General features: G+C 42.4%; 4 protein-coding genes and 1 long non-coding RNA gene across 6 annotated transcripts; 4 read left to right on the top strand and 1 right to left on the bottom strand.

Annotated features, from left to right (window-relative positions):
* The first annotated feature begins 404 nt into the window (after positions 1–404).
* PEX26 (peroxisomal biogenesis factor 26) lies at positions 405–7,684 on the top strand. Of its 2 annotated transcripts, none has more exons than XM_067306863.1 (5): positions 405–697; positions 1,314–1,454; positions 1,976–2,289; positions 3,767–3,913; positions 4,737–7,684. In XM_067306863.1, exons 1-5 carry the CDS (start codon positions 489–491, stop codon positions 4,991–4,993), a joined length of 1,068 nt encoding a protein of 355 aa, XP_067162964.1. In that variant the 5' UTR covers positions 405–488; the 3' UTR covers positions 4,994–7,684. The 2 variants fall into 2 exon arrangements, with proteins under 2 accessions (XP_067162964.1, XP_013802590.2); XM_013947136.2 differs by having other exon boundaries at positions 4,706–4,905.
* Positions 7,685–8,557: 873 nt separating this feature from the next.
* LOC136990962 (tubulin alpha-8 chain-like) lies at positions 8,558–16,753 on the top strand. Its single transcript, XM_067306835.1, has 5 exons — positions 8,558–8,689; positions 13,285–13,498; positions 14,298–14,446; positions 14,833–15,513; positions 16,273–16,753. The coding sequence occupies exons 1-5, from the start codon at positions 8,687–8,689 to the stop codon at positions 16,564–16,566; spliced, it is 1,341 nt and encodes a 446-aa protein (XP_067162936.1). The 5' UTR covers positions 8,558–8,686; the 3' UTR covers positions 16,567–16,753.
* Positions 16,754–29,279: 12,526 nt separating this feature from the next.
* LOC106488573 (tubulin alpha-8 chain) lies at positions 29,280–33,315 on the top strand. Its single transcript, XM_013947439.2, has 4 exons — positions 29,280–29,749; positions 30,490–30,638; positions 31,188–31,868; positions 32,685–33,315. The coding sequence occupies exons 1-4, from the start codon at positions 29,482–29,484 to the stop codon at positions 32,970–32,972; spliced, it is 1,386 nt and encodes a 461-aa protein (XP_013802893.1). The 5' UTR covers positions 29,280–29,481; the 3' UTR covers positions 32,973–33,315.
* Positions 30,388–34,052, bottom strand: LOC106488575 (uncharacterized). Its single transcript, XR_001293230.2, has 4 exons — positions 33,719–34,052; positions 33,537–33,634; positions 33,328–33,427; positions 30,388–30,543 (listed from the first exon to the last, which is right to left on the bottom strand). It is a non-coding gene; the product is annotated as an uncharacterized lncRNA (long non-coding RNA).
* Positions 34,053–38,299: 4,247 nt separating this feature from the next.
* On the top strand, positions 38,300–55,418 carry USP18 (ubiquitin specific peptidase 18). The gene is made up of 11 exons (XM_013947440.2): positions 38,300–38,407; positions 41,309–41,504; positions 42,582–42,678; positions 43,925–44,070; positions 46,502–46,581; positions 47,408–47,554; positions 49,612–49,707; positions 51,078–51,248; positions 52,182–52,313; positions 52,772–52,821; positions 53,368–55,418. The coding sequence occupies exons 2-11, from the start codon at positions 41,336–41,338 to the stop codon at positions 53,414–53,416; spliced, it is 1,137 nt and encodes a 378-aa protein (XP_013802894.2). The 5' UTR covers positions 38,300–38,407; positions 41,309–41,335; the 3' UTR covers positions 53,417–55,418.
* Positions 55,419–60,948: the final 5,530 nt, after the last annotated feature.

Below are 60,948 nucleotides of genomic sequence, written 5' to 3'. Positions count from 1 at the left end.
TGAAAACGCAGCGTTTTCGCAACGTTTGATCGCGGCTTCTTCACGGGCTCCCGCGGGATGGGGGAGAGCCCGTTTGTAACCGAACAGCCCACGCAAAGGTTCCCCCCCCCCGCTCTCTGCCTGCCGCCTCTCCCGCAGCGGTTTGCGTTAAGCCACCCATGTCCCGCTAAGCCGCGGCTCCGGGGAAGAACGGGGCCGCCGGGGCGGGGGGGACGACTGGCGCTCCGAGGAGTCCCGCGCTGCCGGCTCCTGTCGCCTCGGGTAGCCGCAGACTACAGCTCCCGTGGCCCTGCGGGGGGGAGGGGGGGAGATGGCGGCCGGGGCGGTGCCTCCGCAGCCGTGAGGGGGCGGGAAGATGGCGGCGGGGGCGGGGAAGATGGCGGCGTCTTCGTAGCCGTGAGGGGGCGGTGGTGGCGGCTGGGGCGGCGGTGAGGGGCGCCCCTCGCTGCGGGGCCAAGCGGAGCGGTAGCCGTCCTGCCGCCGCCGCCATGAGGAGCGAGCCGGCGGCCGTGCTGAGCGGGGCGGTGGAGCCGCTGCGCAGCAGCGAGCCCCTCGCCGGGCCGCCGGTGTCGGCCCAGGCGGCCTCGCTGCTGGAGGAGGCGACGGACTTGCTGGTGCTGCACCGCGACTTCGCTGCCGCCGTGGAGCGGTGCGAGGCGGGCTGCGACAGCCTGGGCCCCGCTGCCGGGACCGGGAGGTACGTGGCGGTGCGGGGCCGGGGCCGGGACTCAGGGCTGGTTTAGAGGCTCGTGGAGTTTTAGGCCGGTTTGGGGGCTGCACAGCTGCCTGGCTTGTGTCTGTGCAGTTGTTTTCCATGTTGGTTTGTTTTTGCAGAGGGCTTTTGGGGGGGCTTAATAGGCTGTTTCCTGGGGTAGGCGCCCCCTTACTTTGGAACAGCAGCATATCATCTGTACTAGCAGTAATGGTATTGATGGGCTGTGGTTTGGTTTCTAATAACTAGATAATTAGTGGAAGGTGGAGCTTGTTGTTTAAAAAAACTAGCGATCATTTAAAACTTGGCTTGTTTGGGCTGCTGTTTGATAACAGCCTGTCCATATTTACATATTTCACAAGAAAGAATTTGTGTTTGTTTGTGGGGTGAGATGCACGCCTAGAAACCTTCCCTTCTTGGGCCTGGAGATATGTACTTAGTGCAGCAGTGCTGAATTTGCCTGGGTGTTTTGAGAAAGGAAAGGGAAAGTGCTGTCAGAGAATAACAAATCATCTAGGCAAGGACATAGCTCACTGGAAAAGGTGTGAGGGGAAACTTGGCTATAAGAAGTGCTCATTTAGGTATCTGTCTTCGTTTTCAGCTCTGCAGAAGTGAAGTGCTCCCTCTGCATTGTGGGAATTCAGGCCCTGGCGGAGATGAACCGGTGGCGGGAAGTTCTGTCCTGGGTCCTGCAGTATTATCACGTCCCTGAGCATCTGCCTCCAAAAATCCTGGAGCTGTGGTGAGTTTCTCACTGTGGTTGCCAGGTACACAGAGCTTGCAACAGTTAGGTTTGATAACAGGCTATACAAGAACAGTATATGATATTTTCACTTTGCATGCCATAAACCAGGATGGAAGTGGAACCAGGGACAAGCATGTTCTTGAAGAGAAAAATAATAATAATAAAAAAAGCTGAATTAGTTTCTGTTGTGGATGCTTTTGTTCTCTGAGTGCATACTCATGTGCTAGCCACCCTGAGCCTGCTGAGAGGCTGCCTTTGGGAGCATCTGGAGCTGTGTGTGCCTGAGCATGCCTGCAGGCCAGCAGACTGCTTTGGGGTGATAAGGAACAAAAGGGGTGATTCTGAGAGAGTAACATCAGTGGCTGCACCTACTGCCCTCTTGGAAATCTTTCTTCCTTTGCTTGGAGGGTGGGCATTGACACATGCCTTGATGGTAGCTACTTGTGAGTAATAACTGTCAGTCATTTCAATTTAAAAAGATGTAGTGTTTTCTAATATTTATCTTTCTTGTGTTCTAGTATCCTGTTATATAGCAGAGTGAGAGAGCCCCAGGTCATGCTGGAGGTTGGCAGTAGCTGGCTGAGAGACATAACCAATAAGAGCCTCTCTGAGTATGGTTCATTGCTGGAGCTCTATCTGTTGCGTGTTTTGCTTCCCCTTGGGCAGTTTGAGGGGGCAGAAGACCTTGTACGGGGCTGCGATGTTTCTGACAGTGTGCAACAGCTAGCACTTCTCAAGACCATTTGTGAAAGCCAATGTCAGTGGACTCAACAGGAAGAGATGCACTCAGCTGCTGAAGAGCAGCAGGACACCACAAGAGAGACAGTTTTGGGTAGGCTTTCCTTTCATTGTTTGTGCTTTTCCCTTTTTTTTTTTTTTTCTTCTTCTAAGTTTTAGAGATCTGTGTATCTTAAATACTATCAAAATGGTTCAATTTAGATTGTAATGTGAATCATATACATCTGTGTTCTGTTTCTGTTATCTATGGCCTGTCTGTTCCCTTCCTTGTAATCTGTGATAGTCCATCCCAGAACTTCGACGTGTGCCCTAGACCTTCTAGGTGAGGCAGCTTCCCCAAGCACTCAGGACTTTGCAGTGTGTACAGACAGCAAACTGTCACTGGCACACCAAGGAGGGAAACAAATTCAAAACGTAAAAGCTGCTCACAGACCATTTGTTTGTTGTAGCTCTCTCCTACTGTCTGAAGTAGAGGGGCTGTAGTTTGATGCCTCATAATTGTTGGGGTATTGCCTGTAAATCCTTAAAGAATTGTTCTGTGGGTGATTCTGCTTAGTTTTTACCCTGGTTGTTGATGGCTGTTGCACTGGGGGTAGTCCATCCTGTACGGACACAGCATGGAAACAATTTTCACATCTTGTTGCTGTGCAATGCCAGATTCAGAACAGTGGCTTAGGAAAGAAATAGCATATCTTGTTACCAGCTATGCCACCTCTGTGGGGTTTTTTTGTTTGTTTGTTTTCTCCTTAAGTCTGGCTGTGTAGTGGTGGTTTCCTTTTACCAGTGAGGAGATGATCTGACCACTTTATGGAACACTTCCTTAAATGAGTTACCAGCATCAATTTAAACAGCTGGGTATTGTAAGGCCCGTCACATCCGGCTCTAACAGATCTGTAGTACTACCTAACCAGCATTGTTAGGCCCCTTACTAACAAAGGGCAGCAAGTAGTAACTGTGTATTAATATTGTCAGGACATACCAGCCATGAGGTAGTCACGGAAAGATTGGAATATATCACAGAAGGTAATGAAAGACTTGCTGATCCATGTGCTGACAATTACAAAGGGGATTTAGTCTCCACCAATGTCAGAAGATGAGAATTATTTTCAAGCTTTAGTAGATTTATTCTGAAATGTTTTAGAAGTACAAACAGGCAACTAAAACTATCAAGTGCATCCTTTAAGGGTTTGTGTTGTTGGATCTGTGTACTTTTTCTTCTTTTCCATTAACAGTTAAGCCCATGTAGAGCAATCCATGCATGGCATTTAAAGTACTACTTATTCTCGAGAACTGTAAATCACTTGAAGTTATCTCCCAGCAGAGATGTTTGCACTGCTATGGTATAAGTTCATATCATCTTAAAGTAGATGCCGAAAAAAGATCTAATGAATTGTATCCTAAAATTGTATTATTTCTCTCTGTTCCCTACAAAAGAGACTCATGCGATCAAACTAAGATGTGCCACAGTTAGGTGAGATGGATGGCACCTCTTCTGACTATTCTAAGTGATTTTATTTATTTATTTATTTATTCTGTTTTGCCCTAACAGCCTTTTTGTTCTTGTGTTCTAGGTGCTCTGTCCCAAAAGCTCTTGACCATGTTGACATTGCTCCGTAGAGCACTGAGGTCCATGTCAAGCCACTTCTATTTAATTCCTTACAAAAAGATGCTCTTGGCTGCTTTTATGCTATATCTGGTGGTGGTGAGATTAGACCCAGGTACAGAATTTAGATTTCTTTTTTTTTTTTTAATCCGTTATGGCTACAGAGAAGAAATTAACAGTTGCTTTTGATAAATTTGGTCTTTGTAAATGTGTTGTCTTTGGGAGACATAAAAACTGGGTGGCTAGGAACTTATTTTTTAGGCTTGTTTCTAGTTTTTCCATCTGGAGTCTGTGTAGAAAGATGTAGCTCACCAAAAGCAGTTGTCTGTAAACAGTTATCCCATCTTCAGCTTTTTCCAACAAACAAGGAGCAGACTGTTAGAGATTGGCTGAGCTGTCCTAGACCCAGCCTCTGCCTCAGTCAGCTTGAGGTGCTACAAGGTGAATGCCTTCTGGAAGAGTGATTGCCTTCTGGGGCTGTCTTGTCAGGAACGCAGAGAGTTGCCCAGGGCAGCAACATATTCATGAGTTTGTTCTGCTTATGCTGGACTCTCACTAGTAATGGCTGCGCCTGTCTCTGAAGAATGGGCTGGTCCCGTGATGTCAACGGTTCCCGGGGAGCGGAAGGGATGTATGTCCCCCCTATCTGGATACACCCGTTTTACTGGGTGGTAGGTGCTCTACTGCTGTTCCACAAATAATCCATTGGAAAATACTGAAGAAGGCTTGCTAGGGATGGGAGCAGTGGCTGGGGTGAAGGCCTGAGTACTGAACTGAAAAGGAGGAAATAAAACAGCTAGGCTTCCGTTAACTCTGGCGGGGATCAGCCCTTTCTTAATATGTTTAGTGTATCTTAGCTTTCTCTGTTATAATGAAAGGCTCTTTTGCTTTTTGTTTTGTTCTGCAGCTTCTCCCATGTCACTGCCGTTTCTTTACAGACTGGTCCAGCTCTTCCGACAGGCTTGTGCAGCTGTGTGTTCTCCAATCCGCAGGCCTCCAGTTCAAGACTAAGTGGCTACCCCCACAGAACACGTTTTTTTTTTTTATGCTGCTGCAAAAATGTCAGCTTGTCTTGAGGACTTCATTAGGCTCTTCAAGGACTGAGATCAGTGTCCCAATTGAGATGGCCACCTGTGAACTCCTGTGTGATGACATCTTCCTTTCTTCAGACAGGGAAATATTGTATGAATTTTGAAACCATGCCAAGTATTCCCCACCCACACATGCTTTGCTTGGCTCTGCAGCATCATTCTGTCAAAGAGTTGGTTAAAGCTACTCCCCTAACCTACAACTGGAGTAAGAATCCTTTTAAAATAGTTTGTTTGGGATATACATTCTCAGTGAGAGTTGTGTAGCTAGTTGTGAGCTAGGCTTACTGAGATGTTTTGGAAGAAGGCTCCATCCTTGCAAATGCTGGGCAGTTCTCTGAACAAGGGAAGTAGCATTCTTTGGAGGTAGGACCGTAAAAGACAATAGAGTACCAGGTAGTTAGGGGAATATACTGTTTTGCCTGAAGACATTGGAAAAGCCCAGTTTCTGCAGCATGGGATTTAGGACACGCATGTGGAAATAAAACAGATAATGGAGCCTGTTGCCTTTTGAAAGTCATGGTTTCTCTTGACTGATGCCTCCTCATGTAGGCATTCTTGATTTTAGTCATATCTAAAGCCAGAAAATGAAGGTGGTGGGACACCAAGGCTGTTGTCCTGCACCTACTGTTCCTAAATGCAAATTACAGCACTTTGTGCTTGCCTGATGCATAAAAATTCTTAGGAGCATGGGGTGGTAAGGAAATAAACTTTTTTTTTTTAAACTATATTCCATATTATTGTCTAGACTCTGCCTAAAATCTAAAATATGACTTTACTAAACAACTGAAGTTGTTGCACTGTTTTACTCTGTGTTTTCCTATGTTTTGCTATGTTTGTTTAGATGTCAGAAAGCCTCCATATGTCTAGAATACCACCCCCACCATACCTAAAGTCTTGGTTTAGATGAAAGCCATTTATCAATGCTACTGTCATTCAGAGGAAAAGTTTATTAATAGGTAGAAAGATGTATTTCCCAAACCTTCCCCAAAGCTGTGGGAAGAAAACTGACTTTGCAGAATGCTTTGATTTGTCACCAGACTGGCCTCGTTTCAGGCCACTGATTCGGATTCCTAGGGGCAGAGGCCGCAGGTTTGGGTTTGGACATTTCATTTCTTCTCCAGCCATCCACCTATCATTAATTGGTAGTGGTTAAATCCCAAAGGAGAGAGCACTTACCTTTTAAAACATTGTTTCTACTGAAGCAAGTTGTATGTATAGTGGAGAAAACAAGTTGAAGGCAAGGAGCTTTTGTGGCAAATGTAGCCAGCTGTCCCAGCAACTGTGCCAAGAGGAGTCAGATTGGTAACAGCCAAAACTACAAAATGGGGAAATAAGCAGCCTTTTTGGTAGACTTCATCTAACACATGAAACCTGTGAGAAGTAGCCAATATAGATCCCAGCGCAGTTTCTTACAACAGTAGTCCTCTTCAGATTGTTCCTTTGACTCTAGTAATAACTACATACAGAGGTGGTGGTAACTTCTCTAAAAGGATAGCAGAGTTGGTGTCTTCAAGCTGTGTGCTGTATTGATTTGCTGTCTATCAGGCCACTTTGAAAACACTGCTAAAAATAAATCCATGTTTAGTTCTTCTTGAACTATCCCAATAGAGAGAAATACTGCAGTACTACTGTGAGATAAACTGGGACAGGTCATTTATGAAAGCAGAATGCAGCAATGACCTTGCTTAGTTGTCTTTTAGTAAAAACTAAGACTTTTTTTGGTCCCTCCTAGGACTTTACAGCAGGATAATTAGCACATAATGCTTCATCCTTTCTGTATTAAAAGTTATTTCTTATGTGCCCTGTGCATATAGGGAATATATTGCTCTGTGAATTTTGTAACACAACTGTCAGTGTTATTCCAACTCCTTGTGTCCAACACTTGATGGGAAATGGATCGTGTCAAACACACAGAGGCTCTGTCCAGATTTGAGCTCTTCCAAGAATGACTATGTTGTATCTGCTGGCACCCTGTCTTACAAGGCCTAGCTCTAAATACTTTGTAAAGCAGTTAATGAAATACCAAAGTTCACTCTAAAGGAAGGCCAAATCTTAACCAATACTTGACTGTTCAGGTAGCAACAATTTGTTTGCTCTAGTTTTCTATTCACATTTTTAGTTTGACAGCACAGTTGCATTTGTAGGGTTGGGACCAGTGGTATGTACAGACCATATGTTATGTTTAGAATTCTGTTAAATGTCATAACCATTAATTTCTGGGGACATTAACATTCAATTTGATTTTAATCATAGTTTGGCAACCTCCACTTTCTTTCAATACTACTGATTTTGCATTTGTGTTTTATTTAATCCATCATGAGAGGGAAAGAAGGCAGAAACAAGCTATCAGGTTTTTTTGTGATTAATACTAAAAATGCAATATTTAATTTTCACAATAAAATGACTACTGATTTACCTTTTCATAGAGGTGCTTATCTGTGCTGTGATTAAGTATATTAAAATTTTCACGTTTAATGTATTGATACTTTACAGTTTTCAAATCACTTCCAGAAATGTTTCATTACCTGTCCTAATCATACAAACATTTGAATTAAGTAGAGGAGTTATTCATTGTGAATAACTGCCTGACTAGATCTAATAAAGTGATCATGTTGGTACAGTATAGGCCTACATTTTCATATGTGTTAAGAGAGTGCTTAATTTCTTACTTTCCATGAAAGATGCAGTGGGGTTTTTTTGTTTTTTTGTTTGTTTGTTTTAAATAACATAAGTGCCTGGGTGTACTTCTGGATGGCCAAGATCAGTAGTATCAAGAATAAAATATTTGGTATTTATTTTTAGTTGCATTTTTCTCTGAATTCCCACTTCATCATGCGAAAAAGATGTAGCCATATGTTATTCTAAGGGAATCCTACCATTTAATATTTGCCAGGGAGAGAGTACGTGCGTGTGCCATGTATACGTGAACTTTCTGCTAGGTATCTCCAGATATAAGAGCAAATGATGGTTCTGGTTTTTGTTTTGCCACCTTCTTGCTTGATGGAAAAAACTTCTATTGCCCCATACTCTAGGCAGGTGAAGAGTTGAAGAACAGTTGTCTATAATCAGCTGAACAGACCTGACAAAGATAAGGCTTGGCTGGCAGAAAGATGAGGTTTGTTGCCTTAGCATCAGGAGGCAAGAAGCTAATCAGTGTACTTTGTCCACAGATGATCAAATTGTCAACCAAGTGGAATTCCTTATCATCCAACCTGACTCGTTTCAATTGGTGCAACTTAGGCAAGTTAAACAACTCTGTTCACTGTTTACCCTCAGTCATCCTTGTCACAAAGACACAATTTTAAAACAATGTCACCTTCTGAAACAGTGCTGATGGTCAAATTTTAACAGTGGCTAATAATCTTCTACACTTAAATGAATTATCAGTAGCATGTTCACCAGTTAGAGAGTTGTAGGAAACCAGTTGTTATTTGTGAAGACACCCCATATATGTTAAAAGTTCTGGTTACAAATGCTGGTTGTAACTTGTTTTTAACCAGGTTTAATATGACAAATTAACTGGGAAGACTTGCTTAAGAGCACACTTAGGGCTGGGGCTTGTGTGTGTTTGAAGGCAGGCTGGTGATGTAATGGGTGAGTAGTGGGATGGGAAGGTTGCCTGGGGGAGATTATGACCTCTCCTGCCTCCTCTGTGATGCTGCAGGGCCCTGGTCAAAAAGGGATGAATGCCCTGCCTCCTTCCACCAGGCTGCTTAGAGCAAAACAGCAGAAGAAACATCAGTAACTAAAGCTGCTGCTTCAAATCAAGACGGGAAGTGAGCACCACAGGAGACACCATGGTAAGAAAAAAAATCAGAGTATTTTATGAAATGATGAGCAATAAGTTTGGCCTTTTGTTTCCACCTATTCTGGTCAAGGTCTGAGTGAAGGTGGGAAGGTTGAAGTGACTTTTTTGTTTCAGTGTTGGGACTGTGACTAAGTGAATGGGACCACAGATTAATGTTAATGATCTGTGGTCTTCCTAGGCCATTGTGGCTCTCTAAATTCATCTCTTGTGTAACACAAACCAGGGAACTTTATTCTGTAATTCCTACTGTGTCCAAGATTTTGTAATTGACTGGCTGGGTGAATCTCACCAAAAGCCTTTCAAGCGTGGTTTAAAAAAATTTCTCTTCTTGTGAGGTTAGTAAATACTGGGAGAGCCGAAGTCACTGCTTGTTTCCTGTCCAATTTCCCATCACACATACAGATGCAAGCAGTGCTAGGACTTTGCTTGTATTTATGTCGATGGTCTTTGGAGCAGATAGACAAGTTAGCCCATAGCAATTTCATTAATAAACTGTAGTACTTTATTAAATTTCCCAGAGTCTTTAAATGGCTTCCAGATTTCTGCACATCTGTGGCTGTTGAAAGGAAGAGGATTTTTTTGTTTTATTCTTGCTTAACTTTATGACAAGACTATAAAGAATCCAAAGTTGAAAGTGTATCTCTGCTACACTGTGTTCCATCTCTGCAGAGGGGAGGAAGATGATATCAGCTGGAGGGATTGATCCTTCTCACTCAGAAGTTTAAATATAAAAGAATAATGGGCTGTACAGTCACATTTTCAACTGCTATTCAAACTTCATATTTATTTTTGTTGTTAAGGAACAATACCTCCAATAAATGCAGATTTATGAAATGGCACAATAATGAAATAATTGCATGTTGGAAAGTGACTATGCTGAAGTATTTTTGAATTCACATAATTTTGGTTTCCTTACCACTTCTCGTAAAGTCCTAATGTCAAATTAATATTAGGATGGTGCTCCCAGTTTGCAAACTGACTGACTTCCATCTGACCACAGAAAAGGCTGTTTTCCTAAATTGTGCGGTCACTTTTAAGAACCTTTTAAGTAGAAAGTCACCACTTAAAAAAAAAAAATCTAGTCAATTTTAAGTAAAAAATTTGGAATAGTGGTAGAAAAATTCCATGTGTAATTAATTTTTCAGAAGTGGTTGCTGACCTTTGAGATTAGGTACCTAAGAAGCCTGACTCTTTTCCTTTTCTTTTAAAGAAAGGGCTGAATACCTAGTTTTGGAACACCGAGCTCTGTAAGGTGTCCTAAATTAGGAACTCAAAACATAGAGACAACTAAATGATCAATTCCTTGGTCTAAGAAGATGTGAATACCCTTTCCCCCTTTAAGGTCCGTAGCTGCTTCAAAGGGGTCTGCAAAATGAGTTCTGACACTGGACTCCTGGTGATCATCAGTGGTTTGTGTCAGAAGCTCATGACCTCCCTGCTAGGTCATGAAATAGGAAGAAAGGATCACAAAGAGCAAGTGAGTTCAGAATGCATGACAGGGTGGCTGTAAGAAACAGCGATACAGTGTCATCCCCAGGGGAGTGCCAAGTGAAGCAGAAGAATTACAGCTGAAGATGAATTTGGTGCTTTTTTTCTTCTCCTGCTTGGCATCTGCTGCTCCTGCATCTTTATTTTTGTAGCACAGAATCAGGAAATGTAATGCAATTATGTGAAACTCCTGGTGGTTGCTGTTTCAAAAAATAATCCAAAGTTTATTTCTCTTGATTGATTTTAAGGGGGTCACTATCTCTTCATATTTTTTAGTTCCTGTGTTCAAGTCTCACTTACTGTACAAGTCTACTTTGCATAGTACTGCCAAATGTAATGTAAACATGAAATAGGTGTTTAAGTAACTTATGTACTCTGCAAAGGTCCAGCATAAAAGTCTCCACTCAAAAAGGAAAATTGGGTGCCTGTACAGAGGGAGCAACCCTTTTCTCAACTACAGACTGAAAAGCAAACCTCAAATGTCCTGATTCAAAATCTGCTAAAAACCCCCAGAAATCTCTCTTCAGTGATTATAGCGGTATAGCTCTTTCTCTATGGAAATATATCTGCTTACAATTCACATTGGCACATCAAGCTACAGACCTTCTAAAATCAATATAGAAAAAAAGAATCCTTCCCAATCCATTTCCTTTTCTTTATTTCCCCTTCATTCCTTTCCACTCTGAGCAGTTTTATTTTTCACATCCACTAATACAGCTCTGCTCTTGAGATCACTTTCTATCACATGCACGTTTTTCAACATTTACCTAGGTAAGGGTAGTACACATGTGGACTAATGGACCATCTATTTAAAATAAAACAGAAATTTCCAGCTTCAGTGTGGCTGAAGTTTAAAGCAGGTTGTAATTAATGTGCCTTCAAACTCTTAACACCAGGTTTTGTATCACCACAGCCTTGATACAGGTAGCAGGCTACCTGTGATCTGGGCATATTAAAAACAGTGAGATATGAATTTGAAGTGGGATTAAAATTTAAATATTCTCTGGGATTCTACTGATATTTCTTCTGTCAGATTTTCCCATACTGTACATGGCTAGGGGGCGGGGGTGGAGAATAACGGCAGCTAATGCTGGGCAGCTCCGTATCTGCGGAGATCACCAGAGAGAGCTGGACCAACCAGCAGAACTTGAATATTCAGGAGAAAGGAAGCTGATTAGGGAGAGACAGAAGTGGAGCTGCAATTTTTATGGGACAGACGATAATAAAATGAAAAAAAAGCTTCCATCCAGAAAACAGCTTCTGCCTTCACCTAACTAGATAAGGTTTTCTTCTTGACGAATAAAGAATATTCAAACATTGGCAAGATACTAAAAAAATCCTTAATCCTCTTTGAGCTTTACTGGGCACAAAAAAACCCCAGAAAATCCAAATACGGTATTGTTTTAATGTAAATGAAATAGGCTGTATTTGTTCCCACTTACCCATGTAGTTTTGGAAAACTCGGGACATGATTAAGAAGTTTTATGAAATCCAGTTCATCTTTTGCTTCACTGTCTTAAAGTATCAGGGAGAATTCAGTTTTGATGGAGCCCTGAGACATTCAGTTTGTCTTTGAATTAGGGAATGGGCACCCAAGTACTATATGCAGGCGCTCTGTATTGTGGAGGGGATGAGGGATTAAGAACCCTCTTTGACTGTTCAACAAATTCATAAACTGGAATTCTTAGGATTGTATGGTGTGCAGAACTGAGCATCTCCATTTCTGCCTGGTCTGGTAGACTACAGTGGGTTTATCAAGATTATATCTAGATGGGAAATTTCTAAAGGAAAAGAATTGGGGAGTATGTGTTCATTTTTGAGGCAACAAATGTTGCTTGCAGACTACAAATAGACTATTGATAAACAAATCAAGTCTAATATGTGTAGCTACATTTGTGTTAATAAATTCATTTTAAGGAAAGGATGATCTACATCATACGCAGAAAAAGAAGGATGGTGTTGGAACTTATTTCTTCTTTTTGGATGGAAGCTACATTTTATATACTTTAAATGCAGTACATGTTTAAACACTGTATTAATGGCTTTTTCATACTAGCTTGTGAGCATTAAGGTTAAGAGCAAAGAAATGTGGATATTTCCATAGATATTCCCTAAGACTGGATAGGAATCATCTGCCAAAAATGTCATATTCAAATATACTGTGTCCAGCAACAGTGTTTTGGAGAGAACCCTTTACATTCACAGTACTTGAGAGTCTGCATAACAACCTACAGAAGGAGAAACATTTATTTTTTTTTTAGAATGCGATATTGTATTTTATGTTTCAGATTTCTGGCACTAAACTATGTGCATGGCATAGTAATATACATTTTAGAAACTGGTTATTGACTGAACAGCAATGACTACAAAAGTGTATGTATGAGAAGGATTTCTCAGGAGATTAATTTAACATACGAAGAGTATCAAGTTCTCTTGAGTATCAAGTTAACTCTTCACATGTTAAATTGAATTAAAATACCTGGGGAATGGGCTGAAACAATCAATGGTTGAGATTAAATTAGGTACTAAAGGTACTTTAACTCTAGTTACTTTCATTTAATTTGTACAAATCTGTTTTCTACTTCTCCAATCCACATATTCAAAGGAAGATTGAGAGATCAGAAAATAATTCATTCCTTTTGTTTTATCTATAGATCAATAAGGCAGCATAGTTGTGTTTTGTCCCAGGTAAATGGACTTAGCCCATATTCCTTAGCTGGGATCTACTGTTACTCATTTTGTGTATCTATGCACAGTTTTTCTGTTTGTATGAGTTTACATGCACTGCAGAACATGTACTTACTGTACACATATGTAGGTATGGCTGCAAATTTCTAACTGTTGATTATCATTTCTTTCTACACACAGCAAAGTACATTCATCTTCCTACTTGTAAATAAGTGTAGAATATTTTCTATTAATTCCAGTGAAATGTTGTGAAATGTGTTGTAATTCCTGTGCAAAATTGTGTAAGTTTTTGTCTCATATTCAGATGAAAAAAAACAACAGTGGCTGATTTGGGTTTTCAGGTAAGATCAGCTTAAAGACTCTCAAGATATTCACTGGTTCTTCTCACCTTTCCCCTGATCTCCCCTTTAGCGTGAGTGCATCTCTGTTCACGTTGGTCAAGCTGGAGTTCAAATTGGCAATGCATGTTGGGAACTCTTCTGTCTGGAACATGGCATTCAGCCAGATGGCACCTTCAGGGACCAACCCAGCGATGACGACTCTTTTGCTACATTTTTCAGAGAGACAAGCACTAGAAAATATGTGCCACGGGCTATTATGGTGGACCTGGAACAAACTGTAGTAGGTCAGTATACAACTAATCTTGGAAAATGGAAATGAATTAACTCTTCTGGGTGCCAGTATTCAGATCACCGAGCAGCAAGGCAATGCACTTACCTTTAGGGATGATTTCAACATCCAGGTAAAACTTACATGCTTTAAGTTTATAATACCAGATATTAGTAAAAGCTCTGTTATTCTCAATGAGAAGATGAAAACTGACTACGCTTTGTTGTTGGCACTGTATCTAATAATTAGTAAAATCAAAAGTTTACTATTGTTAAACCTCTCACTAGTTATAATTGACCTTTCTCCATGAGAATTTTTACCTTCTGGTATTTTTTGTGGTGATGTTTTCCTTTTATAACTGATGGAAAATGCTTTCCTTCCATTCAGATCTGAGACAGGAACATGAAGAATCAGGTAACAGGGGTGTTCTGAAAGATTTCTGGGGGAGAAACCACCATTTTACTCTTGCAAATCTCTTCCAGTCATTCTCCTGAAGGTTCTGATGGATTTCATCTGATCAGTATAAAGAGGTGATGTTTTCCCACAGCATGGCATAACCATCATTTGAAAAATGAATTCATCTGTATAACAGGGCAACTTAAGAGAAGCATCTCAGAGCAGCAGCTGCTTCTTTTTTTCAGAACTGAAAACATCTCAGATATTCCTTAGCTTTGTACTTAGCTTCTCAGCCCTCAGATCTTCCATGCCATTTGTCTGCCAACACAGACTGCTGTGCTTTAGCAATTGGATTTGCTAACATTATCAGCCTTGGTGAATTATCCCTTCTGAGCTTATACTTCTTTTCTTTTATTCAGATGAAGTGCGGACTGGCACCTACCGGCAGCTTTTCCATCCAGAACAGCTGATCACTGGAAAGGAAGATGCAGCAAATAACTATGCCCGTGGCCACTACTCCATTGGAAAAGACAAAATTGACATGGCATTAGATCGTATACGCAAACTGGTATGTACTATTACATTGGAAGCAAGACTTTGGGTGGGTGGTAGGGGAAATAAAACATCATGTACGTTTTTTGGTAGTGACTCTTGTTTTGCTTTTACTATTGTTATTGGCTTAGAACAGGGAAACACAGATCCTGGGAGTCTTAAGACTGGAAGACTTAAACAGAAAATCTTAAATATTGCTGTGGTATTATTATTGTAAGAGAAATCTAGTATCATTCGAGGGAATAGCCTGAGATTTATAGGAAAAACACAGACTGTGAGAATGTTCTGGGAAAACTGCTGATCTCTGTGCTGTGTGCTGAGTGTGGGTGTTGCTGTCACTATCTCAAGGTGGAATTCAAAGATATATTCACTTATTCTTTCACTTTTGATGTTGGTTTTCAGACTGATGCCTGCTCAGGGCTACAGGGATTCCTCATTTTCCACAGCTTTGGCGGGGGCACTGGCTCTGGCTTTACCTCATTACTGATGGAACGTCTCTCCCTGGACTATGGAAAAAAGTCCAAGTTAGAGTTTGCCATCTACCCTGCTCCCCAGGTCTCCACCGCTGTCGTGGAGCCCTACAATTCCATCCTGACCACGCACACCACCCTGGAGCACTCGGACTGCGCCTTCATGGTCGATAATGAGGCCATCTATGATATCTGTCGCCGAAACTTGGACATTGAGCGCCCAACTTACACTAACCTCAACCGCCTCATCAGCCAGATTGTCTCCTCCATCACCGCCTCGCTGCGCTTCGATGGTGCCCTCAACGTGGACCTGACCGAGTTCCAGACAAACCTGGTGCCCTACCCGCGCATCCACTTCCCCTTAGTGACCTACGCCCCCATCATCTCTTCTGAGAGAGCATATCACGAGCAGCTCTCGGTGGCAGAAATCACCAGCTCCTGCTTCGAGCCCAACAACCAGATGGTGAAGTGTGACCCGCGACATGGCAAGTACATGGCTTGCTGCATGCTGTATCGTGGTGACGTAGTTCCCAAAGACGTCAACGTAGCAATAGCTGCCATCAAGACCAAGAGAACTATCCAGTTTGTGGACTGGTGTCCAACAGGCTTCAAGGTGAGTGTGCTTCTCTGTAATGTTTAAAGGGCAAGTTCAGTCTAGCTGAAAACTTACGCTTAAAGTTGTAGGTCTTGCACGCTTTCCACTTGTGAGAAAAACGAACGTTAGGAATATTTGTGCGTGTAAAATGTACCCTCGGACATCCCATTGACACAGACTCCTAAATAGTTAAATAAATAGGTACATATATTGTATAGAAGTACTGTACTATATGTACTGTATATTTAGTAACTGGATAATGTCAACTCTCTAATAATTTAAATTATATACATACATACATATATATATATATATACATACAGATATATACAGAAAGATCAAGGTAAGGATTATATTCTAAAGACACTGTTGAGACTGTCCTTCATCAGATTAAAAAAAAAATTAAAAAATTAACAATAATACATTGTTGGCAAGTGAAACATTACTACATCTCTGTGAAGACTATTTTCTTCACTGTACCGAATTTTGCCAAGTGTACTACTGTATTTTTTTTAAGCTTCTCTTCATTTAGAGTCCAGTTCTGGTTGCACACTCTTTTTTTTCTCAGTAAAGGATAGGAATTGACTTGTGCCCAAAAGAACAGCTTGAATGCCATTAGCCTTACGAGGGATTTTGCTGACGTGATTTGAGTTTTTTGCCATCTCTCTTCCTTCCCAACCACCAATGGTTTTACAATTTTCTCACTCTTTATTGTGTCCTTTAATCCTTTTTCTCATAATTCTTTTTATTCCACCACCTTTCTATTGTTATTTGCAGGTTGGGATTAACTACCAGCCTCCCACAGTTACCCCAGGAGGAGACCTGGCCCAAGTTCAGCGAGCAGTCTGCATGCTGAGCAACACCACAGCCATTGCAGAGGCCTGGGCAAGGCTCGACCACAAGTTTGACCTGATGTATGCCAAGAGAGCCTTTGTGCACTGGTATGTGGGGGAAGGTATGGAGGAAGGAGAATTTGCAGAGGCCCGGGAAGATTTATCTGCCCTGGAGAAGGACTATGAGGAAGTGGGAACTGACTCATTTGAAGATGAAAATGGTGGGGGAGAATCTTAAAATTCACTTTGCCCTCTTCTGTGCATAAGATTGCCTCTATGTGTCTTTATTTCATGTGGCTGCATTCTTGCTTGTTTCACATATACCAAGTCTGTAGAGTATGTTAGTAGAGTGCAACCATTATGAGTTTCAAAAATACCATCTCCACTATGAGATCACAAGACAATCAGCACACGATATATGACCAGGTAATCATTAGCCTCTATTCCTCAGAGGGCAACAGGCTGCATTTCTTTGCCAATATATCCTGTAAACAAGTTATTTTGGAGCTAAGGGTCCATCTGTCTTACATACTGTCACTTATTCAATACAAATATACAGTCATATAGCTGCAATTTCATGATTTGAGAAACTCTGTTGCTTCAAAATGTCGCATACAATTGTGCTACAAACACTAAATGAAGAGACATTACATGCAGTGCTTAGTCTTTATTTCATACTAATTCAAAACATAACATTAGTAAAGCTTTAAGATTCAGTGAGAGCTCTCAGTTTTAAGTATATCTGCTCCTTCAAACATTTCTGGAAGATATCCTATTGAAGCTTTCTTAAGAAAATTTTATTCCTTTGATTCTTTCAATTCCCTCATATACTTGTCTCATTCCATTTTGCCTGATCTTACCAAATCTGTGTCTCCTTCCTTATGTTTTCCCATGGGTTTCACCATTTCTTATATTCTTCCCCAACCCCCACCCATTATTCCTTTATTCCTCCTCACTAGGCTCTGCTCAGAAATATCCTGCCTGTCTAATCTCTACGCTATCACCCTCCTTGAAACCCTCTCTCTTTTCTGAGTCTTCACTTCTCTGTGAGATGCAGTGTGGCAAGTAATAAAGCTGAGGTCTGCAGACATGAGAGCAGTGACCTCTGTCAGGCGGCTATGAATGCCAAGGAAATGTGTAGCCTGCAACTGCAGCTGGAAAAAGGTGTAAGGAAGCGCTAGAGCCTTGGACAAAGGAGAAAAGTAAGTTCTTGGCACTGTTGGAACCAAGAACTTACAGCTAGTCTTAGCACCATTGCTTCTACAGATTTTGCCAGGTGCCATGAGCAGGGGCACAATTCAGGTACTCTTAACTTCAGTGGGAGTTTAGAACATGCTATGCTTGAGCAGCAATTGTGTAACAATCAAAACAGGACTGGTCTGGAAGTGCAAGTATGTGGACAGCCCTATTGTCACTGCTAAATGGATAACTTTTCTGACGGAACTAAAGGCCTTAAAATGACCAGCTTGTGGAATGCAGGACAGAAGCATTACAAGTTCCACCAAACTTTCTGAAACCACAGTACATTATCAGAGCCATGACAAAGAATGCATGCCATAGTTACAGGTGGGATGTCTAAAAATGCCAGCTATGACTTCACAATGTAGTCTTCATAATTAATATTTTTGCATATTCTCATTGTTTCATGATTTTAGAACTGTGTATTGTTAAGGTATGCATGCAGATGGCCAGCCCTGGCCTGAGGTTAAACTGACGGAATAACATGAGAAACTGCTGCACGCTGCAGATGACGGAAGGGGAAGAGTGGCTGGCCAACCCCAGGCTGGGTCTAAACTAGTAAGACAATGGCAGCAGAAACTACCAGACATTACATATAGTTAAAGGGGAGTTTTGAGGACTCCCCTTGGGTGAAAGATGTCAACAGAAAGTGAAGGGGGTGCTGGCTTACTGGGGTCACTAACTAAGCTGAAATTACCAAATAAGAGTGTAAAATCAGAAAAACAGGGCCAGTGGGAAAAAGGTGGGGTATGTGTTTATTGGGGGGGAGGGGGCATGAAAATGGTAATATAAGACAAAGCAAATCATGCAATAGGATGACACTCTGTTTGCGAGTACCTGTTGAGCAGCCCCAAAGCCTGAACAACACCTGGAGCAAGACATTAACCCCATTGTTCTGACCTTACCAAGTTTGTCTGACTTGCTTATGTGGTCAGGGTTATCTGGAAGGTTTCCCTTAACATAGATGAGAAGACATCCTGGAGGGAATAGAGGATGGACCAAACCTCCTTAACATATAGCTCTATAGTTTTTTAATGCTGGATATATTATTGATCTTTCATAAGTAAATTTCTTTAAGAAAAACAATGTTTTCACTGAAACATACGCTCATCAAATACAAATTCCAGCAGTGCTACAGAAATGCCCTGTTTTTTTTCCCTAACTGTTGGGGGCTGTTGCCCCCTTTCTGGTAGCTCAGTTTGTATTAGGTCTGCTAAAAGATCATAAAGCAGGCACATCCAGAAACTTGACTGATAGATGCAAGATGTAGTTTGCTCTACTTTTTATCTGCAAAATGAATGGCTGGTCTTTGTATTATAAGCTATAGTTCTGAACATGCTATATTAGGATAGGTAATTCTGCAAGTCCAGATCTACTTCTACAACTTTTTACATATATATACACGTTTTGTGCATGAAAATTCTAACCAGAAAGGAAGTAACTCTTTTGAAACTGTATCCCAAGATGTACTGCATTTTTCTTTATTGAAATGTCATTAAAAAAAAAAAAGCAGTGCAGTTCTCTGTTTCAGGCATAATGTTTGAAAGCCATTTTTTTTATTAACATAGCAGAGTTCTGTGTGGATACTAAAATACTAGAATTTGGAATTTTAGAAATACTTGAAATGAGATATTCTCAAGTCTCCCAGTAGGTGGCAACAGAATAACAGAATGGAGTTTTATAGTGGACACACTGAAGCATTTATATCATTCACCTAACTTCCGAAGTTATCATATGCAATATGTGGAAAATGCAAAGACTTTTGTGCACCATATACTGTCTACATAAGCATCAGATCAAAAGTTAAAGGGACTTGTATAATCACCAAAGAACCTCCTAGGAATACACTGTTTTCTAAGATCTGCACAATACTGTTCTAAATTAATCCAAGGTTTTGCCACTATTGTTATGTCAGTTGGATAGCTGATCTGTAAGGAATGATGTACATCTGGTAGAGGAGGGTATCTTTCATAAGATAAAGCAGTTATTGCCCTTCATTTGCCTGCTAACATGTTTTTATGTCCATTCAGAACAGAAATGATGGATCACAGGACTCAGTGGTTCTCTTAGCTCAAGATCTGTTGAACAGTACTTCTCTGTATTATTCAAAAATGCTATTTTCAGAGATTGGTCATTTTTTAAATAGAGAAAAGGCTTTAGTTTTAGGACTGCTATTTTAGTTTTGACTATTCTGTTGTATTCTGTTGTGGTGTTCTGGAGGGCACCTATGCTGCAGTGCCCAGTAGATGTGCACACAAGGAGCCCTTTGAGCATGGTCCAGTTGGACCATCCCAGTTGTATCCAGACTGTGTATCACCCTGGGGAACAATGGCTGTTCACAAGCCCTCTGGTGTACCAGCAAAGCCACTCTAGCACTCATGCCAGATTCACTTATTTGCACACTTCAGGATTCCATGGCAGAGGCTTTTTTTATCATCAGCCCTATTTAGCTCTTGTCATCATCTACCAGTATCCCAAGGTGAAAACTGAACTGGACAGACCTATGCCAGACCTTTGGGCTACTGACCTTCCCCCTGCACAGCATGTCTTGTGCCTTTTGCATACACGGCAGAGAGGCTGAATGACTGTCACTACAAGCTCACCATCTTCCCACGCAGGCTGAAATGCCAGCATGGAGCAAGCTGACTTCATTTCCAAGAAGTCAGGCCCAGAGCACAGCTGCCTGATCTCTCTCTGGAGAAAGCCTAGAGGCCTGATCAACAAAACTCACCAGCACTTGGGAACACATTCCCACACTGTGCTTTCAGGTTATCCTCTAAATCAGGACTGGGCAACACAGATGGACAGAACAACATAAGGAAATACACTGCTCAGATGAAAAACAATATGCCCAAGTCTTCCTCAGGAATTTTAGCTCTGTGTTTGGCTTTCACCCTAGGCCAGCATGTATTTCCAACACTTGAGTTCATGGGCTATCTCAAGACAGAGCAGGTAGACCATTTGTTTCAGTCAAAAGCAGGTCTGCGAAGGCCTTTTTTTCAGATATGCATTTGTGAGAAATACAAGAACAATCAGCTTAGTTATCTCCAGACTCTTCAAGTTCAGCTGATTCCAGAGAGAAGGCAGAGTCACTGTAATCCTGCTGGCCAGTTCCCCCTTGCTCCTGGAAGCAGTCAACTAGTGAGGCACGACCCAGACTCTGTTCAGTGTGTATATCCAGGATTGGTGAGTCTACAGGTCCTGGGACATGTGAGTTTGAGGGTGTTGGCAGGGAAGGATTAACGCTGACCCCAAGAGGTGTCCTCACTGCCTAAGGAGAGCAGGAGAGGGGCAATGGAGGGGCAGAGAAAGTGCAGAAACAGACCAACCTGCAAACCTTTTAGTAATAAGAGCCCTTCTAGCTTTTGTAGCTACTAGATCTGACATATTGACTCAAAGAATGCCTAAGAGGATCTGGGTGGTGGACTGCCCAATGTATTTCGCTGTGAGACCTTTTTCTAAGATGATTTCCTGCACAGATCTCTACATCTGTTGGAGCCACAGGTATTAGCATTTCACTCTCCCTTGTGTGCCAGAGCTTGGCTGGACCATTACTTGTTGTCTCTTTGCAGATATCTCTGCACATGAGTAAGAGAACATCTATCAGACAACAGACACCCTCCTCCAATAGTGCTGTTCTGTAAGGACTGTTCCTGATGGGGCTAACAGCAGGAAAACACCTGGTGTGATCCCTGTGATGCACAGGTGATACCAAAATGGGCAGAGAAACTTTGTATGTGGATAGCACTAGACCTGCTCTCCCCCAAACTTTCTTGGCTATGCCAATCTGTCTGCTCAAGCAGTTGCATGCTCATCACTTTGGGTCTGAGGCAGACTGGCTCCTGTCCTGTCCTGACAAGGCATGTAATCTGTCCACAGTGAGACTGGCGCGAGATTGCTTTATGGATGTGTCCATCCTGGCAGAAGCTTGTGGTGAGGCAGCATAGTCAGCCAGTAACTGGCAGGATGGACTTCAGAGTTTGTGCTATGGTGTTTGGGCAGAGACATGTTATGCAGCATGCTTAGCCATGGTATGTGAGCACTGCAGTGTAGCCTCAGCCTCCAAGTTCTGGGTAGAAAGAGGTGTGGGCATCCCAAGTTGGCTACTCTTACAACACCTCTCTAAGCACATGCTGAGACTAATAACATGAGTGGTGAGGGAGTCTAGTGTCAAAGGTGCTGCCAAAAGTGTCAACACAATCTAAACTATCCATTTGACCTAAGAGACAGGAACCAAAGCTGTTACCATATTTTTATACAAAATGGGATAGGCTAAGGAAGATGAGAAATTACCAAGGCTATTCCAAGTCTACTCCTTACAGGTGCCAGGAGGTAAATTTTATTTTTTATATTGCTATTTTCAAAATTCAAGCAGAAGAGGCAGATTCTTCATGAGATGTTGGCATTCCTCTACACTATTAACAATAAAAATCGGTGGAGTGTGCACACACACACACACACACACACTTATATATCTATGTATCTATAGATAATACTCCTTTTTAAAAGAGAGGAATGTGGTAGAGAAATTATACTGAGGAGATGTATGCAGGGTAACCAATGCTTTCGCCAAAAGGCATTAAAAAGTTAGTTAAAAGAGTAACATCAACATGTTGTATGGATGGAACACAAATAAAACCAACCGATGGCTAAATGAACCATCCCAGAACCACAGGAGGCTGGAGGGAATTCTGGAGGTCATCTAGTTCTCTCAGTGTCTCCTCATATGTCAGGTGCTCCATCCCCTTAATCATCGTGGTGGCCCTGTGCCTCAGTCGCTCCAGTATGTTAATGTCTTTCTTGCACTGGAAAGCCCTAAACTGGAAACAGTGCTCCAGATGTGGTCTCACAAGCATCAAAGAGAGGGGAAGGATCACTTCCCTGGATCTGCTGGCTATGCTTTTGTTAATACAGCCCACAATGTAGTTGGCACTTCTTTGCTGCAAGGGCATGCAACCTCATGGTCAACTTGTCCACTAGGATCCCCAGGTCCTCTTCTGCAAAGCTGCTTTCTAGCCAGTTGGTCCCCAGACTGTCCTGTTGCAGGGGGTTATTCCATCCCAGATGCAGGACTCTGCACTAGCCTATGTTGAACTTTGTGAGGTTCCCTCAGCCCATTTCTCCAGCCTGTCAAGGTCCCTCTGAACAGCAGTCCTGTCATCCAGTGTATAACCTGCTCCTGCCAAGTCAGTATTGTCCACAAACTTGCTGAGGGTGCCCTCCATCAGATTATCCAGGTTGTTAATAAAGACATTAAACAGTATTTGGCCCTAGTGGGCCAATACTAGTGGGACCAATAACTCCCTCATGGGAAGTACTCCTATTGGGCCCAATAGCTCCCTCATGGGGCTTGGACGCTTGTCTCAGCAGGATCTCTGCTTGTGGACCTTGTGGATCTTCTGCTCCTCTTCCCTGCTGATATGCAGTCTGTTCTCCTCTTCCTGCAGTTCCTTTACCCAGTCACCCCAACCAGACCACACCTCCCACAGGTGATGCCACCATTGTCCTCAGCTGCATGAGAGGCACCCAACTCTCCCTGCAGTTGAAAACCTGGACTGCAGCATCCTTCCCCTGGAGCCCTGTGTGTGTCAAGGTATTTCATGTGCCAAGGGCAGTTGCTCCAGTTGGTGCCAGAGATTGGGCCATGCAGTGTGTCAATGACCTCATCATGCAGTCTCAAGAACTCTGTGCTTGTCTTGGCATCTAGTTCATCCTCATTCTATATTGCTCAATGACAAGTGTCCATACTAAAATAAGGCTCTCTAATCATTGCTATTCTCATCTGCCTTCAGCAGATCTTGAAAACCCAAAAGCCACCTAGGGTCACTGTTAGCAACAATGGTTTGCATTCATATTGAAAGAAATTGGAGAGTTCTTACTTGCAGACAGAAACACTTAACTTGTCCTAAGCCAGTGGGAAGGTTAGAAGTGAAAAAAGGTACCTCTCAGAATATTTAGAATAGGGATAGAATACTTAGAATACTATTAAAGTACTGGGAAAGAGCCTTTTTGGTTTCTGGCATATCCTATATCCCATACTATCACTTATGAAAGCCTAACAGTTATTGAGCAGAAAGTTACTTTGTACCAAAATATCAAACATATCACTATTCTTAACAGAATATATTGAATAAGAAAGATTTTACCAAAAAAAACCCCAACCCCCAAACAGACAATGACACATAGGTCAAAAATTAGATTTCTTGAGACTGGTTCCATTGTAAGAATAACACTGTAACAACCTATTCCTCAGCCTTAAAACTATGATGTTATTTTATTCTGGAGAGATGTGGGAGTCAAATAGTTTAAACAATGTGGCAGGCAAAAATGATCATGTGAATTCTTCCTCTGTAAAAAATATTTGTGGCTTCAGAAATATTTGTGACTTTTCCTAACCAAAATCAGAGAAGAGAGATTTACAGGTTTATGTAAAGATTACCAAAACAAAGAACATACCAAAGTAAATGTGAACTGTTAAAAGCCAATATGAACTATTTCACACTGTTAAAATGTAGGTGTTAAAGGAGGTGACACTTACATGCTGGTTGCCAACATGGGCAGAACAATTTGTTAATTTTATCTTGTCAAAGTAGATTAACTAACCTAAAATTCAGGAGCTGTATATTTACATTTCCGCTGATTAAACATCATAATAAATGGTATGTTTCTAAAGAAGGCATGCAGAATACTCAGATTCAAGCAGTTAAGTATGCCTTCATCTTAGTAACCAAAGAGCTGCAATCATGAGGATTTCCCCACTGAGAGAAGCTTCTTCTTTCCAATGCTAAGCTAGTACTGAAGCAGCAAGCAACAAAATAGTGGAGACAACCGCCCTAATTTGGTGTAAGAAAGTATGTGGGATGCCTCCAGCTATTTCTTGCAGCAAGCATTGCAATGGGAAACAAATCGCTTTCTGTGTTTGGACAAACAAGTTAGGCTCTATACTGAATCCTGCTCCATACTGCTGACAGCCCTGATGACTGCACATGGGAATAGAGGCAATAGAAGTAAATTAAAACACTAATGGAGAGGCAGCTGGAGTAAGGACAAAGAGGTCAGGCCAGCATTTAAGACCACTCTGATATAGCACACTTTAAAATGGTAACTACATTTACTTTTCAATTCTCTGTTTTTGGCTTTTCCTTCTATCTTTCTCTTTCTCATTCATTTGTTCTCTCATGCTCTCTTGGTCTTCTGTAATGGAATTTAGGAATGATTCTTGTCTACATGTGTATGTGCTGGCAGAACAGGGAACTGGGACTGCATGCCTCTTCTATGAGATACGTATGTATACAGCTCAGGTGTTAGAAAGTATAATGTATGGGGTGTCACAAGGCCACACTTAAATTTAATGAGCATGCAGAACCAGAGGGGACTAAATGCAAAATTTAGGGTCTGAGTGCTGCCTGTATGGATGAATTTGCACACGTGGGGTAGCTGCGAGGGCAGGAGATAGTGATGCAATAGGCAGAGTTGGGCAGCCTGTGACCTATTCCTCACTGCATTGTGACACTGAAGTGCAGCAGCAGGTGCCTGGTGCTCAGCCCAGGCTGCCTCCTGCCCTCTAGCTTAGACCAGTACTCCAGCAAAGACAGCAGCACCAAAGTCTGCCACTGCTGATCGGAAAAGGAAGGAAAGACCACTGGAGACACCATGGTAAGAGGGGATGCGGGAAGGCCACGATCATTCAGGGACCGGAAGGATTATGAGTGATGGAAGTCAAGAGGATCTGCTATCTGGCGCAGTATGGAACTCAGTGAGGGAGATGACTCCAATGGCTTCCTGCATCAGCAGCTAGAGTTAGTGGTCATGAGGGACAGAGACTGAGGCAAATGGATTTGGTCAGTGCTGCCCTATGCAATAATCTGGGGGAGTCTTCAGTGGTCTTGGCCCAAACCTTACAACATGGTAGCGCTACTGCTTCTGGACACTTGCTCTAAGTGGATGTTTACATTTTTCTCTCATCCTCAAAGGCAAGATTACAAGCCTTAACATGGGGACTAATAGATGGTATGTATCTCAATTCTAACGGGGTGAGTGAAGGAGGAAGAAACCCTAAGATACATAACCCTTGTCTGGTGCTACCAACTCTGTCCTCCAGTCCTTTCCTTCATTCTAAAAAAAACAAAACCAAAACCAAAAAAACCCCTGTGCTAATGAAGTTACTTGGGAACACTTTATAGAAACACTGACATGAAAATGATCACGACAGATTAATTTGTTTTGCACAGCTTCTGTGTTAACTGACACCTGTCACTTTCTTCCAATAGTCTGTGCCTTTGACTGTCACAGCGGCAATAAAACTTGGCTAAAATACAGACTTTCAACCTAGTGAAAGGAAATGACATTTTTCTAACTTACATTAACTGCTTGCCAGCATGGTTAGAAATATATGTGACACACCTGGGTGAGATATAGATAATCCAATCTCTTTATGCTTAAAAAAACATAGATGCAATCCCCAAACTGCAACCCAGTCCCCAAGGGTCCTCTAGCCCCAGTTATGATGTTAAAGTCCAGCTTACTATCAGTAATCTGTGCCACAGACCCCTGATCTCACTCATGGATTATGAAGTAAAGGGATGGGAAAAGAATGTCAATATCTCATTAGAGCTGGTAAGTCACAGTAAACCAAAGTTCTTTTCAGAGAGCCTCTAATCAGTGGAATTATAAGATAAATTTGATTTTGGGCCTTAGCTTTTTAGTACTCTCTGCTTGTGACTATATTTTATCAACACAAACTGGTTTTCATATGAGATAATACAAGGTTTCACAGTAATGTAACATTTGCAGAGGATTTTTAGAAATAAAACAAAAAAGATACTTACCTTTGTGGCTGTTTTAAATTAATTTAGTCCTGATGGCTGTACTGTTCATACCTCTACAGTGTATATATGTATATTTCTGGATGTATGAAGGTTTTTATACATGTATGTGTGTAAGTAAATGAGACCCTTCATTTTTCAGACTTTTTTGTAAATATGCAAAAATCTCTCAAAACCTTTTAGCATGTGAAAAACCCATTTTACCTTGTTCTCCAATTTATGTCTAGCAGTGAGTCTTATTTTGGTGCAGAAAACTACACAATTTTCTACCAGTAGAGTGGGAGGTCCAGAAGAAAGCACTCATTTCACAGGCAAGATACAGACTTCAACAGGTTCCCCATGCCCTAAGGCACACTGAGCCCTCTGGACTAAGGGTAGTGAGTATGTTTCAGAAATAGCTGTGAATAACCAGAAGATTAAGATCTGCCTTCCTACAGAAAATACTTAAGCCAGGTAGCATTATACTTGTTTTTTTTATAGAGTCAAAGACTTCCCAGGTTTAATTTCATAACAGAAGACTGCGGACAAAGGACCTGGCCCACTGAAACACATAAGCATCTTTCTATTGACCTTGATGGATGAAAGATCAGTTCCAGAATTTGTAAGATAGGTCCTAGTAGATTAGTTAGTGATGGGATATGAAATGACAGTTTGGAGCAGGCTCGAAATTTAAATATTATGTAGAGATCAGTTTATTCTGCCTGTGACTCTGAAAAAGGCCCACACTTTTCTCTACTAAAACTTTAATATCTATTTTAAAGTCATTTACTATGCAAAATTAGAAATCTCTTGTTACTTACTGGCTTCTCTCCTTGTTGGAAAATTTCCAAATGATAGTTGGGGTAGGTGAGGGTGGGAGTTGAAGCAGAAGTCACTGCAAGAGGGCTGTCTCAAAAGGCAGAGTTGAGGTAATCCAATGAAACAGATACTGCTACAAACAAGTGGAACTGAAAGCACAGTCTAAAAGGAAAGGAACCAGTTCTGTAGTCTTCAACTGTAGTCCTATATTAAATGTAATCCTGTATTAAACTTTCCTATATTAACTTTCTAAAGCAACATTCACTTGCTCCATCTGTGAAGAAAACAGAAAGACTGATTCCTCTATTGATTTCAGGAAGAGAGCAAAGCAGCTCTTTAGCTTCTAGGTAATGCTTGGCTTTAATTGTGGTTCTGCTCTAAAAGATATTCTGTTAAAAAAGTCACCTTGCTTCATTGCTGGGTTTAAAAGAAAAAAGGTTTTTTTTCTTACAACCAGCTTCACAGACTCACATTGGGATTTAAAAGAAAAGCAAGAGCCTGTATTGTGCTAAATCACCAGTAATTACATTCTATAACCCAAAATATGCCTTCAGTGTCTCCTGAGTAAACCTCCAGATTGCAACTCCATTGTGACATAACCTATGAAGCCTCACCATCACTCAAATACTCAAGATACATTTGCACAATCAGCTGAGAAAAGCAGGGTTATGAAAGTACACTTGAGAGTGTGTTACACATGCTGTGGCATATGAATTTGCAGCTAGCAACTTAAAAATGTTTATTGAACAGAAATAATATATTTTCTTGAATGAATTATTTAAACTTATTTTCTATCTTCATTTGAATTTCTGAAGACAACTACCTGTCGCAATGGTGACTTCTAAAATTCAACTTGCTTCTGAAAAAATATCTTTTGTTTTGCTTCCAAAATGTACATACATGTCAATTTATGAAGAAAACTGCTCCAGAGATGTTTCTGGTCACAATTTTACCTGAGGATTTAGTTTTTGAGGAAGATGCATTTGACTCTCAGGTCAGAAGATGATTTTGGAGGGTAGGCAGTTGCAGAATAAAAAAAAAAGAAAAAACATTAACTGGCCAAATCTGATATTAAGTCATTGAATATATCTGGGGACTGGGGACTATTCTCTGGCCTTGAGGCCAGGTAGCACAGCCTGTTTCATATTTACACATCTGAATTCTCTTTCCCTCTCCAAACCACAACAGTGGTCACCAAACCACTCCACTGGGAACCACCGTTGGCATAAGCTGTCCTCTGAATGGTGCCCAAGTATTGTCTAGGAAAAAGTTAGCTGGCACAAGCCAAAACTACACCAGAGAGTGTGCTGAATTTCAATCAGTATAGATGACTGCAGGCTAGTGTTCAATATTATGATTGGACTCTTCCTTATTCATGAGTATAGACAGGGCCATTGAGATCTCAAAGATGGAATCCAGAAGACTATAATTACAATTCCTTCAAATCAGAACCTGAAGTTGAAAAACTCCATGTGATCTGAAACTGTTTTCAGTTACAAAACTACTTTTCACTTCATCCTATGTCAAAATTGTCAGGACCAACTTGGAAGTATCTGCTTTATAATTCTACTTCTGAACTACGAAATCCAGCACAAGGTCCTTCATGCTCCTGTACTGTAAGTGTAAAGGCTTTCAGAGCAAATGGCGTCTGCCTAGTTTAGCATGGTATTACATTCTCTGTCTTCTTTTCATTAAAGTCTCTGGCTACCACAGGAACTATGCGCAAAATTATGTAAATAAGCACATTATATTGCAATGATACTGCCTGAATAAGCAGTGGACCTGCAAAGTAAAATCCAGGGCTGTTTAGGAGCTTGCAAGAATGTTTGTTTCAACTGAGAAAACCTGAAATCATTTCCTGAGATGAATATTGCTTAAAGCAACTCTTCCAACTCTAACCTGCTATCAGAGGGTAAAGGGATCAAAAGACATCACCCGTCTTGGGTTACATACAGTTGAAAAATACCACATGGCTGTGTCAGGTTCCAGCCAGGAATAAAAATAAACTAAACTGAGATGTGTTCCTCAGCTGGGACAATCCACAGGAGGCAAGGAGGGTTCTGTGTAACTGATTTTTTTTTCCTTTTTTTAATATACCCATATATAACAGCACATAGATCTCCACTTTTTTTAAGGAGAATTGTCCCAGTCTCTGGCCTGTACTTGTGCAGTCTGATTGTAGTCCATGGGGTTGAACAACCAAATGAAATGTTGCTAGCTACAATTTTACGTATTTTTAAAAAGCAATACACCAGGCAAAAGTAACTGTTAGGAATAAAGAAGGAGGAGTGATGTGCATTGCTTTTTCTGACTCTCTCTCTGGTCTCTTCCCACAGCGTGAATGCATCTCTATTCATGTTGGTCAGGCTGGAGTTCAGATAGGAAATGCATGCTGGGAACTCTTCTGCCTGGAGCATGGCATTCAGCCAGATGGCACCTTCAAGAATCTGCCCAATAAACTCAACTACGATGACTCTTTTACAACATTTTTCAGCGAAACAATCACTGGGAAGCATGTGCCGCGGGCTGTAATGGTGGACTTGGAACCAACTGTAGTAGGTCAGTATAGAAATAAACCCGGAAAATGGAACAGAGCTTACTCTTCCTAACATCACTGTGGTGTGTCACCAGTTTCCACTGGAACAATGAAGCATCTCCTTTGTATCTTGGTCTACCTTCAGATAGCATAATTTTCTTGTGACACAGAGTGCCAGATTCTGTCATGACTCAGTTATCTCCATAGGTGTTGCAAGGATAGGAAGAGTAGGATCCCCAGCAGCTTCAGAATTCAACTATAGTTTTAGTTTGTTATATCCTGAGTCAGTGGGAAACAGCAGTTAAACAGCTAGTACACATGATTTGTATGACTTCTCTTTGTAAGAAACCTAACTCTTGGCCATGTTTATAGTCCCATTTTTGTCATGTGAATGCTGCTCTTCTCCAATTCAGATTCGAAGTGGGAGCCTGACAGTTCTGCTAGGAAAAGGGGAATTTCTGAAAATTGGGGCATCTGGGGAAACCCTGATTTTCTTCTGGCAAATCACTTTTTTTTTTTTTTCTGGTGACTTGTCCTCTGATCAGTACAGGCATAAGAACACCTTTTGTGGCTTTAGATTTCATAAATCAACAGAATGCTACAATGAAAAAATGCTTAGGAAGCAGCTTTTCCTTCTCCTTCAGCATCTTTTTTTTGGCGTCCTCCCATGACTGAAAACTTGCATCAATTCCAGTAACAACCAGACCTTGCTGACCTTGGAGCACAGCCACGCAGCTTATCGTAATTTCTCTTTCTTGGGCAGATGAAGTGCGGGCTGGGGCTTTCCGGCAGCTTTTTCATCCAGAACAACTGATCACTGGAAAGGAAGATGCGGCAAATAACTATGCCCGTGGCCACTACACCATCGGCAAAGAAAGCATTGATATGGTACTTGATCGTATTCGTAAACTGGTAAGTCCCAATAACTTTGAAATAGGAGTTTGGATTCTGCTGAAGGAAAAGGTGCAGAACTAGTAACTTGTTAATGGTCTAGAAAACAGACTGCAAGACATACAGAGGCATCATTACTAGTTCAAGAGAGAAAAGCCCTATAGTTCACTACCCAGCTGTATGGCTACATATAGATACTCTTAAAAGGTGGTTCTGAATATGTAATTCTTCATATTTAGCACAGCACTAGAGCACCAATATAGATATGGCAAGGTGAGTAAGGCAGTTCCTCATGTTTGTTTTCAGACAGACTAACTAAAAAATATATGATGTTCAGAGATAGCTCCACAGATAGAGTCAAATTTTTATGTCATGAGTTGAGCTCCTGAAGGACGCAGGACAGGATGATCACCAGCCGTTTCACAAGAAAACCTGAGCTGAATACTTGTTCTGTATATTACTGCTGACTGCTTTCTCCTTAGCTCAGAATAAGCTCATGGCTACCTCAGGGATATAGCCTTTACATTCACGTTTGGCCTGTATTCTTTCATTTTCTCTTTTGCTTTCTAGACGGATGCCTGCTCAGGGCTACAGGGATTCCTCATTTTCCACAGCTTTGGCGGGGGCACTGGCTCTGGCTTTACCTCATTACTGATGGAACGTCTCTCCCTGGACTATGGAAAAAAGTCCAAGTTAGAGTTTGCCATCTACCCTGCTCCCCAGGTCTCCACCGCTGTCGTGGAGCCCTACAATTCCATCCTGACCACGCACACCACCCTGGAGCACTCGGACTGCGCCTTCATGGTCGATAATGAGGCCATCTATGATATCTGTCGCCGAAACTTGGACATTGAGCGCCCAACTTACACTAACCTCAACCGCCTCATCAGCCAGATTGTCTCCTCCATCACCGCCTCGCTGCGCTTCGATGGTGCCCTCAACGTGGACCTGACCGAGTTCCAGACAAACCTGGTGCCCTACCCGCGCATCCACTTCCCCTTAGTGACCTACGCCCCCATCATCTCTTCTGAGAGAGCATATCACGAGCAGCTCTCGGTGGCAGAAATCACCAGCTCCTGCTTCGAGCCCAACAACCAGATGGTGAAGTGTGACCCGCGACATGGCAAGTACATGGCTTGCTGCATGCTGTATCGTGGTGACGTAGTTCCCAAAGACGTCAACGTAGCAATAGCTGCCATCAAGACCAAGAGAACTATCCAGTTTGTGGACTGGTGTCCAACAGGCTTCAAGGTGAGTGTGCTTCTCTGTAATGTTTAAAGGGCAAGTTCAGTCTAGCTGAAAACTTACGCTTAAAGTTGTAGGTCTTGCACGCTTTCCACTTGTGAGAAAAACGAACGTTAGGAATATTTGTGCGTGTAAAATGTGTCCTTTCTCCTTTGGACATGCCATTGACATGAAACTCCTAAATATTTATGTAAGTGGAAATCTAGAAAATCCCAATTGTAGGAGAGTTAAAATCTGAACAAGTATTAATTTCAGCTGAATTTTGAAAAAGGCAGTGAGAGTCCCCTCTGAAGCATCGACTGAAACTAAGGAAATACTGCTTAAAATAAATTCAATAAGGGAAATGCTGATATTAAGGAAGCTCTCAGTTAACCCATCAGACACAGAAACATTATACAGCCTCCCTGCACTGTTTACATAGCAGTGTTGGGAGGCATCATTTCCACAGTAATACAGACATTAGTAGTGGAAAAATATTTGTCATACAAAAAGATGGTTTAAGAAATCTGAACATTTTTAACTGGGACACAATTTTCTGTATTAGCTCATATGAAATATCTTGACGAAACTGTATGTTCAGTGCTTAGTAGCTGTTCAGAAAGCTAGGAAGTTGCCACCATACATTAAACAGAAAAATAACAGAGATAATTATAACCCCCATATATCATACTGGCACTTGCCATCTGGTAATTTTCTTAGTGGCTACAGTGCTCCTGCACCACTCTACCCCAGCATCTATACCTCTACTCATATTTTTCCAACCTCGGTCTTCTGCTTTCTGGTCTTCCCTTTTTCATCCTTCTCTCACATTCCTGTTTCTAGGTTGGGATCAACTATCAACCTCCTACAGTAGTTCCTGGAGGAGACCTGGCCCAGGTTCAGCGAGCAGTCTGCATGCTGAGCAACACCACAGCCATTGCAGAGGCCTGGGCAAGGCTCGACCACAAGTTTGACCTGATGTATGCCAAGAGAGCCTTTGTGCACTGGTATGTGGGGGAAGGCATGGAGGAAGGAGAATTTGCAGAGGCCCGAGAAGACCTGGCTGCCCTGGAGAAGGACTATGAGGAAGTGGGAACCGACTCATTTGAAGATGAAAATGATGGGGAGTAATTTTAAAATACACTTTGTCCCCTAGGGAGAGCAGAATTGTCTCTGTATCGCTTTATTGCACGTGTCTACCATCAGGTCACCCCTTTGTGTGCAATATACAGAAATTTAGAAGGGGTCCTACATGGCCATTTTTGTTCCATATATCACAGGTAAATTTTCCTGTGAGATATTATCAATTGTAGTAATGGCCCAACACTCCCAGTAATGCAACAGACTTGATCTCTTTCCTTCCACATTTAATGTCAGCCTCTTCAAGCTCTAACACACACACTAAAACCACTGTAATTGAATATATGCAAGCTTATAATGGAGCAGAGGGAAACAACATATCTTTCAAAGTTCAAATTTGACTTACCTTCACCTTTTGCTTGTTCACATCAAAAAATAGTGAAACGGAGAAACGGGTCCTCTGCTCTGTGGTTTATGATCCTCTCAGTGAACTTCACCTTAGTGACCTAAAAGTGACATTTCATTCTTCTGTGAAACATCCATTTCTGATAAAGCAGACATTTTCCTCAGAAATGGTAAAGCAATGCCATTTTTCCACATTTGGGGGATACATACCTGTGTTGTGAAAACAAGTATCATTTTTGATTGGGTCCAAAAATTTTACAGCTCTAGCAGGTTCAAGAAATTTTTTTCTATGCGTCTCCATGAAATTGCTTAAATGAGAAAGTTCTGTTATAAAAAAATCTTTTTGCATCATCCCTAGTTAGTCTAAAATGTTTCACTGTTCCTTACTCTACCTGAATGGCTCTTCCTCTGCAAGTAACAACCTTTCCTTTATCCAGCAGGCCCCCGTGTTGTCTGCGGCAACCTTTATTTAGTGGACTACCTGCAAGTGAATATGCAATACAGGTATTTTAATGTTCATTGAAAGATAATTCAAAGTAGTGAGCAAAGTTCAGGGATTTATAGGATTCACAGTTTGCTAGGCAATGACAACCATTCTTTCCTAGAAAACCCCTCAGCAACTTTTTATCTAGATCTTCTTCAGGTAGAGGTTTGCATCTCTGTTGGCAGTTACAGTTCCCAATACAACATCACATTCAAATTATATATTTTGTATGTATTATATGCATTTAGTTATCCAGATCAGTAAAATACTAAATTATGTATTTATGGAGTACTGGAAATGCCTTTGTTTAGGAAAACATCCCTATTCAGGATATACTTGATTATGTACTTAAATTGAAGCAACATGAATAAGTATTACTCAGTCCAATGGGATTTAAGGTCTTAAATGGGTTCCCTCACAGTTCTGTCCTGAATTGCAACCAAAAATCAGAAACAGAGGAAATTTCATACATGAAACACAGTAAACTAAAAGAAATTGTGACAAATCTTAACTTGTTCACCTATCTTGTGATTTAAATTTTTAAATCTTCACTACGTTTGCGTGAATAAATTTTGCAAAAAGATACATAAAAATAAAAAAATGACAAAAAATGGCAGATGAAGTACTTGCTCTGTTCTTTGGCAAATTGCTAAAAGAGATGCAGTGAAGAAGTTGAAGTTATTGACCCAGTGTGGAGTACTTTATGGGTTCTTAATCACTGGGAGTGCAGTGCCTAACGTACTGGATGTTTTAGATGTCACCCTGATCATTAATGTTATGGTTTATTTTATTTGCAAGGACATTTAGGAATCAGAGTTCCAAATCTCGCAGTAGTCTATTCACTCTTTGGAATGATTTGGAGATAACTTTAGAAGGGCTGTAGTAGTTATTAGAAGCTAGCAGCTTTTGTCAAAGTGACTCCTGGATGCTCAGCAGACAGTATATTTGGACCCAAACACTGAATCTTTCCCTTTTAGGCATCCGTTTATCTAAGCATACTTTCTGGGCTTAGATTTCTGCATGGGATGTCACAACTGACTTCCACAGGCATCCAAAACCACTGTTTATTGTGTTGTCATTTTTTGAGAACAGCTTTGTCTGGCTTTGGACGTGGGCTGCTTTCTGCTGCTATTCTGGATCACAACCAACTCTTCAGCACAGGTCCTCTGAATTCTGTTCTCTGTTCATTATTGCCTTATCCAGCCCTCATACTTATAGCCTTGGCGTCCATTGGCTCTGCTTCAGAAGATACAGTCCTCATATTGAGGATCTTTACATATTCTTAAATGGATATATTAAACCAGTCTGAAGAAAATGGAAGATTGGGGTGTTATTTTAGGCACACAGAGTAGCTTTAAAACCAGTTGCACAATGCTAATGTTATCCATTAGCAGTAAATAGAGCTTCTGTGCCTAATGGACATGACAAGGTTTATTGCCTACTTTTAGAAAACAATGGAAACCAGCCAAGCAATAGTAAAGCCTTAAAATATTCTTATTGTCTTCTTAAACTAATATCCTGGCTTTCACAGGCATCATTTCCAAAAGCCACCTCAGCTGCACACTGCTTTACTAGCTTCCACAGACCTGACAGACCCAGCTCCTATTTAATCGTCAGTGCCAATCCGCACTCTGTTCAGATGGTTTAACCGGTTCTAGGCAACTCATGGCTTAGCAGTTCTTTTTTAACTCTTCCTCACTTCTATCAGGCAGACACTATACAAGCTCGCCATTGAGAGGGAACCTTACATCACTGAATCTAAAACATTGCCACGAGGCTCTGCCAGAGATAGGCCTAACTTCAGGAAAGATACTAAGTTATTTGTACTCATCTGCTCACAAGCCTGCAGGTATCTGCAGATATCCACATCCGTCCAGGTGACAGTCCAGGAAGCTTTTGCTGCCACTGCTGCTGCCTTAGCTGATGAGCTCTGGCTGCCAAGCAACTGCACTGCCTCCAACAGGGCAACGCTGCATAAGCAGGTTCTACATAACTCGCTAGGAGGGGATGGCACTGGGATCTCTTTTGCAGGGACTGCAACAACAGCAGCACTCATGGGCTCCAGATAGTCCCTCTGAAAGCCTCATATGCATCTGTCTCCTTCCCATGTTCAGTGATGCAGGGAGGGGGCTGCACATATGTGCCCTGACACAGGACTGGGAGTACATGCTATCCTGGCCTGTTGTAATAGAAGAAACAAAGACAGCTTAGCTTCTCCCCACAATAAATCCATGCTAGTATAACCCTGCTCCTGGAAGCAGCAGCCAAAGTGCTCTGACAAAGTGTACACGACAAAGGAGAGGCAGTAAACATCCCATATCATCATCGTGAGGGTTGCCTTCGTCATCAGAATCCTCTGAAGACATAAGGTCTTCCATAACCAAAGGTCTGGCTCTTTAGTTCAAGGTGTAACAGGCACAAACAGTATGCTAATAAGAAAGACATATATGATACTTAATACTTTGAAAAGCGTCTTTGCTGCAGAAATTTTATAAAAGGACTCCCACGTTCAACTCCTACGTTCCCTCTATAACCACTAAATGTCTATATGATATGAGATGGAGCTTGCAAGTTTGGGCTATGTAAGCCATGCTTTTCCTCCCACATACATTCTTCTGTAACATCCGCAGAATGTAATAACTCAGTGAGGCAACAGCTGAAGGCACAGCACAGGCAAAATTCAGTTTGTCAGCAGCTCACAGGGGCACTGAGAGGGCACTCTGAAGACACCAGTGAGGTTATAGGAAGCAAGGAAAGGGAGATGGGAAAAGCCACCAGGAACTCCAGACAGCCTGTGAAAGAGAGCAGAGTCTTTCCCCTCACAAACCCCTCACATTCTGCCAACCCAGTCTTACAGGTAGAGAGAGCAAGGAAGAAGATGGTGAAGAGGATGGTGATGGAAGATAATAGAAGGACCTCTCCCCTAGGGACCTCCTGGTGGCAGCTGCAGGGAAAGGAAGTGCTGTCTGTGACACAGCTGGAGCTCCTGGATCAATGTAGGCAGCTGTGCTCTGCCAGATCAAACAGGGACCTCTCATCGCCTGGGTGCCAGAGATGCAACCTGCTTTATGTACATAGCAAGACTCCCTACTTCCCCCAGGCTGTTCCCCAGCCAGCAGTGCTCTGAAGGGGAGCAGGGACGAGGGCAGCATTGCTCACGTCTAGCGTCTCCCACCTCCTCAGGAGCAAAGCTGGGCCTGTGCCCATCCTCCAACAAGCAGCGCTCCCTTATAGGGTGCTGCTGCCCTCCATTTCTCCTCCTGATGCCCAGGAACAACAGGAGGGGAAAGCGTGGAAACCTGACATACACACGGGATGACTGGCCACCTAACGTGAGGTACTTGACTCGCTGAGGCCAGAAATCACACAGCACTGGCTGCTGTGGAGCTACTCTGTGACACAGCTGGGGTATTTCTCCATCACTGTACAGTCATTCATATATCCTGCTACAGATGATGTTTCAAAATCCCACCATCAAACGGGAAATTGTTTAGACTTATAATCTACCAAGTGACTTATTTATTTATTTATTTATTTCTAAGCCAGTTATTTATTTTGGGTTATTTTAAGTGAGCTATTTCTCACTTCTAAGCAGGTTGTTGTAGTCTTGAAAAAAAATTTTTTTATGCTAAAAACAACAAATACCATGCCTAACAAATGCCTACTTTTGCATAGGAAAGAACAAACTTTAAAGTCCTGGCAGAGCCAGTCTCTTGAGGTAGCGAAATCACGTGAGAAAAGCTCTTCTTTCCTACAGAGCTTAATTTCTGTCCTCTCCATTTCGAGCTCACCTTTGCCTCCATCAGAGGGAAACCCGACCAGGCCAGGCTGCGACAGGCCGCGGTGCCGGGGAGTGGCGCGGCGGGGGACGGGACCCCGCGAGCGCCAAGGTGGCGGCGACCCTTGGGCGCGACCGTTTGGCGGCGGCGGGCAGCCTCGGCGGGGCCCAACGGCCGAGCCCCGCCGCTCCCTGCCGAGCGAGCGCCCCTCCCAGGCCCCTGGCCACCTTCCCGCGACAGCGCCCCTCACAAAAGGGGGATCTACCAGCTCGCCTCGGGGTGTTTCCCTCCCTCTGGGCCCGGCGGGAGCGCTTTACCCCTTCGGGCCTTGCAGCCGCAAGGCGCCGCGCCGCCATGTCACGCACCGCGGCCGGCCGTGCTCAGCCCCCCTCGTTCGCCGCAGCCGCGGGCCGGGGTGGTGCGAGGCGGCGGCGGTGGCGCGGCTCCCCCCAGCGGCGGCGGAGGGAGAGGCGGGCGGCGCTGCCCGGGCCCGGCCGGCGCAGTTTCACTTTCTGTGCCTCCCGCTCGGCGGCGTGGGAAATCAAAACTAAGCGGCGGAGTGGGCGCTGCTGCCCTCTGACGCGGCCGGCGAGAAGCGCGGCGGAGCCCGGCGGGAGCCGCACTTGGGTGAGGAGCGTCGCCGCGGCGGCAGCCTGCCCGCCGGCTCCCCGGCTCCCCGCCGCGCAGGACGGCGCCGGGCGGCCCCCCGGCTGCGGAGCGTCTGCTCGCGCTTGCGGTGTCCGTCTGAGGTCTGCCGGGGCTCAACGCGTCCGTGGTCCTCCGGGAGTCTGCGAGAAGCCTTTTCGACGGATTGTCAGGTAACGGGGTGCACGTCGCACCTTCAAAATAACTCCGAACTGTTGTGTTGCATCGGTTTGGTGATTTGTGCTTCTTTTAGTTGGTGAAAATGACTCTCATTTTGAGCGGATGGAAACGGACAGGTTGCTGGACGTTACAATCCAGGCAGCAGAAATACTGTGTGATTTTAGTGGTTGAAACAGTCCTTTGTCCGTTTAAACAGAATTATTCTTTAACGAGCAAAAAAAAAAAAAAAAAAGAGAGGAGAAGAGGGAGAAAAATTGGGGCTGAACAAACACATACTTCACTGGAAAAATAAAAATTCTCATTTTAGGGAGGGAAGCGTGGAGGGGAAGGGTTAGAGTGCTACCTGCCAGCTCGCACCGCGGCGCAGCCTTTTAGGGGAGAGCCTCAGGGCTGCCATTTCTCCTCCTCCTGGTCTCTGGTCGCTCCCTTCTGTCCCACCTCCCGTCCCAGCGTGGTCGCCTCCGTGGCCTGGACCTGGACGTGACCGCGAGGGTAAAAGGAGTGATGGTGGTGGGAAAGAATGGCAGACAATGAGGGACCGAGGCCCTGCTGGGATGGCTGGGGGTGTCAGGGACTGCCAAGCGCCGGGGCTGTTGCATAGCTGGGATGACGTTAGGGCTCAGGGGGGCTGTGGTACAGGGGTGTGAAGGAACTGAGGGGATTTGTCACTAGAGGCTGGTGTCCTGGGATGACAGAAGGGCTGCAGAGCAGAGCGCTAGTAGAGGGGAGTGTGCTGGGCCAGGAAGGAGAAGGGTGGATAAGAAGGCTGGTTGCTTACAAGATGGAAGATATGATGGGGGAATCGCCACTATCTTTTCTCTTTCTAGAGTTAGTGTGTAGCTTGGCTGAGCCAAGCCAAGTGTGTTGAGGTGGCAGCACTGAGTCCTCCCTTCCTATGCTCGCTCACCTGTTTGTTTATACATTTATACAGAGTAAAGGAAGGTCAAGTGCAAATATTATATTTTTCCTGGCCAAAATGAGGCAGTTCCATGCAAGGGTTAGGCAGTTCTACTCATGTCCCTGCTCCTGACTTAGGCTTCCTGTTAGCCCAGTGCCTGTGTGCGTGGGGGAGAGTTTCATCAAGCCAGAGACTCCAAATTCTCTCATCTGTGCATCCCCCTGAACCTCCCTGCCCTAATCTCTTTCTACTCAAGTTTCCCAAGTCGCCCAAAGCATCTTAGCCCTGCACTTGCTCATGCATCCCACTTAATCTTATCTCTCCTGCCAAAGCCGCTCTCTTCCAAGTTCTCCTCATCCCCAGCACATCCATAGCTGCTGTTCAGCTATTCCTGCTCTGTCCTTCTATCCCCCTTCTTTCTGTTTCCTGCAGTATCCCCACCAGCTGCAAGCATTACTGCCACCCTTTTGCTGACATCATTACACCAACTAAACCCGCTAGCTCTTGCCATGCAAGCAAAGGCGGACACCTACCATGGCTGAACTTTCAGTAACTTGAAGGCTTGAGTAAGTCACTTTCTGGGAAAGAAGCAATGTGAAACTCTTGCTCTGTTTTGCAGAAGAGGAAATAAAATCCAGTTTCCCATTCCCTGGGTTGCTGTTCTAATCACTGGGCTTGGACATGAAAAACAATGCACTTGAAACTAGCTCCGAATGCCCTAGTTTTTCTTTTTTTTCCAGATAAAATTCAGCAAATTCAACAATATTGAGTCTGAGTGTATCAAACAAGTTTGAGTTCGAAAGTAGTCTTGGTAAAGTACAGTTGGAGAAAAGTATACTTACGGTTAAAAATATTAATTGGAAAAAAACATTAATTTCTAGTTTTTCTGATAAGTTCTTCAGAAACCCTGAAATTTAACATTACTAGGCACAATTAACCTGGAAAAAAACATGCTTTTAAAGCAAAGATTTTCTTTTCATGAAAGGCTTCTGCCTTTTTTTTTTTTTTGCTTATTTCCTGGTGACTTTCCTTCATTCTTTCAGTATCTGGAATGGCCTCAGGTTTCTTTTAAATGCTGTTCAATATTTTTAAAATAAAAATTCCTCACCATTTTTTGTGTTTTTTTTCTGTGAATGTTTTCCTAAAGATATTTTTCCTATAAAGATATCTTTTCTGATTCTGTTTCTCTGTTGAAGGTGGACTTTTAAAAACCCTTCCTTTTTATTTAATTGTATTCTAGCATTTGTCCTGTGTTTTTGCTTCCATGTATTATTCTTTTGGTTTGGTGGGTTTTTTTTCTTTCTTTTTTTTTTTTAAGAGCCAGGAATCCTAAGAGCCTGTAATGAAGTAATTAAGTAATGGTCCTTTCAGCACTCCCCTTAAAATCAAGGAATTTAATGGTTCTCTTGCTTAAACAGTCCCTTTGCCTTTGATTATCTAAAGGAGCATATAAAGGAAATTACATTTAGGTTCTTAGCTTCCTTAGATTTAAAGGTCAGAGTCCAAACTGCCACAGTAGAGCTGTGACTAAGGTGCTTAAAACAATGCAGAGAGCCTGACAAACAGAACACTTATCAGCTCAAAAGGTCCAAAAAGGTGAAATATGTCATTTTAAATTTTTAGTCTGTTTTGGGCAAATAAAGCATTGCTGTTACCAAACAGATTTGCAACATTTACCATACTGGACAATTTTGATGATGATATTTACCAGATCTTCTTGAACAAGGATATCTGGAATTCCCTGGCTAGGTGGAGCTGTTTCTATGGAACTGAATGGTCCTTTATTTCGACACAGCAGGAGGACAGGATGTGCGCTGGTTGTCAGGCCTGTTACCCTGCTAATAGCCTGCATACCTACCATACTAATTCAGACATACCAAATGCCATCGCAGTAATCATTTTATTGATATTCCAGCTTTTTCATCATGCAAATATCAAATACAGAGGTGAATCTGAGTGTTCCCCATCTTTCTGATCTCTCTGTGTCTTTCTGCAGTCCTTGCATCATTGTATAACACTGTTGATGGGCCAAGGAAGTGGACGTCAAGAAAGAAGCAAGAAACTGGAGCTGGCAACAACTGAGACCATGCAGGCAGAAGCAGATATACAAAGTGATAAAGAGGAAACCAAAGAGACAAAGACCAGAGACGAGAGGCTGAGACTGGTCTTTGGCATGGCAGACTTAAAAAATAGTAATAATGTTTTGTCTGTCTTTCACTCTGATGTTTTCTGTCTCTAGTGCCTTCTTCTCCTTCTGTTTCATTCTGTGTCCTTGGGCTTCATTTTCTCTTATTCTTATCTCTTCACCAGCAAGTATACAGAAGATTCTCATTTGGTCCTGCCAAGTGACCACTTTGTGTCTTAGGGAAGGGATTACATGAGGATTCCCCCTTTGAATCTTCAAATGGGGCATTGCAGCTGAAGAGGACTAGATGCTGGCCATGTCTCTTCCCAAACATAGCTAGCGTTGGTTCTGGATTTGCTGAACTGTGGACTACATCCTGATTATTCTGCTGCATCACTAGACAGGCCTCCAAAAAGCTGCTGTCAGTACTGCAGATGTAGATACTGTTCTGTACCAGATACATCCCTTCTTACCACTGACTGTTTGTGTTTCCCTGTTGTTCTGAGTTTCCATGCCACATCTTCACTCCTTCTGGTGATAACTTCAGTAGAAAAACTCCTCATTTCTGACCATGATTTACCTATACCCCTTTGGGACACAGCATATGCTTTCATTTTATATGCAGTGTAAACTGCTGTGATTTGCTTTTTCCACTTCTTAGGCTAGTTCCTTTCTCTGAAACTGATACCAAAAAGTACCAGAGGTGGGCTGAAGGGAAACCTTGAAGCTGGTGTGGCAGCAGCTAAAATATGATGCCACCCTAGCTCTTCATTTTGTGATTAAGCCTGGCTGTGTAAAAAGCTGAATAAGAACCCTCATGCAGGCAACCTTTGACTTTTGTTTTCTTTGTTTTGTATTAGGTAGGTTGTGAAAGGGCTGAAAATAGAGGAATTGGGAGACATCTGAGTTTCATAATGCATGTTTATCTAGATTTTTCCTTTCAGTTGGCAGACAAAAATAAATATAATCTGCTTGAGGAGCATAAGAATAGCTTGAACCCTTTCTCAGACCTGATCAAGATGCTGGGCCTGTGCTCTGAATGGCTGAAAATGTGCAAAGAGGAATTTACAACCTTTTAATATTCTTCACTTTCTTTTCTTATATCTTTCTCCAAGCATCACTTCCTCTTTTCCTGTGCCCACAGAAGCTATTGGACTGTACAATATTGGACAGACCTGCTGTCTGAACTCTCTGCTCCAAGTGTTCCTCATGAATACACACTTCACTGGAATACTGCGAAGGTACCAACTGTTTGAACTACCTGAGATATTTCAACTGCTGTTCTGTTGTCTCCACTCCTTATTTTATATGGCATGTACATGAGAAGGGTTGGATCATTAAGAAGTGCTAGGTGCTTTCAGGTCACTCAGCAAGGTCTTTGCCTCATTCTGCCTGTAGTATAAAGACTAAGGCCTACAAATGTAACACTTACGATTCTATGACTTACTGGTCGTCTTTGATTCATATGACATTTGCACATTGGTATGCTGCAGTCCTGAACGGGGTCTTTATGACTTGTATCTCTCTTTTTTTTCAATAACAGGATACAATTTTGTTCCAGGTGCGCTCATAGCCTGTTATATCCAAAGGATGTGTTCTGTGTAACCATATCCACTATTAATTTTGTAACTTTAAACATGTAAATGAAAACATATTGGTGATCCATAACGTCTGGCCCCCATTGCCCTGGCTAACACTTTGATAGAGATAAGTAGGTATTCTAGCAGATGGCGAGTACATGGTGTTATTCTTTTTTTTGTTTGACTGTGCTCTTTACTTGATTGTGAGCAGGATTTGAGCTTCTGCCTCACTGCCAACCACAGTAACAACTGGTTTGATTTGTTTTCAATTTGCTTAGTTCACTGCAACTCTAATCATTTAAGTGGATCGTTCCTATTCATTCATTCTGTCTCCAAATCTCTTGCACGCTCACCAGTGTGCCGAATGGGGAGAAGATAAATTACAGGTGTACAGAGAAGATAAGTGTCATAAGTGGGTAAAGGTAGATAATGAAGGCAGTAGATTACCATTGTTATTTGAAGAAAGATTTAGAAAAACTTGCTGAATGCAAGAAATTTAGGAGGATAAAGGGCTTCCCAGTTGCCGTATAGCTGAAATGCAAGCATTATGATGTACCTGCCCATGAAATTTTGAGAGCATGTTGAGAAGGAAAGGAGGCAGCTCTGAAACTGGCCGTAACTAATGTTTTCTAGAGCCCAGCAGGCACTTCAGGTCCTGCTCAGTTTGCCCTTCATCCAGGAATTGGACAACTTAAAATTGTGGCCTCTTTAAAACTGTCAGCCTGAACTGCAGTGTGAGCTAGTGTAGGTGTCTGCTTCCCCTTTTTCCTTCTTTTCTTGAAAACATGCCTCTTCTGGTTCCTCTGCAGTTGTCTGGGCCGTCTACCTCTGTTCCTTCAGATATGATGTTTAACTTTTCTCCATTGTACCACTTGGTTACCATTCGTGATGCTTCTTCTCTTTATAGGATCACAGTACCATCAAGTACTTCACAGCAGAGGAGGAGTGTCCCATACCAAATGCTCTTGCTGCTGGAGAAGATGCAGAGTGGCAAGCAGAAAGCTGTTTTTCCCAGTGACCTTGCTTGCTGTCTTTCAGCACACAGGGTGAAATGTAAGCAGCCCTCCTTCACACCCAGCTCTGTCCACTGACCGGGGTTGTTATCAAGTACTAACAAGCAGTGTAGACTGACATCTCATTCAGTGATTCAGGAATGTGAGGAGAGGATGCATAGTGACATAGTGCTCTTTATAGCCACCTCCCAGTTGTGAGTGGGGTGCTGGGTCTTACTTTCAGAAGGAGGGAAAACAAGCCCCTGCAGGATAATGTTGTTGATGTCCCGGTGATGAGAAGACTATCAGTCTCCTAGAAGACTGGGCTATGGATACTGGCTGTGCTGGGCAGTGAGAGGACAGTTTATAGCTTGATTTGTCTTATTATATTGGCGTGCTAATAGTAAAACAGCTGGTGTTTCTTACTAGAAGGAAGAGATAATGTGGAAAAGATAGTGAGCTCACCCAAACCCCCAAGTGTAGAAACCATATCCTGTTCCTTGTTACCAGTGCTGAGAGAAGAATTTGCTGGCTGAGCCTCCCAGCAGGACAGGGGTCAGAGGAGAGAGATTGTTGAATGAATTCTCACAGTGACCAGTGAGAATGGGACTCTGAGGGTATGTGTGCAAACACAGACAGTATTTTGCATACGGGTGCCCTGATCTTTATCTTACAAAAGCCAAAACAGGACAGCACAGAAAGGGGCAGACACCAGCCATGCCCAGACCTATAGTAAGGGTGAAAATCACAGAATCACAGAATGGTTGAGGTTGGAATGGACCTCAGGAGATCATCTAGTCCAACCCCCCTGCTCAAGCAGGGTCACCTAGAGCACATTGTACAGGATCGCGTCCAGGCGGGTTTTGAATATCTCCAGAGAAGGAGACTCCACAACCTCTCTGGGCAACCTGTTCCAGTGCTCTGTCACCCTCACAGTGAAGAAGTATTTCCTCATGTTCAGATGGAACTTCCTGTGTTTCAGTTTGTGCCTGTTGCCTCGCGTCCTGTCACTGGGCACCACTGAAAAGAGTCTGGTCCCATCCTCTTGACACCCTCCCTTCAGATACTTGTAGACGTTAATAAGATCTCCTCTCAGCCTTCTCTTCTCTAGGCTAAACAGGCCCAGCTCTCTCAGTCTTTCCTCATGAGAGAGATGCTCTAGTCCCCTAATCATCTTTGTGGCCCTTCACTGGACTTGCTCCAGTAGGCCACATCCCTCTAAAAAAAATGAGCTAACCTGAATATTTCCATTTACATGGTTTCCCCCCCCGAGACTGAATGACTCTACATTTTGCTTTCTCTCTTCCAGTTGAGAAGAGATGCTCAAAGAGACCTTGTAAAGCTTGACCATTTGCCACCTTTTTGTTCTGCTTTAAAATTAAGGTGTGGTTTATAAAGTCATGTATCCTGGCAAGCAGTGCTTTACCTGGATTGCAAATGTGCTATTATACATGGGGAGAGGTAAACTTTGTGAGCTTCATTTAGTCAAGGATGTCTGTAATCTAACCAGAACCCAGCTGAAATTGGTATCCTTGGTAATCACGCAGACTTGCAGGGAAGTTGAAAGCAATTCTACCTCAGGCAGTTGAGTTACTCCACAAAATTTGTTTTACCTATGATCAAGCTTACAGGTAGTCTAGAAAGATCAAGGTTTTCCTAAACTATGTGTAGCTTTGCCCAGTTCCTAAATCTTGAGTTAATCATGGGCTGAGAACGTTAGTTCTTCACCTTCAAGGATGTGGATTTTTTTCCTTAAGTTGAAACCTGAAGCAAATTCTCTGCAAAGCCCTTTTAATCAAGCCATGCATTGACTGTGTCCCACCATCTTAGGTTTGTTAATACACCAGTTTAGCCAGACTGGAAATCCACAGCATGACATTATTGTGTCATCCTTGGCTTCTTGTGCTGGAACTGTGTATTTTGTCCTGGATAGGAATTAAGTGGTTTGTGCCATTCTGTGGATGTGACATGTGGATAGGCCTCCATAGCATTTCTGTTTCAGCACTCAGGATTGTAATAGCCTCAGCAAGGGGACAGGGAAGATAAGTCTGTGGAGGAGTGAAAGTGAGAGAGAGTACAGATGCTTCCCCGTATTTTTTCTAGGAAGGACTCAAATAAATGCAACCCTTAACCGAATGAGAACTCTGAGCCTTTTCCTGCAGCAGGTGTCAGATATATAGCTGGCTCTGTGCTCAGTGACAGGGACATTCATCTGGCACTGCGTTCTGTCATGGGGCACTCAAGCCCTCCCTCCTTTTCCCACTGCCCCCTCAGATCACATGAGGGAGACATCCCATCCCATCCCACTGCAGCTTATCTCCAGTGCCTCCAAGTTCTGCCCCTGGCAAGGAGTATTTGGGTTCCTGGCTCTGTGGCAAGGGAACAGAAGACCGGGTCTAATGAGGGAGAATAAATTCCCCTTTGCTGTCTATGGGAAATCTCTCCCTGGTGCTGTTCACAATACTGACTGAGTTCTGCTTTTTGTTTATTAGTGTTTGTGCAGTACGATGCTGCTCAGCTCCTTCTGACTCTCTGGAACTTGGTAAAGAGTCAGGTGACAAACCCAGAGCTGGTAAGGATGATTACTGAAATGAACCTTTGAAATGAACCCTTTGGCCCTGGTCATGTATGGTTTCCTCTGCTTCTCCAAGGAGAAAAATCCTATTTGCTGACAGTTGTCTTAAGTGAAATTCTTAAATTTATTCCCCATTTGGATCTTCCCTCTCATCTCTCAGATGTGGGCAGTTTTGCTTTCATAAGCTTCAGCAGTTTGAATCACTGTTAACTTGTTTGTCCTACTTCGAGGGCATGCCAGGTTCTCCCTTCTAATGGGAGAGTTTGTTAATATGAAAGAAGTTGATCTTTTTGCAAAATGGAATTTGGTTAACTTGCATTTCTTTTTTACCAATTTCTGTAAGCTTTAATGGGTGTGTCTTGACACAACTCCTCCATTCATTGAAGTCAGCCATGGGCATTTAATTATTATTAGTCACTGTTCGTATGTTACATATATGGCAGTTCCTTCCAGGGGAACTGTGTAATGTAAGAGAAAGTGATTCTTCCTCATCCCAGTATCATAGTTCTTTTCATACAGAAGACAGGCCCTGGTTGCAATTCCATTCAAAACAAGAAAACCTTGCATTAAAACAGACATCTAGCTGTCTGTTCTTGTTATAGTTTGCCTCTTTCCCTTCTGCTAGGGGCTGGGGGGAAGGAGTTGTTCTCCTTTAAATGGTGGGAAGTATCCTGTCCATTATAAGTCAATGTCAGATTCAAGGTTCAAGCCTTGAAGTGACATTGTATGAAATGAGGTGTCCACATGAGCTTTCCCACCGGCAGAGGAAAATGCCTCAGCTGTGTTCTTCACAGACCTTGTTTTGGCTTTTTCAACCCTCCAGACTGAAAAGCTGAGTGATTTGTACACTATCTGGATACAGGAGTACATGGTATGTCAAGAGTGCTCTTTTGAAACAAAGAGGAACAGCAGCATGATAACCCTTCCGCTCTCAATGTTGGATTCCAGTTCTCACCTGCTGAGGACATTGGTAAGTTCAGTGGCAGTAATTTTCCCTTAAGAAGATTGCCCTTTATTCATCGTGAGAGTCGTCTTGTTCCAGTGGTATTTCCTGGAACTCATCTAGAATCTCTTCAGGATGTCTGGGGGCTTTGAGATGATCCTTTCTCACTCACATTTCTTGTTTGTTTTGGGGGGCTTCCAAATTTCTCTGAAATTTTCTCCAAAAATTTCTGTGTGATTTGAGGAATGGAAGATACAGTTCTTGAAGCTACTTTCTGAAAAGGGTGTTGACTAATACTGTCTGTAAGACTGACACTGTGCAGTGATGCACACCTGTGAGAGCTCAGATACCACAGTGAAGTGTCTTAACTACCTTGTAAGACTTGGCCAACCGCACCACATTTGCAGTGTCCTTTTGCTGTTAGATTGGTAGTGCTGTTTCTTGATATCCGGATAGGTGGCTATGTAGGTACTGCAACAAATTTTTCAGGATTTTTCAGGTGACACTGGACATTGGACCAGACGTTATTCTCTGGCCACTTTATGCTGTTCCAGCAATGTAAATTTCTGAGGCCATGAAGTGGATATAAAATACACTTATGCATCAATATCTTTTTCCTGCAACAGCAGTCCTCTATATCTTTTCAACTAATGTATTCACACCAGCAGACAGGGAAGAGAGGACACCCAGAGAGCACACCCAGATTTGCAGTAGTGTAGCACTACCAAATTTAAAGAAAAGCAAAGTGGGACGTGGTGGGCATGATCCTGTGCTAGGTTACATGATGGTGATATGATCCTGCACTGGACTGCATGATGGGGTAAGGACTGACTCTAGGATCCTCTCTCTCTCTCTCACCCATCCATTGCAATGGTAGGAATAGGTGAACTGCCAGGACTATGGTTGGAAAAGGAGATAGGGAATATCATCTGTCCTGGATGAAAGGCAGGCAACTGTTACATATGCTCATTCTAAAACTGGGATTAGAATGGTATTCTAAAGACACTCTGTAACATGTTGAGATAATGGGGCAGATGTCTGTTTTGGGACTGTCTTGGCCTGTATGGGACATCTGATCATACTGCAATAGAAATGATTTAGCAGAAACAGCATTGGTGTTTACATGTGTAAATGTGTGGGAATGCAGGTGTGTCTGTATAGGCAGTTGTAAATAGGAGGGCCATTCAGTAAGGAGAAGACTTATAGTCATATTTTAGCTAACTTCAGATGGAGGATGTTAAGAAACTGTGGCTCAAAGTAAGATGATTTTCAAAAGTAACTAATGACGTTGAATCTCTTGGTTTTGCATGTCCAGCGTAGAGGATCTTTATTTTCAGAGGTTCAGTGCTAAATGAGAGCTGCCAAGCTTAATGGTCTTAAGCAGGGTCTTCAGAAATTAAGGCATCTAATGTCACTAACCATTTAAAGAGAGGTAGGTCAGAATGCCCACCAGTTCAATTTTCTGCATTTGGTTGTACTTCCTAGCTCTACTTTACCCAGAGTCTTCTTACTACAGTCTTTCTTCCTGAATTTTCTCTATGTACTCATAAGAATAAGGGATATGTTGCTTCTGTCACTCTTCTGTGTGCTGGAAAACAAAAGAAACTATGTTGTTAGAGCTTGAGTTAAAGAAAAATGGAAAACTGAAGTAGTCTGGTCTGACATGACCAAACCCTCCCTCCATTTTGTTTGGTTAAAATATTGAATTGGTTATTGCTACAGTGGCTAACAGGTTTTGCGGCACCACTTGCTGGTTAGTGTATGAATCACTGAACACTTCACATTTTGTACCTGGTTGTGTAGTTACCCAGGAAAGAGCCTAATTCATAATATCAGAATCAGAAGAAAGCAAGGCAGGCACCGTCTGCTTTTTAACATTAAAAACAAGTAGGGAAACTTGAACTGACTTGGTTTCATTCTTTAATTCATGATAAAAGAGAGAAAACTAATTTGTATTCTTTTGTCTTTTGAATAAAACATACCTTCTGTAGTTTTGCTCTTAGCATATATCCTGTGAAACCAAGTAGATACAGAAATCCAGCTTGAAGAAATTCAGCTGAAAGAGATCTTTTTTGTCTTGTTAGGAGGAGTGTCTGCACTACTTTTTCTGTCCAGAAGAGCTGACTGGTCACAACATGTGTTTCTGTGAACACTGTGGAAAGAAAACACCTTTCCTGCAGGTAAGCAGAGAATTATTTACCTGTATGTCTCTTATACTTAGAAGTCCTTTTAGGACTGGGAAGGGTGGGGAAAGGATGCAATTATATCAGTTTAGGAGGAAATCAGCAAGTCAGAGATTTGTCAGCACAGCAGTGTCAGCTAGGTGTAAACCACATGCACCTTTCCTGTCAGGAAGATCCTTGCTGTAGATGTAGCTCTGTTGACAAAAGAGTGCTTTCATTGCTTTTAATGTATATCATCTAGGGATGTAGCATTTCTGTACCAGCAGAAGAGCTTGTTTGTTTATGTTGCACTTCCATGGTGAGGCTCTACAATGCTGCATAGCTCCAAGGATAGACAAGAACATGTTGCTGGTGCTGTGCATACTCTTGAAAGCAGGACATTGCAGTGTGATTTCCTGTCCTCCCTGTTCTCCACTGGGCTCCCGCTTTTTACAGTACTGGCTTCTGCCAGCAACTGTTTCGTGAAGAGGCAAGTGCATTGGAGAGGAGGGTGTGCAGAGGACACTGCCTCAGCTCAAGGCCTGTAAGGGACTTTCCACAAAATTTTCGGGACTGGGCTGCCTTCTAGGCCACAGTGCATTCATACATCATGATGGCCACAGCAGTGATATTAGCAAAAGCAGTGGTGGGAGGAGTGAGTGGTCAGCTTGGCAGCCTCCACAGAGCTCTGTTGGCCACCTCTCACAGAGAGGCTGGCCTTCCTCTCCTCACCAGGCACTGAGCTTGCTTGCCCACCTGTCTGCCCCAGACCTCATCCAGTTTTATCACTGGTATTGTGCTCAGGTGTAAGGAGACAAACCTATTATGTATCCTGCAGCTGAGAAGTACAGCCAACCCAGAGGATGGCAGAGCTACTCAGAGTCATCTTCACAGGCAGTCTGTAGAAGAGGGAAATTCCTTGTGAACACAACCAGTTTGTGTCTGGCAGGAACAGCCTGCTGATTGTGGCAGCCTCCTAGCATCCTGCACCATCTGCGCTGTGGCTGCTTTTGTTGCCTAAACAGTCCTAGCACTATTGCCTTGCAGGCCATGGTCAGTGATCAGAAGGAGCAGGTGTGGGAGTGCTACCAGCCCAGGATTAGGAAAGCAAATCAGAAATGAAACAGCCCATGAGACACCTGAGGCTGGGTGCTGATCATGCTGAAGTTGAGAAACTCGGTCATCACAGTTCCATTAGATATGTGAATCTCCTGTGTGCAGATGGGCTACAAAGGTTTGGTACCTGCAGTCCAGGGGAAATGGAAGTCATTCACTGTAGCACCGACCGCTCTCCGTGCTATATTCACCGGCTTGTAATAGCTGCTTCTACTCCCACCTCCCCCAGCTTTGTTCCTTAGTTTTCAATTGCATTATTGATTGCTTTGCAGAGCATGAAGCTAGCCCATCTGCCAAAGACCCTGATCTTACACCTAAAGCGCTTCTGCTTCAGGAAATCAGCCTCCATCCACAAGCTTTGTCACTCTCTGCGCTTCCCACAAGTCCTTGATTTCAGTGCAGTCTTGACAGAAGAGCAGTGTCAAGCAGATGCCAGCGAAAAGGTGAGATACTCCTAAGGCCATGTCTAAAAAAAGGCAGATTTTCTTCTCCCCCTTACTGAAGTTCATTAAAAACTCAGAACTCAGTCTGGTGCTTGCCTCAGTTCAAGGCACTTGTCTTAAAAATATACGTCTCAGGCTTTATCTGTGCCTGCTGCTGTCTCGCATCCCATGGTTTTAACCAGTTCAGGCATTATCCCAGTTTTTGTGCTTAGATTAAATCACCAAAGGCACTATAACCAGATCTTTCTGCCATAAGGACAAAAAAAAGGCTTTACTCAAAAAAAAAACCCAAAACCCTTTTTGTTCTGAGTGCAATTAGCATAACTTGTATTTCTAAATATACTGCAGAAAAGATTTAAACACATTTGGATGATGTATTCGGTTGTAACCAACATCTTAAAGGCAATTTTGCCCTGTGATTCAGCTTCCAGGGAAGACAGCCTCAGTAAGCAGCAGGCCAACTGTTTTGCAGAGGCTGAAAGCCCAAGATAGGGGAATTCCATTCCTGGCAGTTCCCCACAAAATGTTGTCTGCCACACAGTTGTGGTTAGCAGGGAAACACAGCTTTGCCAAGCAGCTGAGTGATCTGCCACATTGTGGATCTGTTCCCCTTACAGAGAAATAGCAAGGGAGAGTGTGGCAACAGCAAAGCCTTGCTGGTGTGATGTTGGCTGCAATGTAATCTCTTTGCTGTCCTGTGATCCTACTGCCTTTTTCCACATTCCCATGATCTCCAGGGAGGTTTCCAGCCCTTAGCTATCAGGAAAAACTCTGAGGATAAGAGTGACAAAGGCAGGATCTTCAAGGCCAATCTAATCTTTCTCCTTCTTCCTTATGAAATGCACATTCCTGGTGTCCTGGCTGCTGCTTCTCACCAGCCAGTGGCGAATGAGAATTGCTGCACTGAAAATTTCTCTTTGTGGCTCTTTCTAGGCTTCCTGGCAGTATGAACTCTTTGCTGTTGTTGCTCATTCAGGATCAACTGATTATGGACACTACTGTGCCTATATTTGGAGTCTCGTAGAATGCAAATGGTATTGCTTTGACGATTCCAGGGTTTGCCAGGTGAGGAGCAACATCCACAATTCTTTTGTAGCTTCCTGGACTCTCCTCCAGATTTCATTCACTCTGCTGATTAAAGAGAACCAGAAAAGAAAACAAAAGCTACAGAACTTTGAGCACTTCGTTCCTCTGCTACAGAATACACTGAGCTGAGTGCTAAACATCTCCAGCTTCTGTACCAAGCAAGACATTAGGTCCTAGGTTTATTTTACAGAAGCAGCCATTCACTCTATACCCTACGTAATATACTCTAGCTCTGCTTAATATGTGTGTTCAGAAGAGTGTAGCTAGAGGCGAAGAAACTGGTTTTCCTTGAAGGATAAGAGATAGAACCCTCTTTATTAAAAGATTTGTAGTTCCTGAAAGTACCACTCTTACAAGGATTGTTGTGCTGGTGTCACAATACGTCCATCTCCTTGGAGTTTTTACCAGCCTCCTCTTGTGTGTTTGTTCTTCTCCAGGTATTGTGGGATGATGTCAAATGCACCTATGGACATTCAGACTTTCACTGGTAAGCAAACACCTCTCTGTTTTACCTAGTGCTGCTCAGGGGACTGGCAAGAAGGTAGCAAAGACAGGGCAAACAAGCAATTGAACTGCATATTGCCTGCGATGAGCTGGGGGCGCGGAAGTATAAAAGAAACATATTCTTGTATTCTGGCTACTCTGACTGTACAGGACTATAGGGTCAGCCTGCAGGAATGCTGTGTAGTCACAAATGCAGTGCAGGAGTAGTCTCATCAGTTATTATTGCCACCAGTGCCACTCAGACCCTAAACCTTGACTAAAGTTAAGTACTTTAGTCAGGGTTCCTCCATGCTTTGTATCCTGATGCACCATTTAAATGAGCCATGGAGAGAGATAATTCCTCCTATGAGCTGTAGCACTGCTGGGAGGTCAGCATTACGTGCTGCTTCAGGAACACTGGGAAGGGCCAGTTCAGTTGACCTGACTTAAAAAAGCTGAGCAGAACTAAACCTGGGAGACTAATTACAACCGAGATCACCTAGATCCTCAAACACACTTTTTTGGTTTTTCTTTTTCCTTTCTTCCACAGGGGACAAACAGCCTATCTCTTGGTTTACATGAAAAAAAATTCCTGGTAGCCTTATCCAGGACTATCAGAGTTTCTTAGGAAGCTGTGCCTACTGCCCTGACTTGTCTGTGGAGCTCAGCACCTCCATGCCACTGTGGATGTGCACAGATGTTCCACAAGAGAGACCTGCTCTCAATCAGCAACCTCTGCCTTTACTTTTATTTATGAAAAGTGCAGGAGAGACTCAGCTAGAGAAGGGTTGTAAGCATTGCTGCATCTAGGAATGTTTTCTTTCATGGCATATGATTATTTATTTACTGTATCCTGGATATTTGTGTGATTCTGTGTATAATTTTCCTCTTAAAACATAGTAAAGTTAGTCCTTGTCCCTGCAGACTTACTAGTTTCTTTCACTGCTGATGCCTATATTCCAATACAGGGGAAGTTTCTGGCTGGGAAGCCGACATGTTCCAGGGGACATGTGGTATGGCTGGAGAGCTGTGATAGCCATGCCTAGACTGTAAGACTGTAAGAGCTTGAAGCTTACCCTACTGTTCTAGGGCCATGTTAAGCACTGGCAAGCTGAACAGGGGACCCCAAAAGACTTCAGAAACAGCTGAAACCCAGGGCCAGAACCCTTATGATGAGTGGATCAGTGACATCCATTCCTAAGAACCTTCCTAAAAATGAGTCACTGCAGCGTTTGAAATGTGACCGAAGGTTAGTGTCAGCATAGCGGTGCTTTTGAGTCAGGAGCTATTATAGTATTTCTGATCTACAAGATGAGCCTGCATGTGTTTATGCAGATGCTTATGTTTTTAGCATGCTAATCAGGCATTTATATGCATTTTCTTGCTTTATGGAGAGGAATATTCAGAGGGACAGAGATTCTGAAGCTAGTTAAGTGATTTTCCACAACACATTCCATGCACTGTGATGAGGAGAAATCAGATGCCTCTTTGGCCTGAACTTTTGGGATTTTCTGTTAGTACTTTTCAGCTTGTTGCTAACAACAATTGTCTTGCTCCCTTCCTTCTCTGCCCATGAAGTGGAAATGTCCCTCAAGCAGAAAGTGTTCTCTAGAGAGCAATTTTATAAAGAAAAATGAGTCATTTTTTATATCTCCAGGTGAGTACTGTCATTTTGTGCTTTTGGTTCAGCCTGTGCTCCCATGGCAAGACCATGCAGCTGAAGGGAAAATGCAGAAGGAGCTAGGAAGGAAGGTTGGTAAGATGTGACAATCAGAAGAATAGCATTCTAAAATCTTATCATAAGATTTATCTGTGAGGAAAATTTAGAAGTTTGGTTAGGATGCTTTTAAAGCACTCATTATGCAAGTCTTGACATACTATCTTCTGTGACAAGGGTCAGTGATTCCAATAATGTGATATCTAAAAATACCTTCTAGCCTAGCAAAGTTCTTTGACGCTATCTTTGACTGAATACATTTAAAAAATATCAATTGAATAATAATAGTGTCTATATATAATCTCATTTACTTTGATGATGATGATGAACTTCCCAAATCATGTCTGTTTTCTGTTAGTAGGTGGAAAGTGATTGGAGAGTGCTTAAAGCATAGCTGTGAAATTAAATTATTATGAACTAGCAGGTATTTATTTCACTGTATTATCAAGGTCCGTTATTCTGTCTGACTTGTATATAGTTGTATTTTTATTGTTCATTCTGCTGAAAAAAATCCGGATTTATTGTTTGTGACTGGGATGAAGAGTGTTAAGCCTATTTATTTTGAGGAATACTTTACACACTTTCTAAAGCACCTTGAAGCCGGTGAGTAAGAAAAGCAAGGTCCCGTGTGCTTTATCCAGTACTCTGTATATGTGAAATAGCTGAAGGACTGTGAACTGCCAGAAATTGAGAAGTTAATGGGTTAAGAGACTGACTAAACAGTTCTGATTTGGTATAATCTGAATTTTAAAAGCAAGCTTTCATGTTTATGAAAAAAGATGCCTCAAATGTGTTTTAACCTTCTAAGCGTATCACCCCATAAGAAAGCATTTGTTGACATACATTAAGAATCTTTTTGGTCAATGTTTTTGTGGAAAAAAAAAACAAGCTTTTTCTTCTTTGAATAAAATAGTATGGGATAAGTTCCCTTGAAAATAAACCTTTTGGATTGTTTTGTCTTGTTTTTCCCAAGCAGCATAAATTGCTCGGTAAGGGCCTGTCATTGCCCAGTGGTGAGAAGCTCGTCTGACCTCTAGTGACAGCACGGTTCAATTACTGAATGTTTCTGTGAGCCTGGTGTTTTCTGGTATGCTACAAGTCAGGGGTGGGTTAAGTCCCAGACATGATCTGGCCAAAAGCGTGCCCAAAACTTACACCCATGATACTGGAAGACCCAGTGATGCATTTCTAACAGGGGTCCTCCGTGACATATTCAGTATTTGCTGTTGGAACATCTTAGGGAGAATAGAGATGCTTTAAGAGTAATGAGAGAACACATGCTATGAAATTTGTCTACGGCTGGCTTTCTAACTGCTTGTTATTCTTCTCTGAATTGGATTTCAAATAATTATTTGAGTATTTTATATATTATGTTTAAATAAGACATGTGTAGACTAATTAATGTTAAATCATAACATTCCCAGGCTTTCAGGCAAGAATTCTGTCCTAAAGCACTAATGCTCATTTTGACAGTAGTTCAATACAGTACAGTTTTAATCTGAGAACTGTAGATAGGAATTAAACTTTGCAAAGGCACCGACTGCAAAAGCTTGGTTGCTTAGGAGCAAAGGGCACTGTTAAGTTATGTGTGAGTAATTGTTCTAGGGGCTTCAGCAGAGCACAGAAAGGAGTTGCTGGGCATTGCAGTTCAGAAGAATGATGCCAGGTTCTTATATTTAGGCTTATCAGAGGAAATTTCCTGGTTTGATACTATGCCAACTTTGATAATGCCAGCTTAAAGAGCTCTCCCTTCCAGCTCTTTGTCTATCTCTGCATTGCAATGTGCCACCACTTCTCTTATCTGTGCCCACACAAATGTTCTTGGATCTTTGCTATGCTCAAAGTGATAGGACCAATTAAAGCCTCCCTGCAAAGGCATTTTTTTTGTTTTGCTTTTTAACAGCTGGTTTATCCATCAATTCACATATTGAGATAGCTGTAATTTATTTCAATATAAACCCTCTGTACACCTTCCTAGCCCAAAATAAAAATGCTTTGTGTTCCTCAGTTCTGGCATTTTTGGATTCTATGGCACTTGCATGTTCTTAACCTTAAGGAATAAAGCTCATTTTTTGTTATGGAAAACTCATTTAGATTTTGATACAGAATGATCATCTTTATCACATTTACACCAATCTGTAGAGTTCATAAAGGAGATGTGTTGCTCAGCTGAAGCTGACAAGCTGGATTAAACATGTTTGCAAATGGCAATTCATTAATATATAAAAATATGCTTTTAAGGAATATTAAATTTTTTTTATATGTACAGAACATCATCAGCTCTAGCCCAATTAAATACGATACAATTACAAATTAATCTACATAAGATCTTTAAAGACAATGGGATGTTATGAATATCATTGCAAGTAGAAATTGGCTTGTGCAGTTTTTGTGCAGGAGAAGGGAGGGACATGGGTTGTTATTCAGATTTAAGGTCAAGTTTGCAAGGTGAGTGATCAAAAAATTATTCTTTTTAATTACAAAGTGAAAAAATTTGATCATTAAATTCCTGAAAAATAAACAAGGAACTCCACACTGGAACTACTGTGGAGCGATTCTATTAAAGTAAAATCTCATTTTAATGGCCTTAAATCTGCTGGACTGCTTTATGTCATCATTTACATTAAAGTAACCTCTGTCTTAACTGGCCCTGAGGTACTACAGAGGCTGCCTCTAGTGAATGAGGTGGCAAAGCCCTGATCTGTGCTCCTTGGGTCATCAGGGTGGGCGGCTGCTGGAGCACTGTGGGTTGCTCACTGGACCACATGCCTGGGTCTCCTTTCTGTGAAAACCAGAGCAAAGGGGTTATTTGGTGAGCTCCTACCTTAATTCATTCTGATTGTTTGGGTGCAACCAATGTGAACATGTGGTTCTAGGATCTTGCTGGTACTCTAGGCACTCTGGTGTGGATGAAGGCAGAGGTCGACCTCCTGAGGTTTTGATACCTCTTCAACAAGCTTGAGTCTCTGGGTCCTTTTTTTATCTGAATCAGGAGAATTCTGCCTAAGATTGAATGCAGTTTTGGTGATGTTGATTAGCTGCACAGCACATGTGAAAATGAAGGGCACATTCCTGTAAGCCTTCTTCATGCAAGCAGTCTTACCAAAGCTTGAGAGACATCATGCTGTGAATTCATGTTGCCTCAGGAAGAAGGGGAAACAGCCTCCGACTCTGCACTGATGTTTGGTGCTCGGGCACCAAAGGGCTCTGCTGCACCCAGGACCCGTTCATCAGGTTCTGAATTCAAGACTGGGTGCTTAATGTACAAACCAGTGATTTATTGTATACTTTGGTTTCCCATAGATAAAGGGAAGATCTTCCTTTGAGGAGTGCTTGAGGTCTGTAAAAGAAAAATCAGCATAAATTCTAAGTACCAGGTAATGACTTGAATTCCAAGGGGAAGGAAGGATGGCCTATGTCTGGCAGTGACAGAGGGATTTAGCAGCTACCACAGTGCTGCAGTCATCCTAAGCTTTCCACCCTCTGCTCCTAGTGCACGCTGCTCCCAGAGCAGAGGGGGCAACACGAGTGCTGTACCCACTGCAGGACTGTCAGAGCTCACAACCTGGAGCAGCAAACGCCAAGACTGATTCTAGGTTTCCTTATAAACCAGGGTGGCTAAAAACTCTCTGAGGTGTAGACAGCTGAAGTGTTCAATGCTTCAGTCATTACATTAAATCTATTTAATCTGAAGCCAGGCACAGGTATACTGACCGCATGGTTTCTTGAGGCACGTGCCCTGCTACCACCTGCATACCAGGGGCTCTGGGTTTCTGAAAAGTGTGTTTCAAAACCGTGTTTCTGAAACACAGCTGAAGGATGAGTAGGATTTCCTGATTGACAAATCAGCTTTTGCAACAGATGCCCTTGTCCTGATTATTTCAGTTGAGCTGTGACAAGCGAGTCATGCTACGGCATGACAAGCTGTAAGTTACTTTTTCTGTCAAATTCTTTTTCAAATGTCTTAAATTAGCTCTCATGTTTTCTTTCAGTGCCAATGATTTGAGCCAGGAGGGTATGAAATGAGAAGGCTATTTTGCAAGGACAGCTGCCCTGAGCCAGAAATTCTTATTGTTTGCTGAAACATCAGAGCAGTTTCCTCCAGAAAACAGAGCACACCAAATGCTTTCATTTGAGCATTGCTAGCTGTTCCTGAGCTTGAGACAAAACCTTTGTCTCCCTGCTTTTGATTTTCTTGATTAAGTCACATAAAAGTAACAAAAAGCACAATCTTACATTGTGTGGGGTTTTGAGAATGATGAGGCTTAAATTCTCCGGTTCTAAATATCATGCTCCTCTTTGACCTTTTTGCTGCTGTCTTTTACAAAATTCAGGGTAAAAAAGATTTGCTGTTTGTAACATTATATATGGCAAGAAGCTGAGCATATTATTGATGCTTGGTAGCTAGTAATAATCTAGTTCACTTTACGGATTCAGGTCATTGGTTACAACACTATGCCTGGAAGAACTTAATAAGCACTGAATTTATCTACTTAATGATAACTAAGACTGATCCTGGGCCCCAAGAAAAATATAGCATCTGCTTTTGAAGAAGAACAGGGGTTGTACCACATAAAAATATATCTTTCCTTTTCCACCCTTCAGTATGTAGTACAGCACAGTGGGATATGCTGGTTGGGGTCTATAGGCCGTGTTCACAGAAGTTGTACACTTAAACAATTCCACCTCACAAGAAGTATGCACCATAGAGTTAAGGTGAAACAATATGATATACCTTACTGTGTACCATTGTTATTCTTTTTTTAACAGCTGTATTACCAACTGGGTTGTTACAGTTTAAACTCAAGCATGTATTACTTTGAAATATGATGCTGAGCTGGATCCTGAGTAAATTTAGATTAGCATATTTGCACTGAATCATCTAATTCACTTCTCATCTAAAGGAGTGTAAATTAGAACAACAGCAGGGAATGGTTCTGCTAGGCTAAAGAGAGTTACTTGGCCATGGTGCCTTGGGGTCCCTTTGGTGTTGAAAGTATTTAAATAATTTGTTTGCATAAGGTAGCAGTTTGTTGTCTGCGAAGCACTGCATGCATTAAGTCCTTGTGTGAGCTACAGACTCCACCAGGCTTGATATTCAGACTCTGGTTTACCTTCAGGATACAGAAGCAGAAAAGCTTCTGGTGAACCTGATAATTTTTCAGACTACTTTACCCAGGTAGAAATACATGGCCCATAGCACCTCACACTGCCTGTTTCGGAGGGGACTCACTCTAACAGCTGAGATGGGGTTAAACTTTCCCAGGGCACTTTGCCACTCGCACTGGAGCCACAATGGGTTTATTGGCGGCTTTGATGTCACATGAAAGACCTTAAATTGCTTCCAGATCCAGATGGGCTGTGGGAGCAGTGGGACAGTGTGCAAATTACATTGTATATAGGTTTAAAAACTCTGCCAGACCTGAGTGGTTTTGCAAAAAGCCACCTCAGATGTGCCTGCATCCACAGCACTGCATAAACTGCCCAAGGACAATTGCTAGTTAAATGTATGTGGTAAATGCTAGGCGAAACAGGTGTATTGATATTCTTTACACCACAGTAATAGCACGGTGTCTGTCTCACCTAGGGGCTGGGTACCTAAAAATACAATCTGGACTTCTGCCAGAAGTCCCAACACAGCCCTAGAGCCACCTCAAAGGAATTGGGAATATTTGCACTTTGTTTGAACCACTGTGCAAATGAAGTCTAGCACAGATAGCAAGGCCTTTAAAAGGCAAGATAAGGCCAAAAGTACAAGTGAGGAGAGATTATTGTAGGTCCTGGTAACTCTCCTGTTCTCTTTTTATTTGTTTTGGGATTACCAAGTCTTAAAGGAAAGGGGTGCTGAGATAGGAATAGAGCAATAGCAAAATATAGAGATTCTCTGCTTCATCTCTGGCAGACTCATTGTCAGGTTCAGATATTCCCCAGTTTCAAGAAACACATATAAAAATAGAATTTATATATATAATATAATGTGTGTGTGTGTCTATATGTGTGTGTATATATAAATGTATATATACACATATGTATAATTTCTAAAAATTCGATACATAGTAAAACTCCAAATTATACCTGAGGGTAAAAAGAAAATAATTTTTTGATGTATTATTCCAGTATAATTCGAATTTACTAGAGTCAAATTATCAACTAGTTATCATCATTGGTATTTACATAAAAATGATGCAGAGAAGAGTTCCAGATTAAAAAAGATCTTCAAAAAAGAATCCATCCTAATACGGATTTAAAAATATAGGTGGATAAGATTGTAGTTATTCTAAACAACAATGAAATGTGTACATCATATTCTTATCATTACGAATAATTTTCACAATAATGGATCAGAGTAATCTGTTTTGTCTGATTGATTCCAGTAATGATGCACGTGATAATTCTCCCACAGAGGAACTGTAA

Source organism: Apteryx mantelli, chromosome 1 (genome assembly GCF_036417845.1).
Source record: "Apteryx mantelli isolate bAptMan1 chromosome 1, bAptMan1.hap1, whole genome shotgun sequence".
Taxonomy (NCBI): domain Eukaryota; kingdom Metazoa; phylum Chordata; class Aves; order Apterygiformes; family Apterygidae; genus Apteryx; species Apteryx mantelli.
Note: the sequence above shows the minus strand (reverse complement) of the source record. Positions and strands in the feature narration are given on the sequence as shown.

Coding starts and splice junctions, on each gene's coding strand:
- LOC106488573 (XM_013947439.2), top strand. CDS start 29,482: ATGTGCATTGCTTTTTCTGACTCTCTCTCTGGTCTCTTCCCACAGCGT. Junction 30,639..31,187: donor TTGATCGTATTCGTAAACTG/GTAAGTCCCAAT, acceptor TTTGCTTTCTAG/ACGGATGCCTGCTCAGGGCT. Junction 31,869..32,684: donor GGTGTCCAACAGGCTTCAAG/GTGAGTGTGCTT, acceptor TCCTGTTTCTAG/GTTGGGATCAACTATCAACC.
- PEX26 (XM_067306863.1), top strand. CDS start 489: ATGAGGAGCGAGCCGGCGGCCGTGCTGAGCGGGGCGGTGGAGCCGCTG. Junction 698..1,313: donor CCCGCTGCCGGGACCGGGAG/GTACGTGGCGGT, acceptor CTTCGTTTTCAG/CTCTGCAGAAGTGAAGTGCT. Junction 1,455..1,975: donor CCAAAAATCCTGGAGCTGTG/GTGAGTTTCTCA, acceptor CTTGTGTTCTAG/TATCCTGTTATATAGCAGAG.
- LOC136990962 (XM_067306835.1), top strand. Junction 13,499..14,297: donor CCTGGAACAAACTGTAGTAG/GTCAGTATACAA, acceptor TCTTTTATTCAG/ATGAAGTGCGGACTGGCACC. Junction 14,447..14,832: donor TAGATCGTATACGCAAACTG/GTATGTACTATT, acceptor GTTGGTTTTCAG/ACTGATGCCTGCTCAGGGCT.
- USP18 (XM_013947440.2), top strand. CDS start 41,336: ATGGGCCAAGGAAGTGGACGTCAAGAAAGAAGCAAGAAACTGGAGCTG. Junction 46,582..47,407: donor AGGTGACAAACCCAGAGCTG/GTAAGGATGATT, acceptor TCAACCCTCCAG/ACTGAAAAGCTGAGTGATTT. Junction 52,314..52,771: donor ACGATTCCAGGGTTTGCCAG/GTGAGGAGCAAC, acceptor GTTCTTCTCCAG/GTATTGTGGGATGATGTCAA.